We start from the raw sequence: 72,089 nt of genomic DNA, 5'->3' as shown, positions 1-72,089 counted from the left end.
ATCAAGTCTCTTCTGAGGGAGGAGGAAGAAGGGAGGTGGAGCAAAGGAAGCCAGAGTTCTCCTTTAAAAATAAGTAAAGACATCTAAAAGTAGTGTATGTTTATAAATGAAACCATTTTTATCTATATTCACGTAGCATTCCCAGTTATTAAGCACTGTTTGTTATTAAAAGAGAGAATCCGTATTTCCTGGGTCATCATACAGGTGAACTTGAAACTCAGTAAACAGAAAAAAATAAATCTTCAGTGTGCTTCTTTTAAAAAAAAAACAAAATGTCTTTCTCACTTTATTTATTTATTTATTTTTGGCTGGGCTTGGTCTTCGTTGCTTTGCACAGACTTTCTCTAGTTGCAGCAAGCGGCGCTTCTCCTCAAGTTGCTGTGTGGAGGCTTCTCATTGCAGTGGCTTCTCTTGTTGCAGAGCACAGGCTCTAGGCATGTGGGCTTCAGTAGTTGCAGCGTGTGGGCTTCAGTAGTTGCAGCATGTGGGCTCAGTACTTGTGCCACACAGGCTTAGTTGATCCTCGGCATGTGGCATCTTCCCAGACCAGGGATCAAACCCACGTCTCCTGCATTGACAGGCAGATTCTCATCCTCTGGGCCACCAGGGAAATCTTCCAATGCCCTTTTAGTCCAGGATTTGCCTGATGCTGCATCTTATCCTTCAGTGAAATAGCTGCCCATAGTAGGTGAGCCAAGCACAGGGGAAAGAGGTCTGATACCGGTGGCATAGATCTAGCTTTGAATTCTGAATCCAAAATACCAAATTACAGCATGACCCTTGTCAAATCACCTAATCTCTTTTCTCCTCAGCTTTACCATTTGTGAATTAAGATATTTGAGCTAAATTATCTTTAATTTCTAAAAGTATGTGTCTCAACAACAACAACAAATCATTGGTTCAGTTTCCCCTATTTAAGGAAATATAAAATGACTTCAGGAATCAGACTGTCAGCTCCTCTACCCTCCAAAGAAAACTTAAGACCCTGTACGATTCCTGATTCATTTTAAAAAGAAAGTGACATTTCCACCAGAGTTTCAAACCAGGTCAGTCTGATGGCAGAGGTGTACCACGGAATTATCTCTTCTGCTGTATAGGCAAGGTGGACATAAATACTGCTTGCTCTTCAATGGGCATGGTTATTCTGTGAAGAGCAATATATTCTTAGGATAGTGAATAATTTTCTTTTTGATATTGAAGCTGCTTTTTATGTCCATACAACATTGGTTTTCCTCCCTTAAACTGTAGAGAAGCACAGTAAAAGCTGCAAAGTCCCAATGACTTTCTATCCCTTCTCGCACGACAGCACTGTTGCCTCCAGACACACACTTCATCTGTTAAGGACCTGGACCCAGCTGATCTTTTTTCACAGCCCTCCTGTCCTTGTCCATCTCCAAAAGACCACCCTGGGGCTAGAAACAAATTGGATTCAATGAGCCTTTTTTTAAATTTTGAATTCTTCCTTTAATGGGATTGTAAAGGTTATAATGGAGAAAATTATTTGGGGCAGTGGTGTTAGGCACCTCTTCCCTTGGGCTTTCTAGTTCGTTTGGTTAGAGAAAATCTCTAATAAGGCCAAGGTCACTGGAACATATTAAATTGCCACACTGTTCTGTGGCGCAGGTTGAATTCCAAGATTTGGCCAATAACCTGTCTCATTCATTCAATATTAATTCATTCACTTCCTCAACTAGATGCCAGGAACTGAAAGTAATACTAAGCAGCAGTTTTTAGGCACTTGAACGTACCAGGTACAATGAGCTGTGCTTTACATACAGGATTCCATTTGATCCATACAATTGCTTCATGCAAGTAATGTTATTAGAGCCATTTCATATGAGGAAACCGAAGCTTAAGCAGATTAAGGGATTTACTCAAGGAAGAAGAGGTAGGATTCATCCCAGGTAATCTGAGTTCATATCAAACTAAAGAGAGTTCTCGTTCCCACAGAGCATGTACCTCCATAAGGAGCCAGATACTGAAGTTTAATTAGCTAAAGTACATTCAGTTCCTATTTGATCATAATAATTAACCAGTCATTATACAATTGTGATCAAGAATGAGAAAGGGGATTGAGGACTATTAGATTCTATGGAAATGTCAGAGAACACTGCTGAAGAAGTGACACTTAAGTTGAGGCACAACTATTTAGAAGGAGTTAGTCAAGTAAAGGCGATGGCACCCCACTCCAGTACTCTTGCCTGGAAAATCCCATGAACGGAAGAGCCTGGTAGGCTGCAGTTCATGAGGTTGTGAAGAGTCGGACACAACTGAGCGACTTCCCTTTCACTTTTCACTTTCATGCATTGGAGAAGGAAATGGCAACCCACTCATTGTTCTTGCCTGGACAATCCCAGGGACAGAGGAGCCTGGTGGGCTGCCGTATATGGGGTCACACAAAGTTGGACACGACTGAAGTGACAGCAGCAGCAGCAGCAGCAGTCAGATAAAAAGTGTGAGGGGCGGTGAGGTTTCCAGATGAAGGGACCCACCCTGTAAAAATAAAAATAAGTAAATAAAGGAAGAGGCCAACATTTATTGACTGATTCGAAACAACTAGACTCTACTAAGTCCTTTATAAGACTTATCTGTTTTAATCCATATAGAAACACTTTAAGGTAGATATTATTATTTATCCTTATTTCATGCAGAAGCTAAAACTTGTCATGGGTTGAATAGTGTTTCCACAAAACTCCCTACTCAAACTTTGGAAGGTGACCTTATTTGGATCTTAAGATGAAATCATTCTGGATTCAGGCTGAGCCCTAAATCCAGTGGCTGATGCTTTTGTAATAAGAGAGGACACAGAGACACAGAGAAGGGAATGAAAAGAGAGAGCACAGATTTGAGGAACACATATATCATCTTCGTTTTGTTTAGTCGTAAGTTATATCCAACTCTTTGTGACCCCATGGACTGCAGCACTCGTGGCTTCCCTGTCCTTCACTACCTCCCAGAATTTTCTCAACGCATGTCCATTGAGTCGGTGATGCTATCCAACCATCTTATCCTCTGCCACCCCCTTAAACACTAGAAACTAGCCCAGATATAAGGCCATTTTCCCCTCACAGGCAATTGGTGCTGACACCTTGAGTTTGGACTTCTAGCCTCCTAAACAGTGAGAGAGTCAATTTCTGTTATTTTAGGCCACTCAATATGTGGTAATCGATTATGGCAGCCCAAGAGAGATAATACAATACTCTTTGGTACAGGGGAGCTCCCAATAATAAAGCTTAGGAGGATTTATTTATTCAGCCTTCTTCACTGTTAATACTGTTTGTCAGATATTTTGACATGAATTATGAAAGGTACACCTGATGCAAATATGGTATCCACTTTCAAAGACTGCAAAGCAGGAGCTGATAGGTGTCATATAAAAGTATAGATTAATGATAATAATAATAGTAATAATCACTCTCATGTATTAAGTATATGTACCAGGCACTATGAGTGATTACTTACATACATTAATTTAATGTGCAAAAGGTATATATAACTTATTGCATTTAGCAGATAAAGAAACTGAAGCATGATGAAGTTTAATTACCTTCTTCAAGGTTGTATATCTTTGCCAATGCCAGGGTGGGCTCTCAATTTCCAGTGAGAGGATAAAGGAAGGAACTTAAAGAGAATATAAGCCATCAGCAGAAGTTTCGCCCAGGTCTTCAGATTTATGCTGTAGATGCCATCACTTATTTCCTGGGTCATGAATGATGAGTAATGTTGGACGTTGATGAATGAAAGGCAAAGAAAAGGATGTTGTGGGCATTAACAGTGAGCAAAAAGGCAGAAAAACAGAAAATGGGCCTTTTGTTAGTAACAGAGTGCTCCAATTTGTTGGGATGTATGGTACACTGAAAAAGAAACATGGAAATTTATTTGGAATGGTAGATTCAGACCAGTTGTTGACCTGTGAGCAAATGTCAGGAGAAGCTGGGAAATTATTCTTTGAAGAGACTGAAGATCAGAAGGATTGTGCCAAACCAAGCAAAATGATCCGATTGCTGCTTCAGGGAGATGAATCCCACAGGATGTGAGAAGCAGACTGGTGGCTGGCACAGACTGATGACCAAATAACCATTTAGGAGCCAAATGTTCTAAGAGAGAGAGGGACAAAATGCATTCACATTCCTCAGAAAGCAGCTCTTAGGCCAACCCCAACTGCTCTTTTATTTAAAAACACCTGTTGAGCCTTTCTGTGCTACCCAAGTAGGGATCCATATGAAAATGTCTAAGAGTCACATCATAACTTAAAGGGAAACTTGTCTGGAGCACTTGATATCCTGCAAATGAAGGAGGAGGATTCTCCTTCTTAAAGTTCTTGCAGCAGGAATATACTTAGCGGCTTTCAAATAACTGTACCTCTACGAAAGGAAATAAGTGATGGTGTTTACAGCATAAATCTGAAGACCTGAGAGAAGCTTCCACTGAGGGCTTGTATGATTATTGCCACTGAAAATCTGGCTGATGGCAGCATCATATCCTCTAGGAAAACTGGCTGTGGGGCTGGGCTGAAGTTTGCTACTCCTGCCAGAGCCACTTTTATTGCTGGCCACTTTGCTTCTGGAAACTTCACTGGCCAGATCCAGGAAGCCTTCCAGGAGCCATGCCTTCTAGTGGTTACTGATCCCAGGACTGACCACTAGCCTCCCTGCCATCACACTATGTCAGACTCCGCACTTTGCGAACATGCCATCTTCTACAACAACAGTGGGTCTGATGGGAGGGACACTGGCCCAGAAAGTTCTGCGCATGTGTGGTGCCATGTGAGCGTCCATGAGAGAGCACGTCTTATCTCTACTTCTGCAGAATCCTGGAGAGATTGAAAAGGAAGCACAAGCTGCTGCTGGAAAGGCTGTGACCCAGGAGGAATTTCGGGGTGAGTGTACTGCTTCAGCTCCTGGGTTTACTTACTGCATTTACAGCTCAGCCTGAGGTTGGGCTCCCGAGGTGGCGCTGCTGCTGCTGCTGCTGCTGCTGCTGCTGCTGCTGCTGCTGCTGCTGCTGCTGCTGCTGCTGCTGCTGCTGCTGCTGCTGCTGCTGCTGCTGCTGCTAAATCGCTTCAGTCGTGTCCGACTCTGTGCGACCCCGCAGACAGCCGCCCATCAGGCTCCCCCGTCCCTGGGATTCTCCAGGCAAGAACACTGGAGTGGGTTGCCATTTCCTTCTCCAATGCATGAAAGTGAAAAGCGAAAGTGGAGTCGTTCAGTCGTGCCCGACTCTTAGCGACCCCATGGACTGCAGCCTACCAGGCTTCCCCGTCCATGGGATTTCCAGGCAAGAGTACTGGAGTGGGGTGCCTTTGCCTTCTCCGCCAGGTGGCACTAGTGGTAAAGAATCCGCCTGCCAAGGCAGGAGACACAAGAAATGCGAGCTTGATCCCTGGGTTGGGAAGATCCCCTTGAGGAGGACATGGCAACCCACTCCAGTATTCTTGACTGGGAAGTTCCATGGACAAAGGAGCCTGGTGGGGTACAGTCTATGGCGTCGCAAAGAGTTGGACACAACTGAAGCAACTTAGCATGCATGCATGCCCAACTGGAGGTTACAGACCAGTGTGAAACCACGAGCACTCTCTGCCTAGTCACCAGATCTCCAGGGCAGACAGCAGGGCTGAGCCACTCTCAGGGACCGGTCTGGAACTCGCACTGCTCAGGCCACTGAATGGGTAAGAATGACCACTGGGTGGTCTTAAGCTCTTCTTCCATGGGCTCCACACAGAAAAATGGAATACAGTTGACTGAAAATAAACAGCAGTTTATTTAAAACAAACATTCAATGATTAAAAAAAAAAAAAAAAAAAAACAAGGACCAGATTCCCTCCTAGAGGATTTAGAAGAATGCAGCCCAGCTGGCAGCTTGACTTTAGCTTCCTAAGAACTGTGTCTGACTTCTACAGAACTCAAAGGTAACATATTTCTGTTGTTTTAAGCCACTAAGCTGTGTTCACTTATTACCACAGCAACAGGAAACTAAAACAGATAGTAAAAAAAAAAAAAAAAAAAAAGCCAAGATATTTTTGGGTAGTATTATGATCTAGAGTGAAGAAAAAATTTGGAAGGATAATGACAGTGAACCACTGAAAAGGTTATAACACCTGATCTGTGTTCTTGGTGTATAAGGGAAAGAAGGATTAATAGTTAAAATGGAGATGAAGAGGTAGGCTTCATTAGAGAGGAGACACTAACATTCTTCATGAGCTCATCTAACCCTGATTTGAATGAGGAAATTTAGAATGGGATAAGCTCAGACACTAATTTTTTCTGTGATTAATATTATGTTTTTTCTATGCCTGAAAAAGAGAAACATGGGCCTGCTTAAAGTTTTACACAGTGAAGGAGGGGGTTTTTTTAATGAAGACTTTTTGTAAGAGAAGTTTAAGGTTCATGGCAAAATTGAGGAGGACTATGTAGCGATTTCCCATATACTCCCTTCCCCCAATATGCATAGCCTCCCCCATATCCACATCCCCCACCAGAGTGGTACATTTGTTGGAACTGATGAACCAACATTGGCACATTATAATCACTCAGTCTGTGTAGGTTCTTTAGGGTTTGTTCTCAGTCTCCTGCATTCTATAGGTTTGGACAAATGTATCATGACATGTATCCATCAATATGATATCATATTTTCACTGTCCTAAAAATCCTCTGTGCTTCAACTATTCATCTCTCCCCCACAAATCCCCCCTTACCCCCATAACCGATGGCAACCATTGATGTTTTTACTGTCTTCAAAATTTTGCCTTTTTCAGAATGTCATATAGTTTAATACAATTTAAATCATACACTCTATAGCCTTTTCAGACTGACTTCTTTCACTTGGTTATACTCATTTAATATGCCTCCGAAATGGTAAAGAATCCACCTGCCAATACAAGAGACACAAAAGATGTGGGTTTGATCCCTGCATCAGAAAGATCCCTTGGAGTAGTCAATAGCAACCCACTCCAGATTCTTCCTTGGAAAATTCCAGGGACAGAGGAGCCTAAAGGGCTACAGTTCATCGGGTCACAAAGAGTTGGACACGACTGAGCCACTGAACATGCATGCGCACGTATATGTCTTTTTATGGCTTGATAGCTCATGTACTTTTAGTGCTAAATAATACTCCATCGACATAAATAATATTCCACAGTTTACTTATCCATTCAACTACTGAAGGACATCTTGATAACTTCCAAGTATTGATAAGTATGAATCAGTTCAGTTCAGTTCAGTCGCTCAGTCATGTCTGACTTTTTGAGACCCTATGGACTGCAGCATGCTAGGCCTCCCTGTCCATCACCAACTGCTGGAGTTGACTCAAACTCATGTCCATTGGGTTGGTGATGCCATCCAACCATCTCATCCTCTGTCGTCCCCTTCTCCTCCTGCCTTCAATATTTCCCAGCATCAGGGTCTTTTCCAATAAGTCAGTTCTTTGCATTAGGTAGTCAAAGTATTGGAGTTTCAGCTTCAACCTCAGTCCTTCCAATGAACATTCAGGACTGATTTCCTTTAGGATGGACTGGTCTGATCTCCTTTCAGTCTAAGGGACTCTCAAGAGTCTTCTCCAACACTGCAGTTCAAAATCCTCAATTCTTTGGCACTCAGCTTTCTTTATAGTCCAACTCTCACATCCGTACATGACTACTGGAAAAAAGACAGCCTTGACTAGACAGACTTTTGTTGGCAAAGTAATGTCTCTGCTTGGTCATAACTTTCCTTCCAAGGAGTAAGCATCTTTTTATTTCATGGCTGCAGTCACCATCTGCAGTGATTCTGGAGCCCAGAAAAATAAAGTCTGATACTGTTTTCCCATCTGTTTGCCAAGAAGTGATGGGACTGGATGCCATGACCTTTGTTTTCTGAATGTTGTAGTTTAAGCCAACTTTTTCACTCTCCTCTTCACTTTCAACAAGAGGCTCTTTAGTTCTTCTTCACTCTCTGCCATAAGGGTGGTGTCATCTGCATATCTGAGGTGATTGATATTTCTCCCAGCAATCTTGATTCCAGCTTGTGCTTCATCCAGTCCAGCATTTCTCATGATGTACTCTGCATAGAAGTTAAATAAGCAGGGTGACAATATACAGCCTTGACATACTCCTTTTCCTATTTGGAACCAGTCTGTTGTTCCATGTCCAGTTCTAACTGTTAATTATGAATAAAGCTGCTAAAAATGTTCAAGTGCAGGTTTTTTGGTGGACATAACTTTTCAACTGAGTTTTGTTTTAAATATAAAAGGGACGCAGGCTTCCAATTAAATTGGGATAATTGAACATACTCTTTGTGTTCATTTTCTCCTAGTGGCTCACTAAAATGATAAAGAAAAAGTTTTTTAAAAAACAATAAAGCCCCAAGGAAAATGAGAATGGGACACCAGGCAACAATATTTAGAAGATGTTACCAAGCTTTCAGAAGATGGAAAGCTGATGGACAAGTGGAAAGTGACCTAAAGAGTGAGGAAGGGTGATCTCCAAATGCCTTCCAGTGGAAGCCAACCAGAAGTCATCTGATTCATGCACAATGTAAGGAAAATCTCAGGAGTTGAAATGAACAGATAACTCTGAAAGCAGGGTGGTCGGCTCAGGGTTAAAAACAGGTGCTCTGCTGCAATTGTATATCAAGAGGAGTTAGACCCACCCAGACAGGCACACGAACTCACCTGTCATGAAGGGATATGGAAATGTATCTCTCCAGGGTGATCATATGGCTCCACACCTCAAGGAGAGAGGCATAACTGAGGCCTGGGGTGAGATGACATGCCTTACTGAAATCAAAAGGAAAAATCAAAGTTTTCATACTGAATAGTAAGACTCTACCCCCAGCTCCTTTCTCTATTCAGCTTCCAGAATATTGGTTACCAGATGTGTGATCTTCTCCAGGAAAAATCTTAGAGGACTCCAATGTAGATAAGAAGGAGGGGAAATCATCAGGAAGATTAAATAAGAATGTTTACTGATTTGAGGACATGAAAGACTCTGTCTCTTAGTGACAAGCACAAAGAATACAAAATGTCCCTTATTCAATTTTCCAAACAATAAAGATAGAGTACCATAATGTTTCCATAGAAAGATTAAAAACCAAAACACACACATGCACACACACTTCTTCAAGAGTCATAATGGAATTAATCTTCCCAATGGGAACACTATAAGATGGAAATTAATGAGACAATTGATCAAAAGTATCAGGGAAAAAAGTGTTATACTTAAAACTCAGGGAAACAAAACTATCAATCAAGTGTGAAGGTAGAGAAAGTAAACTTTCATATTTGCAGGGTTTCCAATAACAAGCCTTGTATTAAATAAATAGCAGGCCCCCTATTTATATATAAACAGACTCCTATTTCAGGAAACCATGGGAGTATGTAATCCAGGAAGATGCAGGATCCAGAAAGCAAGAAGGTGACGCAGAAAAGAGTTGGAAAGACCTTTCAGAAGATGGTGACCGAGGACTCCAGGTTGGCATCTGTATAACAAAACTGGAAGGCATCTAGAGTAGATTGAGGTAGAAGGACAGAAAGCTCCAGGAGAAATGCATCCATGGAAAAGCAGAATTGATAGATTACCTCATGAGCTTGATTATATCAAGAGAAATTAGTTCTTTTAGCATGTTTTGAGATAGATTAATGACAGGAATATAGAAACATAATAAAACAACGTCAACACATAGAAGGGTACAGTTTTGAACACTAGGGAAAAGAAACTAGTGTATAAGAGAAAGGAAATGAAAGCAAAGTAGCCCTGTGGCTTGGCTGTGAGTGGGGTGAGGTGGAAGGCTTGAGTTGAAATTCTAACTTTGCCATTGAACTGTGTGATCATATGAGTGTTGCTTGTTATTATTATTTTGATTGTTATGTTAACATTACATTTTGATTTAAATAATATCAATGAGAGGATGGGGGATTGCAAGTGTGTGCAAGTGAGAGGGAGAGAGAGGGAGAGATGTGAAGCAGAATTAAATTTAATTCCTCATTGTCCAAAGAAGAATGTTGAAGGACAAGTCAAAAGTTAAAAATCAGCCAACAGCAGTGTGATGATTTTAATAGCTGACACATACAGAGCATACTTATTCTGTATAAGGATTATCCTTTAACACACACACACACACACACACACACAATCACTCATTTAATCTTCTTCATAAAAGTGGTGTCAGCTAGTAGCAAGAATCATCAGTAGATGAAATGAGTCAAAGATGGTGGTGGTGGTTTATTCGCTAAGCTGTGCCAACTTAAAAAATATAGTCACAACCTGAAAGTTAGAGAGTTGTTTTATTCAGTAGGAATGTTTAGGACTCCAAGCCTGGGAGATAGCTTCTCAAGTAGCCCTGATAAACTGCTCGGAGAAGATAAGGGAAGGAGTCAGGTTATATAGAAGTTTGCAACAAAGGGGCCGATAATCAATATCAAAAGTAGAAAGTGTTAGTCGCTAAGTCGTGTCTGGCTCTTTGTGACCCCCTGGCCTGTCCATGGAAGTCTCTCGGCAAGAATACTGGAGTGGGTTGCCATTGCCTTCTCCAGGGTATCTTCCTGACTCAGGGATTGAATTGAGGTCTCCTGCATTGCAGGCAGATTCTTTACTATCTGAGCTACCAGGGAAGCAGTATCAAAGAATATCGAAGATTATTGTTACTTAAGGAAAATCAGATATCTCAAGGAATTTAGCACTCTTTTGTGTATGGAAAGATCCAAGCTTCTGGGCTCACTGAAATCATTTCCTTCATAGGCATGTCAGCTTCCTGGGGCCAGCATCCTGCTTTTTCACATCCCCATCTACAGGAGTGGCTGTAGTCTAATGGCTATTAGATAGTAGGTATTTTCCTTCCTGAATTCTTCTAGGGCTTACCAGCTCACACCAGAGGGCTGCAATCCCTAATAACTGTGACATCTTTGTTTACTGATTTTGGCAGGAAATACTCCATGACACAGTCTTGTCGACTTATTGCAACCCCATGGACTCCATGGGGTTGCAATAAGTCGACAAGACTGTGGATTTCCCAAGGAAGAATATTGGATTGGGTTGCCATTTCCTTCTCAAGGGCATCTTCCCAATCCAGGGGTCAAACCCAGGTCTCCTGCATTATAGGCGGATTCTTTAATGAAAGCTAGACTAAATATAAAATGTTTTTGGTTTGTAAATATAAGATGTTTTTGTATTGTCTTACTTGCTGTGATAGAAAAGTGCTTTAATTTCTGTTATTACCAAAATTTTGCTTTCCATAGGGTCGCAGAGTCAGACACCACTGAGCAACTGAACAACAAGGATAGGAAATCATGAGCTGTTGAAAATTGCTCTCCTCTTAACACCTCTCCTCTTACCCTCTTCTGATCTATAGACTCTGAGGTAAGAAGCGCTATAAGAAAGCTGAGTTCCAGTCAAATGGGGGAAACTTTTTTACACACAACTTGCATGTTCTGATATTGTTTCAAGATTCATTTCAATCCTGAGGACCTTCCCCAAAGGAAAAAGAACAAGTGGCCAATGAATGGGGGTTCATTTGCTCCCGAGTCATCTCAGTCTGAAAGGAATGAGCCACTTCAGATCCACTGTTAGCTACTTCTGTCCTGAGGATGAATTCTGTATATTGTCACCCTGCTTATTTAAATTATATGCAGAGTACATCATGAGAAATGTTGGGCTGGATGAAGCCCAAGCTGGAACCAAGATTGCCAGGAGAAATATCAATAACCTTAGATATACAGATGACACCACCCTTATGGCAGAAAGTGAAGAAGAACTAAAGAGCCTTTTGATGAAAGTGAAAGAGGAAAGTGAAAAAGTTGGCTTAAAACTCAACATTCAAAAAACTAAGATCATGGCATCCAGTCCCATCACTTCATGGTAACTAGATGGGGAAACAATGGAAACAGTGACAGACTTTATTGTCTTGGGCTCCAAAATTACTGCAGATGGTGACTGCAGTCATGAAATTTAAAGACGTTTGCTTCTTGGAAGAAAAGCAATGACCAACCTCTACAGTATATTAAAAAGCAGAGACATTACTTTGCCGATAAAGGTCTGCCTAGTCAAAGCTATGGTTTTTCCAGTAGTCATGTAAGGATGTGAGTGTTGGACTATAAAGAAAGCTGAGCACCTAAGAATTGATGCTTTTGAACTATGCTCTTGGATAAGACTCTTGAGAGTCCCTTGGACTGCAAGGAGATCCAACCAGTCCATCCTAAAGGAAATTAGTCATGAATATTAATTGGAAGGACTGATGCTGAAGCTGAAACTCCAGTCCTTTGGTCACCTGATGTGAAGAACTGACTCATTGGAAAAACCCCTGATGCTGGGAAAGATTGAAGGCAGGAGGAGAAGTGGACGACAGAGGATGAGCTGGTTGGATGGCGTCACCGACTCGATGGGCACGAGTTTGAGCAAGTTCCGGGAGTTGGTGATGGACAGGAAAGCCTGGCATTGCACAGTCCATGGGGTCACAATGAGTCGGACATGACTAAGCAATTGAACTGAACTGAACTGTCAACGGTAGAAAAGTAAGAGTTGTTAATGGATGGCATTTTACTTTGACATTTTCCTTTTCTCCACTCACTAAATGAAAGTGCTAATTTTTCTTTTTAATGTCTGGGATCATGCCAGGGTTGAAACAGGAGAGTAGGCTAGGGAGAAATAGAATATACTTTTTAGAAATTAAGTTATCTTACAGAAGCAATCTCCCAATGCCTTTTGAGTCCACAATTTTCAAACTGATCTAAGCAAGTGTTCTAATGATAGCTGTTGTGTACTATATCTATGTGTCTATAGGTAATTTTTCCTCAATCCCTGAATGAGTTAAAAGTCTGCTGATAAAAGGGAAAAGAAGATTATTATTTTTTAAATATTTTATTGGCTTACACACAACTATTACAGCAGTTACTTTCTGACCCTTTGGCTTTATCTTCTATCCATATACAATTCATCATACTGTAGCCTGATAAAATTCTAAGAACATTACTGTGCTTGATAAAATCATAAATTTTTTCTAATTATTCATAAGGAAAAAAATCTAAACTTCTTAATTACAATCTGAGGTCTCTGAGAGTAAGAGGGTAAGTATGTGTCTTATTTTTTTCTTCTTCTGTAGTATCCAGCGAACGATTGAGCATGTAATTAAGACTTAGAAATATTAACAAAGATTTCACTGAATTAACTTGAAATTTAAGGCTTTCTTTTGTCTTACCCCAATCTGCTTTTCTAATATTTTGTTCTATAATTACTCTTATATGACTCTTCCCTCTTTCTAGTGTTTTTAATTTGTATTTTAAACTTCAGATTTGTCTATCCATCCTTTTTTCATTCATCTGTTTATCCATTCGTAGATATTTTCAAAGATGATAAATCAAAATACTCTGAGTTGCAAGTAATGGAAAATCTAATTCCAATTAAATGGCATTGTTACCAAGTCCAAGCTCCTTCTGCTCACCTCAAGAAAAGTCAATGAATCTCAGATGAAGTGTTGGCGTCATTAAGGGAGCTGGCTGACCCAGAAGATGGCAGCTAGCACCTCACAATAACCATCTTGCAGGGGCTGGGTTGCCAGGTTATTTTATGGGTCAGAGATGGAAAAGAAATGCAAAAAAGCAAAATGGCTGTCAGGGGAGGCCTTACAAATAGCTGTGAAAAGAAGAGAAGCGAAAAGCAAAGGAGAAAAGGAAAGATATAAGCATTTGAATGCAGAGTTCCAAAGACTAGCAAGAAGAGATAAGAAAGCCTTCCTCAGTGATCAATGCAAAGAAATAGAAGAAAACAACAGAATGGGAAAGATTAGAGATCTCTTCAAGAAAATTTAGAGATACCAAGAGAACATTTCATGCAAAGAGGGCTTGATAAAGGGCTGAAATGGTCTGGACCTAACAGAAGCAGAAGATATTAAGAAGAGGTGGCAAGAATACACAGAAGAACTGTACAAAAAAGATCTTCAAGACCAAGATAATCACGATGGTGTGATCATTCACCTAGAGCCAGACATCCTGAAATGTGAAGTCAAGTGGGCCTTAGAAAGCATCACTATGAACAAAGCCAATGGAGGTGATGGAATTCCAGTTGAGCTGTTTCAAATCCTGAAAGATGATGCTGTGAAAGGGCTGCACTCAATATGCCAGCAAATTTGGAAAACTCAGCAGTGGCCACAGGACTGGAAAAGGTCAGTTTTCATTCCAGTCCCAAAGAAAGGCAATGCCAAAGAATGTTCAAACTACCACACAATTGCATTCATCTCACATGCTAGTAAAGTAATGCTCAAAATTATCCAAGCCAGGCTTTAGCAATACGTGAACCGTGAACTTCCAGATGTTCAAGCTGGTTTTAGAAAAGGCAGAGGAATCAGAGATCAAATTGCCAACATCCACTGGATCATCGAAAAAGCAAGAGAGTTTCAGAAAAACATCTATTTCTGCTTTATTGACTCTGCCAAAGCCTTTGACTGTGTGGATCACAATAAACTGTGGAAAATTCTGAAAGAGATGGGCATACCAGACCACCTGACCTGCCTCTTGAGAAACCTATATGCAGGTCAGGAAGCAACAGTTAGAACTGTATATGGAACAACAGACTGGTTCCACATAGGAAAAAGAGTATGTCAAGGCTGTATATTGTCACCCTGCTTATTTAACTTCTATGCAGAGTACATCATGAGAAACGCTGGGCTGGAAGAAGCACAAGCTGGAATCAAGATTGCCCGGAGAAATATCAATCACCTCAGATATGCAGATGACACCACCCTTATGGCAGAAAGTGAAGAGGAACTAAAAAGCCTTTGATGAAAGTGAAAGAGGAAAGTGAAAAAGTTGGCTTAAAGCTCAACATTCAGAAAACGAAGATCATGGCATCTGGTCCCATCACTTCATGGCAAATAGATGGGGAAACAGTGGAAACAGTGGCTGACTTTATTTTTCTGGGCTCCAAAATCACTGCAGATGGTGACTGCAGCCATGAAATTAAAAGACACTTACTCCTTGGAAGAAAAGTTATAACCAACATAGATCCCATATTCAAAAGCAGAGACATGACTTTGCCAATAAAGGTCCATCTAGTCAAGGCTATGGTTTTTCCAGTGGTCATGTATGGATGTGAAAGTTGGACTGTGAAGAAAGCTGAGTGCAGAAGAATTGATGCTTTTGAACTGTGGTGTTGGAGAAGACTCTTGAGAGTCCCTTGGACTGCAAGGAGATCCACCCAGTCCATTCTGAAGGAGATCAGCCCTGGGATTTCTTTGGAAGGAATGATGCTAAAGCTGAAACTCCAGTACTTTGGCCACCTCATGCGAAGAGTTGACTCACTGGGAAAGACTCTGATGCTGGGAGGGATTGGGGGCAGGAGGAGAAGGGGACGACCCAAGATGAGATGGCTGGATGGCATCATGGACTCAATGGATGTGAATATGAGTAACTCCGGGAGTTGGTGATGGACAGGAAGGCCTGGCGTGCTGTGATTCATGGGGTTGCAAAGAGTCGGACACGACTGAGTGACTGAACTGAACTGAACTGAGGAAACTAACGACTATTCAAGGGCAAGGCTCTGGCAGGGGAAGATGTTAGTTTCATTTGCTTACAGTCCTTCACTGGTGGGAGGCTCAGGTTATCCCCCTGAGGCAGCCCGTTAAGTATGCGTACAGTAACAACAAGAGCAACAAAACACCAGGATGAGGGTAAAGTCACAGAAGCAGATCTAGCGTAAATTTAAAACTAACCCTTCCAGATTACAGGATTCATTGACTCAAAAATTTGGAAAATCACTCCAGTCAGTTCCCGCCTGGAGAATCCCAGGGACAGGGGAGCCTGGTGGGCTGCCTTCCATGGGGTCGCAGAGAGTCGGACACGACTGAAGCGACTTAGCAGCAGCAGCAACCAAAGCACAATGGATGACCGAAGGTATTGACACTCAGGATCTCAGTGAATGATCACAGTCTCTGCAATTTACACAGTAAAACCTACCCATTATGGTTCTCACCATGCTGTAATGGTGAATCTCTGCTCAGTAGTTAAGTCATGTCCAGTTACTAAGTCATTTCCAGTTTCTAAGTCGTGTCCAACTCCTTGCAACCCCATGGGCTGCAGCCTGCCAGGCTCTTCTGTCCATGGGATTCCCCAGGCAAGAGGACTGGAGTGGGTTGTCATTTCCTTCTCCAGGGGATCCTCCTGACCTAGGGATTGAACTTGTGCCTCTTATGTCTCCTTCATTGCCAAGCAGATTCTTTTCAACTGAGCCACCAATGGCATTTTTACTGTTATTATAATCCCACTAGCAGGCACAAACAATTGTGTAGACGGCATAGGATTATTCAGTTATGATTTATCAGTGCCCTGCTATTCTTTGTACCAACAGAAAAATCACACATATAAATATTATTTGAAACATGTTTTCCTACTGACTTTTAAAGAATTAAAATTAACCTCCTGGTGTCTGTTAGTTGCTCAGTTGTGTCTGACTCTCTGAGACCCCATGACTGCAGCCTGCCAAGCTCTTCTGTCCACGGGATTTTCCAGGTAAGAATACTGGAGTTGGAGGAAACAGACAGAACAGGCTCTATCTTGAAAGCAGGACTCCATCTTGGGCCGGACTGTGGTCTTTGAGCTATATGCCCAGTATCTAAGGAAATGACATACCAACTGGAAAACCAAGTCCCAGGAAGGAAGAGCCCGAGGGCTCCTACCTAGACTCTCAGTCGCCTAAAAGAATACACTAATTATCTGTGTAACCGAATAGAATCATGCATTCTATTATGCTTATTGGGGTATGACCACAGGCCTATTGATAATTGTCCACTGTTAACTACCTAGGCTTAAAGCATATGAATCACGGGTTAACTTTGATTATATCTTTCTTTTTCTTTGTTCAGACTAGTTTCAGGAAATTTGGGGAGGTGGGTTTGGGCATGTACACTTAGGGTATATAAGATTTTCACAAAAACTGGTTGGGGTCCTTGGCTAAGGGGAGACTGCCTTGGGCCCCCTGGTGTAATAAACTGCACTCCACTATCTGGATTGTCTTTCTGAGTGAGTTTGTTTCCCAGAGCGAGTGGTTACAACAGAATAGGTTGCCGTTTCCTTCTCCAACCTGCTGTTCAGTTCAGTTCAGTTCAGTCGCTCAGTCGTGTCCGACTCTTTGCGACCCCATGAATCACAGCACACCAGTCCTCCCTGTCCATCACCAGCTCCCGGAGTTCACTCAGATTCACGTCCATCAAATCAGTGATGCCATCCAGCCATCTTATCCTCTGTCATCCCCTTCTCCTCCTGCCCCCAATCCCTCCCAGCATCAGAGTCTTTTCCAATGAGTCAACTGTTCACATGAGGTGGCCAAAGTACTGGAGCTTCAGCTTTAGCATCATTCCCTCCAAAGAAATCCCAGGGCTGATCTCCTTCAGAATGGACTGGTTGGATCTCCTTGCAGTCCAAGGGACTCGCAAGAGTCTTCTCCAACACCACAGTTCAAACGCATCAATTCTTCGGCGCTTAGGTTAGCCCTTTTAGCCCAAAGAAAATTCTCTATTTGAGCACTAGAGGGCAGCAGTTAGAAAACATTAATAGCCGCCACTGCATTTCACTACATTTTTGTTGTTTCTTCTCCAAAATTACTACTTGACCAGAGTATGCTTACAGCAGTTAAATAGTGTATATTTTAAATATTCTATACCATTAACAAACTGTGTGTTCATATATTTACTTTGGGAAGTGTCGCTTTAAATATTCTAAAAGTGAAAGCTTTTCACCTTCTGCCTGTCACAACTTAAGAAAAACTTAGAAAGCAGAGTGAAGAAGTTAAATTGACAGTCTCTGGTGTGTGTAGCCAAGTGGGAGATTTCAATAATGTTATATGCTTTCCTTCGAGGAATATAATATCCCATAATCTGGAATGATGATAAAAGCAAAATAGTGTCCTTATAGGAGAGAGATTTCAATTAGGTAATATTTCATCAGACCATAAAAATATTTCATATTATAATACTTGTCACTTTGTCTGTTTGTTAGTCTGTAAAATACATTAAGGCAGGGTGTTCTCTGTTTTAGACTTCTTCATGTTGAAGTGTTTATTTTATTCTCTTTACAAGTGGCACCTCTTATTTATTAATTTTTCCCAATTTTTTAAATTCAATCATACCTTTTACTTTAAGAAAAAATTTTTGAGAGTTTAAAGAAGCGAATGTTTTCAAAATCCTTTTGTAATATAGGATTACATATAGGATTACATTGCTCTATGTATATATGCTGCTAAGTCGCTTCAGTCGTGTCCGACTCTGTGCGACCCCATAGACGGCAGCCCACCAGGCTCCCCCGTCCCTGGGATTCTCCAGGCAAGAACACTGGAGTGGGTTGCCATTTCCTTCTCCAATGCATGAAAGTGAAGGGTGAAAGTGAAGTCGCTCACTTGTGTCCGACTCTCAGCAACCCCGTGGACTGCAGCCTACCAGGCTCCTCCACCCATGGGACCCTCCAGGCAAGAATACTGGAGTGGGTTGCCATTGCCTTCTCCGATAGTATGGGATTCAAAACAAGGAATATGTTTCTGAAATTAGAAGAACAATAGTTGGTCTTCATTCACTTTAACACTTGGATTTTTCCAAGGCACAATGCTGTGAAAGTGAATTTAGATTTTTTCCCCTTGGGTACACAAGAAAAGGAATGGCAAAAAATGTATATATCTTTCTAATGGTAACTTATTTATAGAGAGTAAGATGCACATAGAAAACACTAATATGTATTTTGGTAGTTAATACATATATATATACTTGATTACAGTTTACATTTATTTAAAACTTCCTACTTCCAAATTTTTAATCAGACAGACCACAGGTGAATCAAAACATAATTCATATTAGGCCATTAAATATAGAAGTGCAGAGTACTGAGTTATATACACAGATGTGAGTAAGACAAACTAAATTATTTCTTCTATCTCTGGTTCTCAAGAAATTGTACCGTAATTTATTGGTAATTTCTCTAAAGCTAACACTGCAAAGTAAAGTCAAATAAAGCTGAACTAAAAACTGTCCACTTAAAAACCCTTAGTAAGAAAAAAGTCACAGATGAATCCTAGGGCTTATTTGCAATGCTTCAGCCTGAAAGAAGTATGTAATTAGAATGAACATTGATTAAAGAATGCAAAGTCAAATAAAGTCATACTATACTAAACCTTCTCAAAGCAGTTTTCTCTTTAAGAATATGCAAGCTGTACAACCTGTACAGAAAGCTATAAACTGACTAAGTCCATTAGTTTACTATACCCCAGGAAAGCACCTAGCCCACAGTGGGTGCAATATTTGTTGGGTGAATATTTGTTGATAGTAAACAGAAAATATTGCATTCAAAACAGCCTCAGAATTAGTCTCATTGAAATATTCTTCAAAATAAATTTGCTTTAGAAACACCTTACCAGTGATTGATAAATAACATTATGATAAAAAGGAAACATCAAACATTACTATTTCAGAAAACTTATAGCTATTACAACTTATTCTATTGTGAGTAAAAAACATTAGCCCATTTTTACCCCCATGATTGCCATGTCATTTCTAAATCTTAACAGAGTGAAGTATAATGACTCTTTCATTAACTGAGGGATTCCCAGACAACCAAATTATTTCCAAGGACATTAAGTACCTGGTCACACAATTGGAAACACATTGCCCACAAAGGATACTTCATATTTTTAGGTGTAGATGTTAATAAGTACCAAAAAAAGAAGAAGAAGGAAATGGGAAAGGAAGAGTAGAGAAGAAAAGAAGAAGGGACTTCCCTGGAGGTTAAGATTTTGTGTTCCCAATACAGGGAGCTGGGGTTTGATCCCTGGTCAGGATTTCCCTGGTGGCTCAGAAAGTGAAGCATCTACCTGCAATGCGGGAGACCTGGGTTTGATCCCTGGGTAGGGAAGATCCCCTGGAGAAGACAATGGCAACCTACTCCACTACTCTTGCCTGGAAAATCCCATGGACCGAGGAGCCTGGTAGGCTATAATCCATGGAGTTGCAAAGAGTCCGACAGGACTGAGTGACTTCACTTTTACTTTTGTTTCAGGGAATTAGATCCGACATGCTGCCACTAAGACCTGGTGCAACCAAATAAATAATTTTTAAGAAAAGGAAGAGAGAAAAAAGGAAGGAAGGAAAGAAAGAAAACAGTTTTAATTATTAATACATAGACAATTGCTTCTAAAATGATAACATATCCTTCCACCAGAGGGCAACATTTGCAAGACATTTAAATGATCTCTCAAAAGCATTTCCTAACACAAAAATATAAACAAATGCAAACTTATAACACCGCTATTGGGTAATATCTTATGTAATTTTGAAGAACACAAAATTTGATGATGATAATAATTATTTAAACAGTTGCTTATAAAACAATAATACCTAGTAAAACACAAGCAATAAATTGACTTCTTTAAAATATAAGAAGATAGAACTTTCAGAAAGGAATATATTGCTCTATGTCATTGGACATTTTTTTCAGTTCATTATTAGCCATGTAACTCAAATATAATAAAAAAATTTTAGGGTAGAAGAAATGAAAAAATACTGTTTTACATCAATGAATAAATTAATGAAAAAGTCATAGAATTTTACATGTGGAAGGGATGATAGAGATTACATGCAAGCCTTCATTTTTTACAAATAAGAAAATCAGTTTATTAAAACTAAGTAACTGATTCAAAGTTGCGGGGATGATAATCAGCAGAACCAGGATCCAAACACAGTCAGCTGATTTCACAGTTTTTTACTCAACACCATTGATATTCAAATTGTGATCCAGGGGTGCAGCCCTGGAAACTTGTTGGAATTGCTGCACCTTGGTCTCCACTGCAGAACTATTGAGTCAGAATCTGTATTTTAACAAGATCTTAAATGGTGAACAACTACTCTAATCCATGCTGCTTCTTCATCACTGGTTTTATGACTTCAGGCAAATCATTAACTCTCATTTCCCTCCTCAGTAAACTGGAAATGAATTAAAAAAAAAAAACTGGGAATGAAATTAGTTTGAAAAATCATTATAAAGAGTAAATGAGATCATGTAAATGAAAGTCATTCATAAATTATAACACTACACACATTAGTTATAGTCAATGAAACCTCCTTTTATTGATAACAGTGCTTGGAGAAAGGGGACAATTCTCTTAGAAGAATTGTCTAATAATGCAATTCAAGGCTAAAATTGGATGGAATATTAAGGGTAAGGGAAGGTGTCCAGATAATGGAAGACTTTTTCAGTATTCCTAAATTAATACCATTTGTATACCTATGAACATTTCCTTGCATAAAATGAAAGCTGGTGATATTAAGATCACAAAGGTACATATTTAATGTTTGGATTTGGGGAGCATGAATGAAGAAAATATGTCAGATTAGTAAGTAATATCTGAATATATGTCTCTTATATTGGATGTAGCTATTAACCTAAGAATAGCCTAAATGGTAGTCTAGTAACAATTCTTGTAATTTTTCACATACAACATTTTCCCCTTGTTTATGAATTTGCTCAAGATATCCCCTCAGCTGGGATCTGTCTAAGTGCCATCATCTTTCCCCACCCAATTTCCTGGACTGTCATCATTTTTATAGGACTAAATTTCTCTTCAATTATTAAGACAGGCAAGGAAACATCACTTCCTGAAATATTTTCTGTACACTTTCACTTCCAGGCTGGGTTACTTAACTTGTCCAATTTCACCCAGAAATAGTTGTAATTGTATTTATGTGTCTATTTCCCATGCAGTTTGTGAGATCTTTCAGGGAACAGTCCCAGAACCTAGTGAAATTTTGAGCACTAAATAATTATTTTTAAAATGAATAAGTGAATATTAGCAGTAATTCTGATTCAAACACTTACCCTTTCATCAAGAGAATGGAGAAGAGCCAAATGACAAAGATTTCAATGAGGGTGAATGTAATTATTTTACACTACCAAACAATGCTTTTGTGTTGGATTTGTGTCTCATATATATGACACTGAGCAATCAGGTTTGCTAGTGGTTTAGATCTCTAGTTATTTGGGCTGAAACTTAGGCAGGAATTCTTAGAAAAATCATTCTTTATATCACCATCTTAACTTCACAGATATTTATCTGACTTCTATTTTGTATACAATTTTCTGGAATTTCAAGATCACTGAAATCCCTAAATGAATTAAATTTAATGAATTTGGTCATGAAAGATTTGAAAAACAGATACTTTGAAAAGCACTAGATGAGTCAAGTCCTGATAAGCTGGAAGAAGCTTGTTTGGAATAAGGTAGTTTAATGTTTCCCCCCTTCTTTTTTGGTTGATAACCTTTGGGGATGGATACTGTTTTGAGGCATTCCAGAGTTTTAGGAAAATCTTGTTTAGTATACTAATAGAATATATATATATATATATATATATATATATATATATACACACACACAAATGCACATCAAAATAAGAGAAAGATGCCCTCCAGTATCCTTTATTATATTCTTAATAAAATATAATTTGATAAATGTTAAATTTAATAATAGCAGATGGCCTTAGCTACTTTTGAAATTTTTCCACTGTCCATTCAGTACATGCATATTCATTGTATTATTTGGCCTATCTGGAAAATAGTCTTACATGATTCTGTATTTAGATCCATATTTCTGAGATTTGGTACCAGAATCCCTAAGAAAAATCTACTCCCCCTGTTGGTTTAAAGGAAATTCAAGGATTTTGACTTTGAGAATGTAGCTCAAGGACAATCTGTTTTGTAACTATTTGCCTGAATTACATCTAAGAGGTTTGTGATTCATGTCAAATGCATTAATAATTAACATTAATCTTGCATAGTTTCCTCACTTTGCTTAATGAAATAGATTCATTGGTGCCATACTTACATACCTGAGAGCAAATGCCTTTCACGAATGTCTCTGTAATTCTGTTTTAGAAGAAGATGTTACAAAATAAAAAGTTTATATTTGAAAAGATTGTAATTTAAAATAAATCTTGAAAATATCATCAGCAATAATTTGTTAAAAAGCACAAGGTGTAGCCACAAATGTCCTCAATATATTGATATTTTAGTAGTGTGTATGCTGAAAATTAGTTAAAAGTGAAGAAGCATACAATTCCAAGGAATTTATATTAAACTGCTTGTCTTTTATTCAACCAAGATCACTGAGGAACAACTATTCTTAAAAAAAAAAAAATTCTCTACTCTCTCTCTCTCTCCCTCTCTCTGCCTTTTTCTGTCTCTATTATTCCTCTTTCTTGCTTCCTCCTTTTCTTTCTTCCTTTCTACCTTTTTTTTTTTTTCTCTTACCTTTCAGGGGTTAAAACAAAATACATGAACAATATAATTATGCAGTTTGTGTATATATAATTTATATTAAAGGGAGCCCAGGTGCCCCAAATCCCACAAACATAAGTAAAATATGTTGTAATCTTCCTTCCCTGAAACAGTCAGAGTTGGCATCAGCATGCTGGGCAAAATGTAGCAAACTAGAAGTAACTTGTCAATTTTTAATAAAATCTTCCTCCCTTGCAGAGCTAAATGCACCATTCTCCCTGAAAACCCTGGCGACGATGACATCTTCTCACTTGGTTTCCATAGCATCCATTCCTGAATCCCCAGTTTGGTCCTTGGTCAGGGCCATCCTTCCAGTTCCCCTAGAAAGTTGGCAACCAGACCAGCCAAAAGAAACCGCCCCTTTTCCGAAGACTTACTCTGTCCGTGGTGCTGAACCATTTTGCCATGAAGCGCCCAGACGGGCGCTGTCAGCGGTGCTGAAAAAAATCTTTCCTGACGCTGCCCAAATCACAACAGTGTATCTGTTATTTACTCACGTCCTCAAAGAGCAGCAAGCTTTCTCCATCTTAATTCGACTCTACCGCAGAGCAGAGTTTGCGCTGGCGTGATGGGAGGAGATCATGGGCAAGAAGGGAAACTAACAGCGGCATCGCTCACCTGAGACCTAAGATGCTCCCATGAGTTTCGGAGGTGCTCTGCTTCTTACAGCAAAGGCACCATTTTAAAAAGTACTATTCTTTCGACTTCTTCCTTACACAAGAGTTCTGTGATATTTCCACCCGCGTTAGAAAGGCAGAGGGTTTGTCAGCAACAAGGCTTTTAAAACCGAGGATTTACATTGTTTTCGAGAGGACTGACTTCCAGGACAAGGAGTCATCTGCACCAGCTCAAATACCATGGCACTGCGTGCGCCCTTTGCCACCGGATCCTCCCCTTCCAATGAGACTTTCTGATTGTGTCTACCAACTCTCCTATTAGGAAACCCGTGGGTTGCATGCAGCTATTCTGTTGTATTCTCCCTCCCCTCTCTCACTAGCACTCTAGCAAGAGGCACACCGATACCATTCTGCTGAGGAGGGAAAAAAAAAAAAAAAAAAAAAACACCTACAACTACCTTAAGCGATTGAGATAATATGCGCAACTCTCACCTTTCATAGCGATCTCTGTTTAAATCTGGCAAGAGCCGACACCAAGCTTTGCAAGAATGGAGTCGGTAAAACAAAGGATTTTGACACCAGGAAAAGAGGGGCTAAAGAATTTTGCTGGAAAATCCCTCGGCCAGATCTACAGGTAAGGGAAAGCAAACCTATGTTTGCCTGGGACTCAGCATGAAAGAAAATCTGCAGAGCTATTTCCTTAAACCCTGGTTGCTTAGATATTGTAATACGATCGGAAAATCTTTCTTTTTGCTCATTGCTGAAGTGAGGCTGCTCTGGAAACCTACTTATTAATTCAGGAATGTTGCACTAAATTAACCTGTCTGCTGTTTGTGTGTGTGTATGTGTGTGATTTTTGCTGTGGTACCTGCAGATTCTTATCCTTTCCTACTGAGGATTTATCCTTTTTACAATTGAGAAATGACCTGCACCTGTTCAAAGAGCCTTTCTTTTGTTGCTTATCGTGACACCAAATTAAATTCCTTTAATGCAGAAAAAGGAAAAAATAACACAACCACCTAAAAAATTAATAAAATTCTGAAGAGCAGTGGCAGAAAGAAAGCTGGGTTTTAGTTTCAAAACCACTTGAGTAGAGAATCCCCCAGTGGAATCTTCCTTCTGTACTGAAGGAATAATCAAAATATATCAATAATTGATAGCAATAGCAGTTCCTCTTTTTAAATCTGAAACAATGTATATATATTTTTAATTATTTGATCTCTCTTAGATGTCTATTTCTTGTGTGGGAAATATCACAGTGCTTTTAAGAAGAGCCATAATAATAATCAGCCAAATGACTTTGGAAGTATTAGAAACGTTTTAAAATTTTAAATCCTCTCTGTAGTCACTGTACTATTCTGTAAATTTTACAACTTTAAATATGTTCAAGAATATGACACAAATACACCCTTTCTTAATAACAGGAGCAAAATCAAGAAGAAAGGGCAGAAACAAAAGGAGAAATGATTCTAAGAGAGTGCTAATCTTCAAACTTGGTAAATTGAATCCTTTGGAAATGTAAAGAAAATGACTTATGCACGTCCCAGTTTCCCCAATCTCTCCAGCTCTGGTGGGCTTCTTGTAGGCACCATCATGCACCTATGCGGCAGTAAATACTGCAAGGGCCCTGCAGTTCCACAGATGCCCTGGAAAGAGCTATCTTTCCCAGCCCAACTGCCATCAGTGGGGAGTTCAGGTGCAGAGTTTAACTTTGCATATATGAGCAGATGAAGCCAATGTGAAAAAAAAAATCTCATTAATGGAATTTTACTCTCCTAAAATAAATACATTGCCATATGCTCTAATGCTGGAATTAGACTTTAGGAATAAGTACTAACATAGCTACAGTTAGCTTTATGATCTGTTCCCCAGTTTGTATTTTGCAGAATTTGCAAGTCTGACTTTTTTTCCTAGTAGCCTCAAATTGCTTAACAGCTGTCTCCCAAGCTAGGTATTCTTGAAATTGATCTATTTTGCTTTCTCTATGTGTATGAAAATGATTCTGTGTGGCAAGATACATGGTGGATTGGAAAACATCTGCAAACTGTAAACTGAGAGGTTCTTTGTTTAAATATCCATCTCAAAGGTTCACGATGTGTTACCCTTCACATTCTTCTTTTTAATAGAAATTTCACGGATATACTGTGGACCAGAACAGCACTATCAGCTTCTAAGTTAAACCATTCCATCACTCTACTTTCCCCTACCCCCAAGGACAAAACCCAGAGCGATTGAATCAGAGGGGTGAAATCTTGTGAAACACTACACAAGTTAAAACACACACACAAACAGAAACATAAATCTGGTGTCTTCTACCTTGATGTGGGACATCTTCCCAGAGTTGATTTGGGGGCGCGTTCGTGTATCTGGGAGTCGCATTGTCTTTGGAAATGGGCCCAGGACATTTTTCGGTGTTTGTAACTGAGATAGTAATGACGCAAGATTGTGAATAATTAATTATTCATGTTCTGGCAGTAGGAAGCTTTGGTGTCGGCCATATGCGGCAGAGGCCTTTGTTTCAAATTCGAGTAAAAAGAGGGAAAAGAGTAAGCTGTGTCACAGGAGAGTGAACGTTGAACTGGCATCCTGGGGTTAGAGGAAGGGGAAGGGAGAGGGCGTGACACTCACGGAGCCTTCGCAGACCTCCGCGGGGGCACTGGACGGGACAGGCCTTGGTCCCCGGGGGCTCCCGGGCTCAGCCGGGGACGGTATCCCGGCGTCCTCCGTCCCGGGGGATTAACTTAGCCGGAAAGGAAGGGGTACGCGGGTGCAGGAGCGTGCCTGGGCCCGCCGCCGCGGAGCAGCCCTCGGGAGACTGGGGGCTGCAGGACAGCGACTCGGGTAGAGCGCTGCGGCGGGGAGGCGTCTACACAGGTGCTGAGAAGGCGCCGTTCGGGTCACCCTTTTCCAAACTGCAGACCCCACATGAAAGTCAGGCCCAGGCGATGGATGTGGATCAAGGCACTGTGGGGTGAATCCCCGAGGGAAGGGGGACTGGCTGCCAGAGAAGATAAAATATTGAAAGTTGAAGAGATGCTGCCGCGGGGAGGGAGCCCGGGAGTCCCTGAAGTCTGGTGTGGCCCCAGCTCCCTAACTCCTGAGGGTTGGCAAGGCGGTCAGGGCCCCCCTCCCCCAGCTCTGACAGGTTCCGGGAGCTGGGAATGGCCCCGGCGTAGGCGGGGTGCCTAAACCCCGCGTCCTTGCCTCCCCACGCTGTGCCGCGCAGGGTGCTGGAGAAGAAGCAGGACGCCGGGGAGACCATCGAGCTGACGGAGGATGGGAAGCCCCTGGAGGTGCCTGAGAAGAAGGCGCCGCTGTGCGACTGCACGTGCTTCGGCCTGCCGCGTCGCTACATCATCGCCATCATGAGCGGCCTGGGCTTCTGCATCTCCTTCGGCATCCGCTGCAACCTGGGCGTGGCCATCGTGGACATGGTCAACAACAGCACCATCCACCGCGGGGGCAAGGTGATCAAGGAGGTACGCGACGGCTGGCGCGGGGGTGTCGCAGACCCGCTTCACCTGTTTGAGCCTCGCTCTCCCCGCCGAATGCGGAGGGCGTGGTTGCCCCTCAAGGCCCCCTCTAGCCCTGCCCTTCTAGACGTGGCCGCGGCAATGTTATCGATCCCTGTTTACGTTGGAGCACGCCGCTTCTGTTCTCTGGGCCTTCTTTTTCTCCCCAGCAACGTGGAAAATAGTAAAGTGGAAAAAGCTCAATAGCTTTTTGAGGATAGAGATTTCATATAAGGACTTGATCCTCAATACCGTCCGTAAAATCTAAATCGAACTAGTTGTCTTTTACCCGGAGGAATAAAGCAGCAGATCAGTTATTATTTCCCCCAACTCTCTGCAGTTCTCTCCCAACATTCTTAATCACCACAATGAAACAAAACCGAAAAACAAATCAAAGCAACTGTGCACACCTATCGGCAGTTTTAGCCAAGAGGTCTTTAGGAGCCGCCCTGACTGGCGGACAAAGAGGAGCTTGACAGGCTCAGGGTCACCGGGAACCCAGTGCCGCCCTCCCGTAATCGTACAAAGTGCGTTGAGTGGTGCCTGGGGAGGGGGGGCGGTCAAAGTCAAGGGCACGGAAACCCGCGGGTCCGGAGACTTCCTGTATAGAGACCTGAGAGAATTTAAGTGGCAGAGCAAGGGTTGGGGGTTGGGATGATAAATTCGGGATGGGCTTGTGGATGGGAAACTGTGAGCCCTGATGGGCCCTGGGTTATTCTTGGAGATCCTGCGAAGGGCGTTTAGTTTCAGGATTTTATTCAAAGGGGTTAGAAAAAGGGTCTCCAGTTTCCCACGCCGAATAAGGGCTCTTTCACCTTTCCTGTGCGGATAGTTAGCCCCAGTTTACTTAAGGTTCGCCTTGGATGGCAAGCCACGCTGGCGAGGGCGGAGTTAGGCCAGGACCTTCAGACACACCCCTCTTCTGCTCGTCAGACTACCCCTGAGTGCCACCTCCGTCTCCACTAACTCCCCCGGTTTCCCTGGGCCTTTTCAAATCTTTCTGGCCCAGACCCATCCCCACTTTTCAGGGACCACCATCCTTCCCACTAGCTCCTCCGACTTCCGCGCGTTCCATCCCAAGCTCCCCAGCCCCTCTTCCCCAGCTTTTTCCCAGTTGGGTTCCATTCTCCCAGCGATTCCACCGCTGCAGCCCAACAGGTCGGCCTGGGCTACACGGACCCCCGTCAGGTGTCTCTGTCCCCCGCCAGCGAACAGAATCTCCTCGCGGAGAGTCCTCATTTCCCAAACTCAAGCCCTGCCGGCTAGTCATTCATAGAGGCGATCCGACCTGCCAGGCAGTCGTCGGGGAGCAAAGTCAAGGCACCCAGCTTCGCTATGAATCCACTTCAAACGAGCACTGTTTTTCAGTGAAAAGAGGATTTTCTTCTCTGTAAGAAGGTATAGATTTAATTTTGTTAGGAAACGAACATTAAGCCATCCCCACGCCTAGAAGTCAGGGAGTACCTCGGGCGGTGAGGGCCGTTCGGCAGAGAACAACTGATCGTGAATTTCCAGCCCAAAGCCCTGACTAAACGATCTCCCTCCACCTGTTTCTTTCTTCCCTACTCCATAGAAAGCCAAATTCAACTGGGACCCGGAAACCGTAGGGATGATCCACGGTTCTTTCTTTTGGGGCTATATCATCACCCAGATTCCGGGCGGCTACATCGCTTCTCGGCTGGCAGCCAACAGGTAAAGCTCCGGGGCCCGACGGGGCGCAGAGAGGTGGGATTTATACCCCCCGAAGGGTAGCGGAAGCTGGGGCCGGCGCGAGAGCCCCGCGGGACTGGGGAACTCCTGGACGAGGTCTCCTAGTCCCCTGGAATACACTCTCGGGGCTGGAACATGGTGCCTCCTTCCAGAATAAGGCGCCCTCAAGGATGTTGGTGCAGGTTCCCGCCGCCCCCTCCCAGCGCGGGTGTAACCGGCTTCTGATGAAATGGTCGACGTGCCCCAAGGCCTGGTAGGTGCTGAGGCCGGCCGGGGAGCCGGACAGCTGAGACCGTGCCTCCCGGTGCACAAAGGGTGGGGGCGTCACTGCGCGCCGCTCCGCGCATCCCGCGGGTACCACGGCTCTGTGTGATGCTGACCTGGCAGGGCGCATCGAAAGCCCGCCCAGATGGTGCTCTGGGTCTGCCGGATTTGTTTCTATGGAGGCAGGCGGGATTTCAGGCGCCCCGGGTGCGATTCCACCTGTTAATGAGCTCGGCGGAGCAGGGGCGGGGTGGGGAAGGCGCTCAGCTGCGTCCAGCGGCCTCTAGCCTGGCTGCGGTGGTGACGGCGGCCGGGGTCCTAGCGCCAGCCCTCCAGTTCCCCCGCCGGCATCTGCAGAGGCACCCCGAAGTGCGAGGCAAAGCGACTGATGGGGTGGGGTGGGGGTGTCAAGGAGCATAGCCTGGCCCTCCGACGGTGAGAATCAGCTTCGCTTGCTTCACTGTGTGCACTTAAATCTAAGTGTTAAGCTGAGAAAGAACAGATGCTCTCGCCTTTCCTGGTATTGCTGCATAGTGGTTGGTGGTTTAGTCGCCAAGTCTTGTCGGACTCTTTCAACTCTGGGGGGGATAGCCCGCTAGGCTTCTCCATCCATGGCATTTCCCAGGCAAGAATACTGGCGGGGGTTGCCATGCCCTTCTCCAGGGGATCTTCCCAACCCAGGGATCGAATCCTGGTCTCTCATATTGCAGGCAGATTCTTTACCCTCTGAGCCAACAGGGAAGCCCATTTGCTGCATAGAGACCCCAGATAAAGATTTTGGGTCTTCTTTCAGAGCCTACCTAGGACTTCACCTCTCTCCTTCCCCGCCAAAGATTCAGTGTTTCTGGGAAGTGATCTAGAACTGGGCACCTCCCTAGTCTTGATCTCCTCTCTGCTTCCCTAAACCGGTCTCTCATCCCTCAGTGATATCTCCCTTCCCTGGCTTTTGTCACCTGCAGTCCCATTCAGGAGAGGCGTTTTCTGGCCCCAATTTTCTCAGTCATCTCCAAGACCTAGGGAGAGATTCTTGGGAATTTATTTTCGGCTTAATGCCCCTAGGGTGAGGATTTTTGTCCTCAAAATATTGAGGAGAGTGCAATAGACTAGAAATAATGCCTCTTGAATATTATCTTTACCCTAACATTGTGATGGCTAATACTCAGGCTCAACAGGATTAAATATATATATATATATTATATATATATATATATATATACTTTTAAAAATGGTATCAGTTTAAACTGAAAATTATTAACTGTGTAGAGAACCCTATTTTATGGATGGGATAAATTTTAAAAATTGACATAAGGCAGAAAAATTTAAAGAACTATTTTCTTAAATATTACTGGCAATAAATATGTTACATTTTGACTTTTATATCCATAATGCAGTGCCAATAATTTTTTCCTAAAAATATTTTCCAAAACAAAATAAACTTCCCAGAAAGATACTCCAAACATACATATGTAAAATATTTTTCACTTCAGTGGAAAACCATGCATAAATTCACACACACACAAGGAAACTCAATAAAAGGTGAAATAAAAATATAATGGCTATGCCTTCAAGTTTTTTTCAGAGTCAAAACCTTCAGCTTGCCAAATGTTAAAATGCTAACATTTTCCTGCCAGGAAAACACATCAGGGATGCTTTAGCTTTCACTCTTTCTAACACTGGGAGGTCAGTAAACAGGTTTTTCTAGGTTAAAAAAAATGCAAGCTCATTGCTATCACTTGTGTCATGGCTAGTAAAGAAAAGGCTGATGCTGACTCAGGTTCTAATTTATTTGAAGATTTTCCTCAAGAGAAAATGTCCTGAAGCTTAGAATTTTTATTTGGATCCAAAACCACATTATCTTTAAGTAGATATTTAGAAGAGAGAAACAATATTTTTCATATATGATGTTTTGTGTTATCCAAGGCAGAGAAAACAAAGTCAAATTTTATTGTAAAATATTGTGAACAGATAAGAAAGTGAACCTGTTCACTTTGTAAGATTTTGATTATCTGCTTTATTTTTAATATTTTAAAAAATATTATTAAAAGCATACAATGAGAAATATATACTGGAAACCTCTTGTGAAAACAGGTTTAAAAATGCATAACATTTCCTTTCCTGATTATAAAAGTGTTACATATCAAATAGGAAAATTATAGTAAAAAGAAAGGACAATAAAAATCTTACATAACTTAATCACCCAGAGACACTTTCATTGACTAGTTGGTAAATGTCCAATTAGTCCTGTACATGCTGCGTATAATTTTATCTTAGAAGACTTTTTTTAACATGAAGTTTTATGAATTTTTAGAATTGGCTTGAAAGATGTGTGTTTCCATTTTCAAAACAGCAAAAGCAACATAGCAAGACCAATTTTCCACCTACAAGCATTGTGCACCCACTCTGCCTTCCCTACAGATCATTTAATAATAGAACAAGCTTTCCCTGGAGTGGGATGCTGGGGACAGAGTCCTTTCCCTCTTGGTGTAAAAAAAGCTCTCTTTGGAAGTGTTTGCCATCAGTGTTGTGGGTGGAACTGGAGTAGAAGAGCTGACGCCTGTGGAGACAGCTCCCCTAGAGAGAAGGGCTTCTGGTTACACCTCCTGGCAGATTTCTCAATGAAAAACAAACAGCAATGATTTGGCTTCTCCATTTTATGAATTAAGCAAAAACAGCCCACTCTTGGTCAGAATACAGATTTCTTGGTTCTTTTTCTGGTCCAATTCTCAGAATTCTTGCTTTTCTGCTCATTGAGAAGAGGAGGTAGGGAGTTGTGGGGGAAAGGAAACTGGGTCTCCAGGAAAGCTCCTGAATCATCATTTTCTTTACCTTGCCTTCAAGGGCTATTGCACACCCTGGATAGGAGAATTTGGTCAACTCCCTCTATAGAGGGTTTTAAAGTGGGGAATCAAAGGAAGATTTCTTACAAAACCTGTAGTGTTTTTAGATGAGAACATATTTAATACAGTGATTAAAAAGTATTGGGGGCAAATTAATTTTGTCTTTAAACAATAAGACTTATAAGGCTTATGGTAACTCAGATACTTACAAATGTGAAATTACTAAAAACTATCTTTATCTTGCATTTAGAGAGTGATGAGGAGCCTGGTCAATGACTTAATGGAAGAAACAACAAAATTTTTGCAAAGGCATAACCAAAGAAGGTCAGATTTATCGAAGGAAGTTTGGTCAACATTATGTTTTTAGTGGATGATGTTGTATTCAGAGACTATTCTTGCCTCTGTCTAGGTGGAAATATTACTTAAGCACTATTTAAAAACATTCCCTATTCTGCTCCTGTTCTCCTGATTTCCCAACTCTGCTTTAATTTTTTATGTAGCACCACTGCCAGCTATCATACCAGTATTTTTCTTAACGATCTATAACTAAGAAATGACTGCTTTCTACAGTAAAATGTGAGCTCCAGGAGTGCAAGTAGCTTTGTCATATATTAACACCACTATATCTCTAGCATCTCAAAGAGTGCCTGGCTTACGATAGATACTTATTGAGTAAATGAAATAACATCTCAACAAAGTGTTTCACACTTTAACTACAGATTCTAAAGCCAATAGGGTTGTGTTCAGACTCCTGAATGTACTACTTAATAACCGAATGGCATGAAACATTATTTAAACTCTCTGAGCCTCAGTTTGTATTTCTGTAAAAGGAGTTAGTTAAACTATTTACCTGCTGGGAGTATCATGACGGCTAAATATGAGAATATGTGTAAAATTCTTAAGCATGCCTGGTACTCAATAATTGTTGACTGTTACTTATTTCTAATAGCATTTTATATTCAAAAAACAATGAAAGAAAAATACCCTGATCATTCGGTATCACTTGTGTTTAAATTTGCCTTAAGAATTAGTAATGCAAAAAGATTATTTCTCTTGTGATAAAAATAGCTCTTTTCTCATATCAGATTTCTGCCTTTAAAATTATTTTCCATATATATTATTCATAGTTAAAATTATTGTTTGCTGAAAGTGCTATAAGTCTCATGTAAAGGCTTGTAAACAGCTGTCTTTAAAAATACTTTTAGCCAACAGTATAGGGATTATAGAATTTCAGTATATGGAATCTTTGAATTTTAGCCAGGCATTATAAATGTGCTTAGAGAAATCCATATAAGTTTGAGGTTAGACTTCTCTGATAAAAATTAAAGATTATTTCCCACACCCCTATCCTTTATTCAAAGAGAGTTCAGTTCCTAGTGGAACATTTTATCTTTTCAGGTATTCTGGGGTTTCTAACTTGACTTTTGCTAAAGAGAAAACAGTTCTTTATTCAGATAACAAACTGACCATCACATGTATCTGTAGCATATAGTGAACTCCTGATAACAGAAAAAACAGCAAGTGAAGAAGAACTAAAGAGCCTTTTGATGAAAGTGAAAGAGGAGAGTGAAAAAGTTGGCTTAAAGCTCAACATTCAGAAAACTAAGATCATGGCATCTGATCCCATCGCTTCATGGCAACTAGATAGGGAAACAATGGAAACTGTGAGAGGCTTTATTTTGGGGGGATCCAAAATCACAGCAGATGGTGAGTTCAGCCATGAAATTAAAAGACGCTTGCTTCTTGGAAGAAAAGCTATGACAGACCTAGACAGCATATCAAAAAGCAGAGACATCATTTTACCGACATGGTTTTTCCAATAGTCATGTATGGATGTGAGAGTTGGACTATAAAGAAAGCTGAGTGCCAAAGTATTGATGCTTTTGAATTATGGTGTTGGAGAAGACTCTTGAAAGTCCTTTGGACTTCAAAGAGATCCAACCAATCCATCCTAAAGGAAATCAGTCCTGAATATTCATTGGAAGGACTGATGCTAAAGCTGAAGCTCCAATACTTTGGCCACCTGATGCAAGGAACTCTCATTTGAAAAGACCCAGATGCTGGGAAAGATTGCATGCGGGAGGAGAAGGGGATGACAGAGGATGAAATGGTTGGATCCCTTCACCGGCGCGATGGACATGAGTTTGAGTAAGCTCTGGGAGTTGGTGATGGACAGGGAGGCCTGGCGTGTTGTAGTCCATGGGGTCACAGAGAGTCAGACACAACTGAACTCAACTGAACTGAGGGTTCAACTCATTTGATCCTCTCATTTTATCTATTGGGAAAGGAAATAGAAAATCAGGGAGGTGGTGACTTGTTCAAAGTCACAAAGAGATTGTGACTAAAACTCAGGTGTCCAGTAATACATGACTACAACCTCTCTCAGCATTGAAAGTTGACATCTCCGCCTGATATTATATGGCTTATTGCAATATTCACTTTCAGTAGCAAGTTGAGCCCTCTACTCTCTGAATGAGTGCCTACAATCCATCATACCCTAAATCCAGGACAGAAATCCATGAATTAGAGAGAGAAGCCTTTAGCAGGCCCTAGGGATTCTTAGATTTTTGTGGCAGGAGAAACATACTATATCTGTGTGTGTGTGTACTGGCTCCCAAATGATTTAGCCATAACCCAAGTGATTCTGTTCTTTTCCCTGCAAAAGGCAAAATGCATACATGATAATGACTTAGACAAATAGTGTGATTTTTCTGGAGGGAAAAAAACATGGTATTTGGAAGTTTTTCTACTGACCAAGCCCTTTGGCAGTTTGAGCTTCTAGAAGATAGTAGAGATCTGAGCATGACTGGGATAGTTTAGACCCTCTGTCTAGAAGAAAGAGGCTCTTGCTTGCAACTCTAATTGATACAGCTCAATTTGTACTACCGCTATAAAGAAGAGAGGATTTATACTTAAAAATTAACAAAGTCTAATGTACAGATTATAGAACTGTTTACTAACATGCATTTGCATTTATATAAGTGGAATTTGATATACTTTAGGTAAATATTCTGGCTTGCCTGATTATGAAAACTCCTCTTGTGAGAATGATTTTCAGAAAGAGGAACAAAGGAACTTTAAATACAATGCCTTCATACTTTAAGCCTAGAGAGAAATAATGTTGCTGGTACTATTCTGTCATTTTCTTTCACAAAAATAAAATAATGAAGACATTTATTATAATAAGCATTGGAAATAGATCCTTAAGTCTCATCACCAAACTCTCTCTTTCTCTGTCTCTCACCTGTTTATCATCTTTTGTCTTCTACACTTACTTAGCCATTGCAACACTGATTGCCTGCAGGAGTTTCTTAACTCTTCCAGTGAGAAGCATTTACAAATTCCTTTTGGTGAGAAAATAATTCAGACTGTGACTATAAAGCCTGCTGCAAAATACCACCATCTTGCTATGAGGGAACTGGTTCATAGTGATCCAGTCCTTTAGGGCCAGAGGTGACTATCTCTATTTCAGTCATCTGGCTGCCTATCAAACATCTAGCCATTTCCCCATTGTGGGCTCTATAGGTTTGGTATCTGGGGCAATGCAGAAAAGGTCTTCTTTTCTTCTGACAAAAGAAATACCCTTTCCAGGAGAAGAATAGATGTATTGGGGAGGAGGGGTCCCTGAGGGTTTGCACGTGGTTTGCTGACACGGGCTTCTCTCGCCTTCCAGTCTCCTCTCCTCCCGCCCTTACTAGGTCTGGCTTCTGCTGCGGCTGCCACATCCCACTACTGCAGTGCAGAAGCGGCCTCTGGGGGGAGGGACATGATTTTGAAGGAGGAGAGTCAGGTGGGCAGCTGGTAGAATGATGCTCCCGCTGCCATATGCCACTGTTGGGGCTGTCTAATTTCTCTGTCATGAGTGATGAAGTCATTTTTACAACATAATGAGGTACCAAGGGACCCAAGGGCTGGCTTGCACTTGTGTATTCCTTTTTTAATTTGGGAATGGGAGCATCAGATGTGACAAAGGGAGGCACCCAAGCCCTGATTTGATTAGATTAAATCCATTAAACAGCCTGGCTCAGTCTATTCCTACAGATCCTCTCCAAGAGGATTAGTGCCCCACCTGGGGTGAGAAACACTAGATCCTTGTTAAGTGACAAGCTGCTACCCAAATGGAAACTGATTGATTGATTCCAGGAAAATAGATATCATCTGTAGAAATGACAAGTCACCAGCGTTCCTGTCACCTCTTCCAGGCAAATGCTTGTCGGGTGGGCTTGATATGTGAGGTTGTTTGTGGCTATGGGTCACAGGAAAAAGAAGATGACTGGGAATTTCACAGCGAACTCACTGTGGGTCACACTGAATGTTAATCATCAGGCAGGTTGTGGTGCTGGTTTTCAGAACTGCCTTTGCTTCTTCAGATGTTTCTGTATCAGGGATACTGTATGTTCCTCAGTTCTGGGAATCTGTTTATAATATAGAACATCCTCTCTCACTCACACTTACACAGACACACAGACACACACACCTTTCCTCTTTTTTTTTTTTGTCTTACAGTATGAAGTGATTATATTCTCTTACATATAATCACTTTAAGAAAACACTGGAGGGCGTGTGTGTGTGTACATGTGTGTATAACAGAGGAGAAGCAAGTAAAATGAGGTTTTAACTTGAAAATAAGCAAATCAAATTCATCTTAGTATGTTATTTACTGCAAAGGAAATCATGAGGAAAACAATTTTAAGTAGCTTTCAAGTAGTTCATCATTTTGAAAAGCAATCTTAACAAGCAAATGGCTGTTATTTCATTTCACAGATATTGTAATGATGCTCTTTGATACATTTAGAGCATGAATTAGTTTCTAATCCTGTTCTTCAGGCATAGAAAAGTCAAGATTTTTTTATATTTACTTTTGCATATTTCTTTGCTTTTTTCCCTCAACCAAAATTTATACCAGGAGTGGATTTTTTTTAGGTAGCACCTTAGTTGCCAATTATAAGGACAAAGGCTTTAAACAGAATAAAATATAATTTTAGTTGAGGTTCCTCTTATTACTTGGAACTTCAAGTTCATCAATATTTATCTAATTAATGATTTTATATATTGACTCTTGTTCAGATAAAGCAATATTTTAGTTTATTTCATTGCTAAAAAATTAGTAGAATTTGCATTGATTGCTTGTTTTTATATATAATACTAATATAAATATACTGACATAAATATACTACCTGATATTATATATACTGATATAAATATTGTTTGATATTATTGAGAATGTACATTTACAAGTCAGAAAATTAAGCAAGTTATTTTAAAATGAAAATATATTTGGGGAAATTTATTTCTACAAAATATTTTATGTAAACTATAATATTTACTTTACTTCTCATTATTCACCTTTATTTGGAAGAAGCTGTGATCAGACCTTACATGAGTTTCTTAATTGAAATGGATTATAAAGCAAAAAAAAAAAACACAAAACAAATGGAAAACTCAGCCTATGGATCAGAAATTGGATTAATTTTACAAATATGTAATTGATTATATTGAATAATATCTTAAATGTATATTCTATAATCATCAATTCATTAAAATATTCTCAGATAGAATACATTACTATTTACAGTTTACAGTTTAACATTTAACCTATGGTGGGACATTTAAAACCCACCTGCAAGAAAGCTACAGTGGAATTTCAAAAGACAAAGTTGTTATAAAAATGAACCTGAAAAATAAATATTTCCTTTGAACTCCTGAAGTCAAGCAGTAGCATGGCTCTTCAACTCATATGATACTGTAGAGTACAACCTTCTCCTAACTCATAGTTAAAATGAATCCAGAAATCTAGCTCTTTTTTTAAAATGGGGGAAAATAGAAAGCCAGCTCTATTGCATAGCAACACAGAAGAGACACTCTAATCATGTAGAGTGGAGAGGGGGTGAGTGAATATCAGAAGAGCTTTTCAATCAATGTGAGGTAGATCATTCAGGTATAAAATTTTTTTTCTCCCTAAACAGTGCAAACAGTACATTTGTATTGGGGGTAGGAAGAGAGAGGATATGAAATATAAATTGTCTTCATAGTTTTCTTAGTCCTCCATTTTAGGAGGCAGATGCAATTGCAATTAGAATTAAATTAATAAATAGACATATCACTAAACTTTCTATATATCATCATTCTTCCTTACAGCAACTCTATAAGGCAGACATTCTTATATATTCAAAGACATTGTGTTACTGATCAGAAGACTGAACAGAATAGCAGAGTAACTTTCCCAAAAATCACTACCTGGTAAAAGGAAGAGAAGTCTTTTGATCAGACGATAAACTTGAAAAACAGATGATGGTGGGTATTATTTTCAAATGCAGTCGTGTGTCAAAGTCAAGACTAGTGCTAGGGAAATAAAACACACGTGAGTAGTAAATGTTTCTTGGTACATAATCTATTTACTATTTCTTCAACTTCTTTATGTTCAATGCTTATATTTGTTGGTTTCTGTAACATCAGGCCAAACAAAAGTGATAACTGTCAAGCATAATACAAGCACAACTACATTAAATACTGATAAATGGAGAAATTCTTTAGGAGGACAGTATATCACCTCTGAAACATTACCACCTAATTTGATTTTGAAAGCAGAGCTTAAAGAGAGTCATTTCAGAAGCTGATGAAGATGTGCTGAATCGAAAGTGTAATGGCAGTTGATTTTAGTATATCCACAGTGTTGTTTCGAAGACTTAAGGATGAGGCCAAACTGGGCCATGCACTTGCTATTTCAAGTGCAGATTTATCCGCAGGAATATTCTCAATTCTATTAGTCCAGAACTACTATCCTACAGTTATTCTAGGGAGTAACTCAGCTTTTTGGGACTGTTAGAATACCCAGAACAGTAGGTTGTCCCCATTAAAGACTCAAGAACAAATAAATGGTCAACTGATCTTAAAGGCTATTGGGATAAAGAAGGCTCAAGGAAGAAAGACCTGTCATCACCTACATTTAGGGAAGGGAAGATAGCACTTCCTCAGATTTAAAATCTTTATACAAAAGGAGCTGGTGGTGGTTTCTTAAGCACATGCCACATGCAAAGTATTCTGCTACCATCTAGGAACTGGAAGAAATAAAAGACCTAAATTGTGTTGTCCAAGAGACACAAATAATATGGAGGATCTTGGGTTAAGTCTTTTGAAAGTGATCTACAGTGCTTTAGAAATATCTGAGAGAGACAGCTGGAAAAGAAAGGTGTGTATGTGTGTACATGTGCGTGTGTGTGGTGGGTAGGTATTGAAGGCAAGTGTGTAGGGGATACCAAGACAAGTAAAACTGATCTGAAGAAGACTGTCAATTTTTGTTTGCTTGTTTCCTGTCAGATATTTTAAATAGACTGTTGAGGTACAGATCAATGTACTGATGTATTTCAGTCCATACTATGTGCCCTCAGAATGGGAGCCAAGATTCAGACACTTTAAGCTTCCAGAATTTCAGGATGACACAGAACAACTTTGAATCCATAGTCACAGAAATAGCATTATTAATTAGAGCAAAAACATTCTGGAGAAAAAAGACAATAACAGTTCTCTGGAGAACTCTGTTGAATGTTAGGGAGTTTCTATATCATGATAGCTGATATTATAAACCACTTACTGTTAACCAGATACTGTCTCCTTTCATAAATGATTCATTTAATCTTCATGATAATCCCTTAAAGTATGAAGATACACTATCTTCACTTAACAAATGGAGAAAGTACGGCTTAGAGAATTCAAGTAGTAACAACTGCACAAGATCAGATCTAGCAAGAAATTGGAGTTGGAAGTTGAATTCATACAGTGTAACCATAGAACATGTATTCTTAACTAATGTTATGTTGTACTGTTTCATATGTCCCAAAGAAAAATATGGCAGGCACTCAATCAGTTTGGTTAATGAACTGAAGTGAAAATTGCAGTCACGTCCGACTCTTTGCGACCCCATGGACTATACAGATGATGGAATTCTCCAGGCCAGAGTACTGGAGTGGGTAGCCGTTCCCTTCTCCAGGGGATCTTCCCAACCCAAGGATCAAACCCAGGTCTCCTGCATTGGAGGTGGATTCTTTACCAGCTGAGCCACAAGGGAAGCCCAGGAATACTGGAGTGGTAGTGTATTCTTTCTCCAGAGGATCTTCCTGACCCAGGAATTGAACTGGGGACTCCTGCATTGCAGGTGGATTCTTTACCAACTGAGCTTTCAGGGAAGCCCCCAATTTGGTTAATGAGGACAGTCAAAACAAGGTCAGAGGACTCCTCTTTTGGCCTTGATCGAATGATCTACGTATAATCTGTATTTTATCAAGGAGATTGTCCTTTTCAGCAGGTGTTTCCACTTCACCCTTGCTGCTCCCCTCTATAATAAAAGGCAAGGCTCTTATTTCAGCTATGACAAGCTCCATTCTCTCTGGGCCTTTCCCTTGCCCCAGATCTGTCTCTTTATGGGGGGAATATCTAGCAAATTACTGCTAAATCAGTTATTCTCATATCAGGAAAAGCAACAGCAACACCACCAGGGTACTTGTTAGAAATACAGACTCTAAGGCACCATACCAAGCTAGGCAATCAGAAGCTCTGGTCCAGCCCTCTGTGTTTGAACATGCTCCTTAGGGTGATGTTCATACATGAGGAACTCTGGCAATCACAGTGCTAAACTATGTTACATTCCAGAACTTTTTTCCCATCCTCAGTTTTCCGATTTCTTTGACTTCTTTTCTGAAGCTTAGATTTTGTTCATAAAAGGACAAAACCCTCCTCAAATGAGCTCTCTATTTAACTACTTACTTCAAATCAAACTACTAGGTATACATTAAATGTTACAAGGATGGAAAACACATCACAGGAAATATGGGCATTCGTTTATAATGACTTTGCATGAATTTTAATCTATAAAGATATTGAATCACTGTGTTCTACACCTGAAATAGTATAATGTTGTAAGTCAACTATACAAAATAAATAAGCAGACAAACCATAGGAGGGACAGAATAGAACTCTTCTCTCACTCCCCACTGCTGTGGACATTCATCTTTCAATAACATTTTGGTCTTTCAGAGTTTTTGTTATTTTATCTGCTGCTGCTGGCACTGTTAGGGCTAGAATTGGTTCTGCCTCTATTAAAGTATAATATAGCTTAGGGGTTAAGTATTTAGAACCTACAACCAGACTGAGTCATTATAAGACATAGTTCTCCACTTAAAGTGTCTATGTGACTTCAGCAACTTATTTAACTCACCAGGACTTGGTTATTTTATCCATGAAATAAGAATGGTAGTAGTAGCCCTCCAATATACTTTTTAGTTTAAAATGAAAATCTGGAACAGTGACTGGCACACAACTAGCACAATACCATTGGGTGTGATTATTTCTCCCTGACTGACTCACATTTATGGATTTATTTTTATGTGCCAGGCACCAGTCTAAGCCTTTTAGGTATATTGTCTCTTTTAGCCTCACAACAGTCCTATGAAGTGTGATAGACTAATACAATCATTGACCAACTCCTAACACCTTTTAAATGCTTAGGATACGTCAGACATTCTTCTGGGTCCTTAACTGGTAATAAATCATAGGTTCTATAAATATCCCTGTTTTGTAGATGAGGAATGAAGCATAGAGAGAAAAGTACACTGTTTAAGATCACTCAAGTAGAAAGTGACAGGAGTGGACTTTGAACCTCAGATGTCTGGCCCTAGTAAACATGATCGAGGCCATTACATTCCTTTTTATAGATAAGAAATCAGAAGCCAAATGAGGCTAAGTAGCTTTCCAGTCACATAGTTATTAACCAACAAAGCTAGAATCTTACAAAAATTTCTGTACAATACTGATGTCATCTTTTCTTCCTCTCCCACTTTAGTGACTTTGACCGCTTTACTCCCTTGCAAGCCTTCCTCTTATCTGAACTCGCATGTATGCTTCTCACCTTCTGACTCCCTGACTTCATCATTTCCTACCCCCTCGATTTCAGTAAGCTTTTCATGTCTACTTAACTTTAGGGGCATAATTGCGTTCCCTCTGTGGTCACCCTAAACTCTATCAGCTCCAAGATGCCGTGGGCTTATGATTTCTTCTCTTGCGTTCCCTACACCTACTTAAACCCTCCTTACAATTTCCCTGTTCATTTCACTCCTGATGTTCTTCTACTCACGTGTATCACTATGTTCAGCCATTTTCAATTCTGCCTTCGTTTTGGATATGTAATGTAATCTCTTCCATGTTTTGAAACTTTGCTGATTCATTTCCTCTTTGGAATTTCTTCATGTTAATCTTCCAAAGCCCAACTTTAAAGGTTCCCCCTGAAGGACTTGCTTCCTTGCCATGCCAGCTGAGATGGACTTTTCCCTCCTTTGCTTTCCATTTGCACTCTGGTTATGGCCTTTAGCGTAAGCTGTGTTTTGGCTAGTTGTCTTTCTTTTGCTCTCCTACTACACATAGAGCATCCTGGTCTTTTTCTAGGTGCCTAGTTGCATCATGTGGGCTCCCCTGGTGGGTCAGCAGTAAAGAATCTACCTGCCAATGCAGGAGACACAGATTTGATCCTTGGGTTGGGAAGATACCCTGGAGAAGGAAATGGTAGCCCACTCCAGTATTCTTGCCTGGGAAATCTCAAGGACAGAGGAGCCGGGTGGGCTGCAGGCCATGGGGTCACACACGATTTAGCCACTAAACAGCAATAACAACAAGTTACATCTTGTAGATAAAAGAGCAGAGATTTACAGATTTCCATGTCAGAGAGTTTGGAATTCAGATGCCAGCTCTATCACTTGCTTTTTTCTCTTACACAGTCTGTCTCTAGTCTCTGATTTGTAAAATGAAAGGAAAGTGTAACTCGGGGTTGTTGTGAGGATTAAATGAATTAATGTAGGTGGAGAAAGTATAGCAAGTAAATTTTGGCTCCCTTTTCCTCAACACAGTACCCTAAATATAGTCTCATAGAGGTTTGAAGTGTGAAGGCATAAATCAGTGTTGAATGAAGTGGCTGTCTCAATTTTGACTATCTATAGTACATTAAGAAAAATGTAAAAACATTCCATATTGGCCAAGAATTTTGATAGTCATCATTTTAATTACTTGGATATTGATTTAGATATCATTTTCATAAAATTAGAAAAAACTAGATTCTGAAAAGTTTTATGAATTATATTCTTAAATAGTTGGAAAAAGTCAATCCACTTTTATAATGCAATGGCCACTAATAATAAAGAGGATAGCTAAACAAATTAAGAAAGTTAAAACTAGGAAGCATTTGGAAATGTCACAGATTATATAATTAGAAACACTATTCAGGGTAAGAATGGAAAGTAAACATTGAAAGTAATCTACTGACATTTTAAATCTCAGGAATAGTGTGATTTCAAGTAACTTAGTGAAAAATGAGTATTTAAATTTTCAGTTTTAATTCTGAAACACATTACTGACTACATATTATGTGCACAATTAGATGTAAATCCCAGCAATAAAACCCACTGACCTTGGAATTATATAGACTAGATTTAAAACAAGATTCCTCTGCTTGGAGCTGCTTAACAACTTGGGCAAGTGATATCACTTACTTCAGGCTTAGTTTCTTCATCTAGAAAATGGGTATATTAATAATGTCATGTCATTGGGTTGTTAGATTTTTGGTATGTGAAGTATAAGCATGATGTCTTACCAGTTGAATAGTCACTCATTAAATTTAGTTCTGACTACAATACGAGTTGAGTAACAAATAGTTCGTGATTGATTCGGCTTTACTGGCAGATGATTTTGTCCCCCAAGGGATATTTTGTGATTTCTGGGGACATTATTGGTTGTCACCATTTGCAGGCATGGGCTACCAGCATCTTGTGCATAAAGGTTGGGGTGCTGTTCGCATCATCATACAGTGTACAGGACTACATCCCACAATAAAGAATTTTGTTCATCTCAAAATAATTGTGTGGGGGTTGAGAAACCCTAAACTAAAAAAAAATAAAATTAATCTCTCTCCAGTTTATCTAGAGATAGCAATGTTTTCAAATAGGCAGAAAGAAACTGATGATTGAAAGATATAAAATAAATGTCATGCACCATTCTTTCAAAATAAGTATTAGAAAAGAAGACACATATTAGCTAAGCCTGTTAAAAAAAAAGTATATATATATATTTGCAAACTTTAGCATGCACATGCAAAATTATCACCTGGACTGCTTATTACAACTAATTTCCAGGCTTCACTCTTAGCACAGTCTGTTTTGGAAAGTCTGGAGTAAGAAGTCTGCATTTTTAATAAGCACTCTAGGGAATTCTAATGCATCTGGTTCATGGACAACAATTTGAAGGAATTCTTCCAAAGAGCTGAATGGAGTAGTTGGATGTATAACTCATATAAACACTTTTGAAACTCCTTTAGCATTATGTAGCTCTGGTTCTCTTTATCCTTGATGTCGTAAGTAGCCTCAGTCTCATTTTTACTGAGCATAAGAAATAAATTAAGATGGGTCTACAGAAACAACAGTAGTTTTCCAGTATACAGAAACCTACCCATAAGCCCAAAACTCCCGTGTCATTTTCTCTCTCTGCTTTCACCCTTTCTGGTGCACAGGTTCAATATTCAAACTCCCAGAACAGGGGAAAGACATTGGCCTTTGGGATCAGGCACCATTTCCACTAGGTCCAGGAAGCTTGCTTCACGCACTCCCTTGTATCTAGTTCTTCTCAGCCCTAAAGGAAACCTCCAAAATATTTTGGAGTTTGCACATAAAAGCATGTGGATTTCAGCCTTGAGACAGGTGAAAAGTCAACTGAAAATAATCAAGCATGAAAATACATTTTAAAACAATTTTGGGGGCAGAAGGAGAAGGGGACGACAGAGGATGAGATGACTGGATGGCATCACTGACTTGATGGATGTGAGTCTGAGTGAACTCCGGGAGTTGGTGATGGACAGGGAGGCCCGGCGTGCTGTAATTCATGGGGTCGCAAAGAGTCAGACACAGCTGAGTGACTGAACTGAACTGAACTGAATAATGAGTTTAAAGTTTTTATATTTTAAAGATAGGATATGGGATTTTTGCATTTAATTTCTGGAAAATAAATCCATAGTTGGCAGAAGTTTAATATCACTGGGCATTTTAATGGGGATAATCATTTCTAGAAATAAAAAGTTTCTATTTTGTGCCAAACATTTAGGAAATAAGTTACTCTGACTCAGAGCCAAAGACACCTATTCAGGAAATAGGACACAGAAAGAACAGAAGAGAATATTCACCTCTTAAGTGACTGTTTAACTCTGTGAAGAGAAGCCACTGAAGACAGGTAGATTATTAGGCTATAGCAAGTAAACAAAAGTTTGTGTCCCAGTCTATGATTCATAGAAAAAAGCTGATCTACTTCATCCTTTCATAAAGTCATTTCTCAAATTTCAGTCGCAGATTAATAATGATCAAGGCTCTTTCAGGAACTCACGTCATTAACAGTTACATTTAAATGTGCTCCTGGAAAAATGAGAACTTCTATGAGGTAGCCAATTTTGACTGAACTCAAGGTTCAATGTTTGCCTTGAAAAAATTTACTAAGAACACACAGCTTAGCTCACTAGAGACAATGTGTCCCCAGATTTCTCTGCAAGAGAAGTTTCCAAAGTTACCTGGTTAAGGGGATATATTTCTTGCTTAGTTTTACATTAGGAAAGATTTTTTTTTGTTAATAATGAAATATAATTTTTACTTGTAGATGGATAAAGGTGTTAGCAATTCTATTTTGAATTGTTTATATGTATGCAAAAAGAGGGGTACCCAAAACCCCTCCACTCAACCACCTACACAGAAAGACAAACCTGAGGTAGATATATGAAGTACTAATTTTTTCTGTTTTAAAAATATGTCCTGTGTGAGCTGATCATTAGATCTGGGGAGCATTTACTGTGATTCCCTTCATAAATTTTTTTTTCTTTTTTTTTTAAATTTTTATTTTTACTTTATTTTACTTTACAATACTGTATTGGTTTTGCCATACATTGACATGAATCCACCACGGGTGTACATGCGTTCCCAAACATGAACCCCCCTCCCACATCCCTCCCCATAACATCTCTCTGGATCATCCCCGTGCACCAGCCCCAAGCATCCTGTATCCTGCATTGGACATAGACTGGCGATTCGATTCTTACATGATAGTATACATGTTACAATGCCATTCTCCCAAATCATCCCACCCTCTCCCTCTCCCTCTCCCTCTGAGTCCAAAAGTCCGCTATACACATCTGTGTCTTTTTTGCTGTCTTGCATACAGGGTCATCATTGCTATCTTTCTAAATTCCATATACATGTGTTAGTATACTGTATTGATGTTTTTCTTTCTGACTTACTTCACTCTGTATAATTTTATGAATGGAGTTATAATTTCCATACTTCAAGGTATCAGACACAACTAGACACAACTCCATTTAGGCACTTACTATTTCTTCAGCAGCTCTTCAGTGAGTATCTCCTATGTATCAGGCACTGTGCTAGGCATTAGGGATACAGCAGTGTATCTGAAAAGCAAGCTCTTGCCCTTCAGCAGCTTACACTGTAGATGATATATAGACTCAAACCATATACAGTGTTTAATTAACTATTTACAATTTGTAATTATATCTATGAAGAAAGTGACTAAAATTGTGTATAAACAGATTTATTCAGTTTAGTTCAGTTGCTCAGTTGTGTCTGACTCTTTGTGACTCCATAGACTGCAGCACACCATGCTTCCCTGTCTACCACAAACTCCCAGAGCTTGCTCAGACTCATGTCCATTGAGTAGGTGATGCCATCCAACCATCTCATCTTCTGTCATCCCCTTCTCTTCCTGCCTTCAATCTTTCCCAGCATCAGGGTCTTTTCCAAGAAGTCAATTCTTTGCATCAGTTGGCCAAAGTATTGGAGTTTCAGCTTCAGCATCAGCCTTTCCAGTGAATATTCAGGACTGATTTCCTTTAGGATGGACTGGTTGGATCTCCTTGCAGTCCAAGGGACTCTCAAGAGTCTTCTCCAACAGCACAGTTCAAAAGCATCAATTCTTCAGTACTCAGCTTTCTTTATTGTCTAACTCTCACATCCATACATGATTACTGGAAAAACCATCGCTTTGACTAGACAGACCTTTGTCGACAAAGTAATGTCTCTATTTTTTAATATGCTGTCTAGGTTGGTCATAGCTTTTCATCCAAGGAGCAAATGTCTTTTAATTTCATGGCTGCAGTCACCATCTGCTGTGATTTTGGAGCCGCCCCGCCCCCGCCAAATAAAGTTTGTCACTGTTTCCATTGTTTTCCCATCTATTTGCCATGAAGTGATGGGACCAGATGCCATGATCTTTGTTTTTTGAATGTTGAGTTTTGTGCTTCAAATGATGTAGCAATTCAAGATAGTCCAATATATATTTAAAATGGCTAGTCAATCCAGTTCAGAACATTCTTATTTTTTTAGAGAAAAAAAAATTCTATCTTGAAATTGCTTGTAATTAACTTGATCTGAGAAATGTAGATCTGTTAACTCCTTTTATTTTTCAGAGTTTTCGGAGCTGCCATACTTCTTACCTCTACCCTGAATATGCTAATCCCATCAGCAGCCAGAGTGCATTATGGGTGTGTCATCTTTGTTAGGATACTGCAGGGACTTGTTGAGGTATGGAACTACATTTTAAGGTTGGCATGCTACTAAGAATCAGAAGATTATCTTTGTTTTGACCTACAAATAAATATATTGTATTAGGTTGTGTCTACACAGTGGTAAAAAAATGGAAAAGTTAGAAACCAGATATCTTTAAATGATGATAGACTACCACTGTGGCTGTTTACCCCCACTTCTCTGGAATTGAGTGATGATGAAGTGTTTCGTGAATGACATAAAAAAAAATTTAAAAAAGAACAGACAGTTTTGTTAATGTGGTGCGATAAAAATTTTGAGTCCATCCACTGAATTAATATGTTTGGAGAGTTTTATAACAAGTCCCTCTTGGCTTTACCTCATGATCTGAATTTTCACTAAAAAAAAAAAACCCAAAAAACATTTCATTGAATGTATTCTTTGGGCATCAACTCTAATGATTGACTTTTGCTCCATTAACCTGTAGTCTTTGAAGGAATATCATTTAAAAACTTGACAATGGCATACTTATTGCCCTTTCTCTTTCCATGAAATACGGTGAGAGTAGATAAGTCAGATAAAGTATTAAGGCACTGAAAACAGCTTCTTGTCTTTCCAAAAAGAAAGAAAAAATGATAGGATCAAAACAATACAAAAAAGAATATCTTAAAGATTTTAAGTTTTAGACACTCATTTCAGGAAGTATAACAACCTTCAAGGATCTAAGCTGTACCTTCTTCAGTAGGGATTCCTTTAATTTAGGAATCACTAAGTTTAACTCCTTACAAAATTGTCTCCAAATTGTTCAGAATTGCAGATGAACTGAATAATAGAGGATCTTTTCTCCGGCTTTAATCAGAAGAAAACTGAGGTAGAAGGAAGTCTTAAAGGGTGGGAATAACTTGAACAAGTGACTAAAAAGAGGTCATGTCTTACCTGGTCTGGGCTGAAAGTTTTTAAAATGGAATTTTATGGAATCAGCAAAGAAAGGCCCTCACATGGCAACTGGAGACCCTGTGCCCATTCTAAGAAAACAGCATCACATCAGAGAAGTGAATATACTTATTTTCCTATGATCCAAGATTCTAAACAGTGCTGATATATCTCTTTCCATCACAGGGTGTCACCTACCCAGCATGTCATGGGATATGGAGCAAATGGGCTCCCCCTTTAGAGAGGAGTCGGTTGGCAACCACCTCCTTTTGTGGTGAGTATTATGTGCAGATACAGTTATGTGCATAAAAGCTTAGGAACAACTTTTGTAAGAATTGAAAGTTGGTAAAACTCATCTGTAAAACCATTTGAGGTGTGTCTGTATGTGTACATGAGGAAAGGTTTTTGACCCACCTTTGGATTTCTTTAATTATTACTGGTCTACTGAAATCTTTAACTCCCTCTTACATTTTGTATTTTTCTCGGAGTTTATTCATTTCTTCTGAATTTTCAAATATATTTATTAATTATTTTATTATAGTTTTTTGAATTTGTTTTTTATTATAGTGTTGTACTATTTTTATATCTCTGACTTGGGTGTGTAGATTATATTCACTTGTGTAGTCTTGTACTCCTGGATATGTGTTTGAAGTATGTGGATGAGAGTGCATACACATCCAAGTGTGCAAGGATGTGTTTGTAAGACCCAGTCAAGGAAAATGAGATGAAGTCAAGAATGTCTATTGATTTCACTTACCTTTCTCTCATTTTCTCTTCTACTTTAGGATCCTATGCTGGAGCTGTGATTGCAATGCCTTTAGCTGGCATTCTTGTGCAGTATACTGGCTGGTCTTCCGTATTCTATGTCTATGGTATGTAGCATTTCTGTACAATAGAATTAAAAGAAATGTGCCTAAACTAAAGCAGTGTGATAGATCAATGAATGTACTTCCATGTTTACTCATTATTGTTTTTTCATTGATTCTTTTCTTTATAATCTAAGATTAAGGGTAATATTCTATATCTATGATTTTCTCTGCAATGTTATTTATTATTTTAAAAGCAATCACATTGCTGATGGAAACTTTGTAATGTACAGTATGTGTTGCCCTTGACTATGAAAAATTTAATTTAGCTCTTGATTCAAAGCTGATTAAAGGGAAGAAGCTAGGCAGCACCAACTTCTCTTTTGATTCTTGCTTTCTCAGTCATTTCCCTGATTCTATTTCCTTGAGACTCAATGGGATAGGAAGCTGAAAGGCCATATTAGTGTTAAGGCAAACATTCAATCTTGGGATGAAATATTAGCAGTCGCTGCAGGGGCAGTACATTTTAGTCCACATTTCCCCAGGATTAAAGAAGATTAAGCCCCCAAGGAAATAAAAATGACAGGAAGCCCAAAGTCCAAACTCCCTTTCTATTCACTTTCTAACCAGAATATGGAATCTTACCTCTTGAAAGTATCCCATAGTCTCTCGCTAAGATACACTTTTTTAATAAAGAGAAAAGAAGAAAGATAAGAGATCTGGATTCCAACTGATGTTGTCACTGATTAATACCAGTTTTGGACATGGGCAGGAGAATCTGAAAGATTAATGAGGTCATGTAGGAGAACAGAACAGAATTTGGCTGCTTCCAAATGTGCTATGATCCATTTTCAGTTTGAAATATTCTCATCAAAGCAAATTCTTATATTTGTAGAATATAAATAGTGGAGGATCTTATCCTGGTTTAAAAGCCATGGTTAGGTTTTGAATTCATGAATACCCTAAATGGTGAGCTATATATGCTGTAGAACATATTTTTGTTTTCTAGGGAAATTTTGTTGTTGCTGTTGTTGATGTTTTCTTTTTTTTTTCTTTTTATTTTATTTTACTTTACAATACTGTATTGGTTTTGCCATATATTGACATGATTCAGGAATGGGAACTCATGTACACCTGTGGCAGATTCATGTCAATGTAGGGAAATTTTTTTAACAGATTTTAATCCATAGCTTTTGTTTGATTTTATTTTAAAGCCCATAATTAAAAGATAATTAAAGCACTTACTTACAAGGTATATAGTAAAGTTGGTATGCTGCTGTTGCTGCTGCTGCTAAGTCGCTTCAGTCATTTCCGACTCTGTGCAACCCCATAGACGGCAGCCCATCAGGCTCCCCCGTCCCTGGGATTCTCCAGGCAAGAGTGGAGTGGGTTGCCATTTCCTTCTCCAGTGCGTGAAAGTGAAAAGTGAAAGTGAAGTTGCTCAGTCGTGTCCAACTCTTTGCAACCCCATGGACTGCAGCCTACCAGGCTCCTCCGCCCATGGGATTTTCCAGGCAAGAGCACTGGAGTGGGTTGCCATTGCCTTCTCCAAAAGTTGGTATGGCCATCCATTAAATTCTCTGATTTGGGCCTTAGTCCATTATTTAATTGAAGATGTGATGTGACTTTAAGAATATGAATTTTCCACAAAGGACCCAAGAAAACCTACCTCATTATTTCAAGTTATATCTCATTTAATACTTATCATTGAATGCCTTCCCAAGTGGCACTGTGGTAGAGAATCCGCCTGTTAATACAGGAGACATAAGAGATGCCGGTTCAATCCCTGAGTCAGGAAGATCCTCCGCAGGAGGGCATGGCAACCCACTCCAGCATTCTTGCCTGGAGAATCCCACGGACAGCGGAGACTGGTGGGCTACAGTCCATAGCGTCGCAGAGTCGTACACAACGACTGACGTGACTTAACACGCATGCGCAATCTGAAATATCATAATAATAGTACTTACTTACTCGCTGTATATGACAAAAGCTTGGTCTTTGAGCCACATATTCAATATTCATTTCTTTAGTTAATGAGATAAGACCCATATGGCAGCTTAAGTTTTAGAAAGATAATGCATATATAGTGATTAGCTGAGTGTCTAGCACTTCAGATGTATTCAGTTAGTGGAAATTATAATTATTACTCAATTACAGGAGTTCTCATTTATTGAGTGCTTATCTTGTGCCATCCACTATGCTAGTTTCTTCATGTATTGCCTTCTGTAACTTCTGTTTGCAAAAATCTTATTAAAAAAATGATTTATCTCATTTGGTAGTAGAGATTTTCAGAGATTTAGTTACTGATTAGAAGATGTAGCTAATGAGTGACACAGCTGCAATTTGAATACAGGAGAACCATATTCCACAACCATTACACTCTACCAAACTGTCACACACCATCTGATTCCAAATTGTGTTTGCTATCACATTCAGTATTTAAAAGGGCACAGTACATCAGAAGTTATAATATTAAGAAGCACTTAGAGATTGACTAGCCCCCCACCAAAAAAAAAAAAAAAAAAAAACAAAAACAGTATTATAGCGATCAGGGATTAGATTGTTACCCAGGGGAGAAATAGAACAGTATGAGGAAAAAATGAAATGGCCAGTTGATAAGAATCAGGATACATTATATGAATTTTTTCTGTTATTGATGCTTCAGTTTTATATTGCACAATAAGGGCATATTTTAATGGTGAAAGTGCTAAATAAAGGGATGAAATAGAGCTTGCAGTAGCATGTTTATTGTATTAGAATTTATAACTTTCATCTGTCTAAACAGTGATCCATAGGCAATAGTATATGCTGTGGTATACAGTCACATAAACTGTTAAGTATTACCACATTAGTTACAGAAGCCCATTTTTCATGTACAGTATCTATTCAGGCTAAAACATTCTTCTGAAAATTGAAAGTGAAAGTCGCTCAGTTGTGTCCAACTCTTTGTGACCCCATGGACTAGTCCATGGACTTCTCCAGGCCAGAATACTGGAGTGGGTAGCCTTTCCCTGCTCCAGGGGATCTTCCCAACCCAAGGATCCAACCCAGGTCTGCCACATGGCCAGCAGATTCTTTACCAGCTGAATCACAAGGGAGCCCATCAGTACTGGAGTGGGTAGCCTATCCTTTCTCCAGGGAATCTTCCCAACCCAGGAACTGAACTGGGGTCTCCTGAATTGCGGGCCAATTCTTTACCAGCTGAGCTATGAGAGAAGCCCAAGAATATTCTTTTAGATTTTATTTAATAGTCTGTTTACTAGATCTGGGAATTCCATGGACAGAGCAGCCTAGTGGGCTATCATCTATGGGGTTGCAAAGAGTTGGACACAACTGAGCAACTAACACACATTACTAGATCTGCACGTCCTAACCGGAGAGGGGAAAAAGCATTTCTTTTCCTTGGAAATGCAGACCACTACCCACATTAAAGACAGACATAAATAAAAGGATTTACTCCCAGCAAAATTTTTTGAGGACAGGAATTTTGTCTTGTTTATCATATTTCTCTCATTCAGCAGAGTACCCGGAAAAGTAACTGTTCAGTAAATATTTGTTGAACGTATGAACATGTTCGAAACTATACCATTCAATAATTATCTATTGTGAGTTTCCTGTGTTTCAGCATTGTTTAACAGTGACAAAGATTAAATTACAGCACTAGTCTTCAGATTGCATGAAGTCTAGTGACAAAAGACAAGTAGAGATGGCTAGGTTCATTTGGAGAAGCATAAGCTCAAATTCACATTTTATAATCCTGTCACAAGATTACTGTAGTTTTATCCCAGCTACTGACTGTTAAATGGGAGAAGTTAGGGGAGTATGCCTTTCCTTGACTTCCTCCTTTTGAACTCTTGCTTTCAGGAAGCTTTGGAATGATCTGGTACATGTTTTGGCTTTTGGTGTCCTATGAGAGTCCTGCAAAGCATCCTACTATTACAGATGAAGAACGTAGGTACATAGAAGAAAGCATTGGAGAGAGTGCAAATCTTTTAGGTGCAATGGAAGTAAGAACTTTATTATGGTGTATATTCCTATTCTCGTTCTCCATCTCACCTCTCTTCAACCAAGCAGATTGTTTTATGTGTCCCTATTCAGCAAAACTAATTTGGTATCAGTCATGATTGCTTTTTTTTTTTTTTAACTCCATGCATATTCCCTGACTTAGAAATGATTGCTCCTTCTTCCATCTATGATTTCTTTTTTTCTTTAACTTTTCTTAAGCACCTTCAAATTTTAACTGGATTATAGCTTTAATACTGTAGCTGTAAACCTCAGTGAATTTTTAAAAATAGCTCAACATAGCTAACTGAAACAAAATTCAACCAATATTTGTTAAATTTAGATTATAGGAAATGTCAAATCACCTAACACAGTCATGAAAGGAGATATTTTTATTCATTGAATATTCTAAATCCAAGTTTTATACATGTGTATTTCTACATAATTTAGTAAATACTAAAACATTAGCATGCCAACCATAGGTAGCTAATCTGAAAAATATTCTTAATATAATATAACCCTTTTATTGATAAAATATTACCATTTTTAGGATTAACATATGAAGATCAAGTGTTATAATATTGTAAAGCCTTTTTCTGATTATAATTTAGTTTCTTGGGCAGGATTTGCTGATAGGGAAAGAAATGCACTTCTATATCAGTAATACAAATATTTTAGTACACATATTAAGACATCATAAATAGCAACTAATGAATACCCATCTGATGCTATAAAAATAAAATAAAACCCTTAAGCAAAAATATTGTAGACAGTCTCAGTAATTCAGGACCTAATCGGCTCAATTTCTTTTTGCTAGGAGTTGAAAGTTACTGTGCATTTAACCAATGACTTTTATGCATTATGCTTCCCTCAACTTTTGCATTTGATTTCAGCTCTGATTCTCTACTTCATCTGTTAGGGAAGGCTTGTCCTTGGCATCTCATTCTAGGGAAAAATGTCTGTCACCCATTGTTGCTGAGGGCATCTTGGTCTTTAATGAATAAGAAAATGCCATATTGGGTAACATTTGAAATTAAGCCGGTACTTAAAAAAAATCTGACATTGTATTTGTTCCATTAGCTAAACAGGTCGGCATTAGAATGCACCCCTTCCTGTTTTCTTCTGTAAATAGACTGATAATTTTTTTTCTGATGGTAGCTGCTCAAGAAACAAGTGATGATGTGGGGGCGGGTTCATACTTAGCTTCCTGTTCTAGTCCAAAATATTCTGATTAGCCCATATCATCATTGATAAAATATGTTTCTTTTATTTACCAGTTCTTGAGAGATTGTGTGGTGTTGAGGTGAGGTATATATTTTTTAAAACAGCAAGAAATTTAGTCTAAGTGAAAACCAATTTCTGAAAATGACTCAAAAGAGAGTAATCGGTAGATTGACAAAACAGTATAGGTAAACTCAAATGCTCCATTTCTTAGACTTTACTATTTTTCTAAACTCAATATTTTACTTCTTACTGATTTTCTTTTTACTCTCCTGAAGTCAATTTAAAAATGAGATCAAGTGGGAATAGAACTTGTATTTTAATTATTTTGAACTTTTTATTGTGATCAAGTTCAACGTTTAACAGAAAGAATAAGTAACAGGAATATCTATATATCCACTGCATAGAAACAAAAGTTTTTAACATCTTGCCTTATTTACTTCGCTTTTCTTTTTGTTGAGCAATTTTAAAGTAAATGAGATGTCATAATACTTTACCCACAAATACATGCTTCTCTAGAAAAATAATATCCTCCTTTATAATCTAAGCACTATCATCATACCTAGTACAACTAAAAGTAATTCTCTAGTATTATCCATAGATAGATAATATCGAATTTCAGATGCCCAGTTCAATCCTAATATCTAATCAATATTCATGTCTTTTGTAGCCATTGTTTGTGGAGCTTGGATCAAATTAAGGATCATATATTGTAGCTGGTTCTTATGTCTTTTAAATCTGTTATTTTTCTCTACAAAATAATTAAATATGTGAACAGAAAAATGTACAAACATAAGCAAATAGCTTGCTGAATTTTTACAAATTAAACACACCAATGAAGCAAACAACCAGTTCAGTAAATAGAATGTTATCAAAATATCATAAGTCCCCCTACAGCCACCAACAATTTTCTAAGAGAGATGACTAGACACTTTCTTTTACATTTGATGAAGTGCTTTGTGGCCTGAAGAAAAAGGACAGGTTTTTGTTTTTTGATTTGTTCCCTGTGATCAACACAATGTATCTTCCTACTATGTCAAAAATTTCATTAGATTCACAACCACTGCTATTAATTATGAGGCTCTACACTCAGCAATAATGACTAAATCTTGTAAAAAACTGTTTGCCACCTCTTACTAACTTATCAGCTTGAGAATCCAAGACAGGGCTTCCCTGATGGCTCCGAAGGAAAGAGTTCACCTGCCCATGCGGGAGACCCGGATTCATTCGATCCCTGATCCGGGAAGATCCTGCGTGCTGGGAAGCAGCTAAGCTCCTCCTCCTCACCAAGAGAAGCCATCTCAATGAGAAGCTACAGCTGGGGAGTAGCCCCTACTCATCACAACTAGAGAAAAGCCTGCACGACAAAGAAGACCCAGCACAGCCTAAATAAACAAATAACATTAAAATAAATAAAGCCAAAATAAATAAATAATACTAAAAAAATTCCAAAACTAGTGATAAACATTAAAGAGTATTTCTGTGTTCAAAATAAAGAATTGAGGAAGTGTTTGGAACTATGAGAGATTTTTTAAGGTCTAAAAATATTAATCTTGAGGGAAGATAATTGCTTTGTATTGGGCATACACAGCATCTTTAAGTATACCAGGTGTAATTTTTTAATGAGTGTCATAAGCAAAGCCAATCATATTTGTTAATTTTGAATGTCTTGCATATCTTAAATAGCTAGTTATGGTGTGCTGGGTGGCCAAATGCTTAACCCAGATGTATACCATGTGAATTTTAAAGACTCTTACACTTCAGTGTCACAGAATTGATACTGATATCCACTGGCTACCAAGAGAATTTGTAGTTAGGTAATGTTGTCATTAACTCTTGATGGGGTCTAGAATGCTGCACATTATTCTTATTTTTCTTCTCCTAACTGCGTTGAATTTTCAACATTTTATATAAAATATGTCAGATACCAACAAGGTCATTGATTTGGCAGTAAGATTTAGCTGAGGCCTGATCTATCACTGCCAAAACAAAATAAAGCAAAAATCTTGGAAACTAGGGTCTATGCATTTGGAATTACTTTTTGAGAAAAATAGAATCTTATATATTTCTAAAACTGAAACAATTTAATCAGAAGGAGAACCGTATCTTCTTTTCTTCTTCCAACAATTATTTATGAAGCTAAGGTTAACTGGACTGTTGCAATTAACGACTCACTACCTCCTGCCTATCTCCTACTCATGCTTCAGCATACACATCATAAAAATGCAAAGGTATCTATGATTCTCATTTAAGTTAGGAAATATTTAAAATGATCAGAATGGCTCTTTTTTTTTGGAATTTCAGAAATTCAAGACTCCATGGAGAAAATTTTTTACATCTATGCCAGTCTATGCAATAATTGTTGCAAACTTCTGCAGAAGCTGGACTTTTTATTTATTGCTTATTAGTCAGCCAGCATATTTTGAGGAAGTCTTTGGATTTGAAATCAGCAAGGTATGTAAAAACTATCCTTCTTTAAATACAGCATTACTTTTGTGCTTTAGTGACTATTAAGTTCCTTTGCCAATATTTTATCTCCTAAATTTTATCTTGCAAATTAGAATTACAAATGAATTCTAGTAATCAAAGACTAAACTAGGCATCTGAGTGCCTACTAAATTTAAATGCCTGCTAAAAACTGTTGTTGGGATAAACAAAACAGACCTAGTCTTTGCCCTCACAGAGTTTACCTCTTGGTTGGGACAGGCAACAACATAGCCTTTTTCTTGTAAACAAGCATAATTCCCTTTAAGTTTCAGGTCAAAGGCAATACATCAGTGAACAAAAAAATATTTCATTTAAATGGAATTGAATTTATATAATTATCAATTTAACTCTGCTTCGACACCCTCAGAAATCTATCTGGCTAAAAGATTTGAGGATAGCAAAAATATCTGAAAACAATCTTGTATCTTATTTATCCAGTTTAATCATTTGGCAAGCATTTGTTGAATGTGATATGTGAAGATTTATGTGTTATATTGAGAAATAAAAATGTGGTTCCTCAAGTGTTCACAGCTTGGTGGTGTAGACAAAAATAAAACATTTCCAACTAACAGCACAGCATGCTCAATGCTACAGACATTTATTTGTAGGTATGAAAATATAATCATTTTAAGATTCTTGTAAGGATTAAACGAACATAAAATACTACAATATAGTGAAATTTACAAGCTCTTCTCATATTGATGAATAACGTGTATTGTCCACCAGCTGAATAACTATCATCATCTCTATTGAAATGATGGAGAAACAGAAGCTAGCGAAAGTATTTAAATTATCAAAGGGCAAGCTAACAATAAGCGGCAGAATTAAGTTTAAGCCCGTATGCTTCGGTTTATGTTTCAGTTCCCTTTACTATGCCATTCAAATTCAGGTAAACCATAATTCATTTAAACATGAAGCAAATATTTACTCAATGCCATCTCTGTGACAAGTGCTTTGGTGAATACATTTGTCTGCATTGGCCGTGGACTTGCCATTTCTCTTCATGTCATTACATAAGTCCAACTGGGCTCGCTATTCATATTATGCCTCTTTGAATGACTATCTGAGGCCTGAAACTGAAGAAAACCCGAGTTTAGGAGTAGCTATTCTAAGAGCTCTTTTGTAATCCCTGTTTCTAAGGAAACTGCTTCCTCCAAGCCTGAGAAGAATGACTGCTTTAGACAGGGCTCTTCTCTCTGGAGCTGATCAAACATTGCAGGGTAGCCTTTGGGAGCTCTGAGAGGTGTTATACGTCTCAACAAAGGCTACTGGAGGTGTGAGTCCATTTTCACAATCTAGGACAAGTATGACACTGAGAGGCTATTAATAAAGTCTAGTCTCATCGGGGAGAGTGAGGGAACCAACTGATGTTAATGAAACTGTGTGGTCATTCTGGCCCTTAGCTCCAATTAACAGAAAATGCCTGAGTAAACGATATTTTGCAAAACCTAAATGTAATCACCATTTATGTTGATTTAATTCACTTACTATATTTTAATTACAATTTTGATAAATTCTACACACACAAATCGGCCTGAATTTTGATTATACTGGTTTTTAAAAATTACTGACTTATCTAAAGTATGTGAAAAGGAGATGATGGAGGCAATAAAACACGAGGTTTGGATCCAGGCTAACATGGTCCTAAATCCAAGCTCCACAAGAGAGTATTGATACATAACCTTGCTCCTGTTCTTGAATAATTGTCTCCTCAGTTTTCTGACCTGTAAATAACAATATTAAGATTGTCTTTCACCACAGTATATTAAGTAGAGTTTCCTGTGCTATACAGTAACACAATATTGTAAAGCAAATATACCCCAATAAAAATTAATTTTTAAAAAAGACCATGCTTCAGAAGCACAGGAAACTTTAAGTGAACTAAAGTATTTATACAGAGTATTGTTTTAATCAACCTTAGTTAAACTGAGTATCCTACAGATAAAACCACAAATGCAATGACTTTTTCGTATGTGTGTATACATACACACACAGACACACACATACAGAGTCTCAGCCTATTCTCATATATGAAACTTCCCAACCTCTTCATAATCCTTTAAAGTCATAGTTTCTTCATCACTGCAATGAAGATAATAATATTAAAAGTTTCTGTCTGGAGTGAAAGAAAGAATAAAATTGTCTGGATATTTAAGCTATTTAGAGTCGTTTAATATCTCAATCAGTCATTAGTCATCCCAAGCCCATGGTCGTGACACCACAGTATATAGCATTGTAAAATAAAACAGAATCTTTTATTAATCCTTTAGTAATCTAGTTTAGAAGGATACATTTATACAAATAATGAACATTTATCTAGTATTTACTATTTTCTAGGAATTGGTCTTCAAAGTATGCTTAGTAAAAATCTTCCTTATATATTGATGTATATGAAATTTACTAAGTCTCTATGTGTGGTGATACATAATTGAAATACATTTTATTCACAATTTCTGCCTGCATGATGCCCAGAGGACAGTGTTTTACATATAATTGTTGATCAAAAAAATGTATGTTGAATTGATGCTGTCAGGTTAGGTTTTAGATTGGGCCATTTAGTATGAAATTAGTTCAGAAACTAAGAATGCTATGTGACAGTGTAACCAAATATTGGTATTTGACACGGAAAATGCCTAAAACTGAGAATCGATCTGGATTTTTTGAGCTCTTAATCTATAGAAACTAAATATCAAACTCATAAGAGATATATATTTAGCATGCAATTAAGATTTTATCTTTATTGTGAAATAAAAACAAATTTTAAAATAGTCTCTTCAAGGTTTGTCAAATGTATTTCCCTTCTCTCTGGTTCTGTCTCTCTTTCTCTTTTCCTCTGTTGCTAATAATGAATTTCTACAAACGTATTTAAGACTATAAAATAGGCACATAAATGTGAATCATTCTGTGATAAAATTCAGGATAGTTTACTCAGAAACTCAAGATTTACTGACTCATAGCAGAAAAGAAGTGTTATCATCTGGAAGAGAAAAATGAATCAAAGTAAATTTACTTAACTTTTCTCATTTGTTCTGCAGAAGTTATTGCCTACTCTGAGAATGAGTAAGTGGTCATTTACTGACAGTAGTTTTTCCTTCCTTTGTCCATAAAGAGCTTACAAGACCAATAAATTGCCCACATTACTTATTTCTCTCCTTTTTGTTTTTCATCAGGTTGGCATGCTCTCTGCTGTGCCACACTTAGTAATGACAATCATTGTACCTATTGGAGGGCAGATTGCAGATTTTCTAAGAAGCAAGCAAATTCTTTCAACTACGACAGTAAGGAAGATCATGAATTGTGGTGGTAAGTATGTTAAGAATATGTTTTTACTTAACAAAGTTCGAATCGACATGAATCAACTTTTTCTATGCATATCACATATGCTATTAAATTTGTACCTTCAATGTTCATTCATAATCATTCTCCCATCTTCAAATATTCATAACTTCTAGTTTTAGATAATTGCATAACTAACTTGACCCATCCCACTATTTAAACTTAAGGTTGTCTTTATTGTTTTTCTTAAAACACAAAAAAGGCTTCAGTAACTTCTGTGAATAAATTACTGTTATTATTATTTTGAAGATAGAATCCCTGAAGTGTTTTGCTAGGTCAAATAAGTGTGATCATTTTTAATAGTTTTGACTCACTGGAAACATTTACATAAATTTCTGAAGTATTTTCGTATATCTGTCTCTGAAGGTTTTGGCATGGAGGCAACGCTGCTTCTGGTTGTTGGTTATTCTCATACTAGAGGGGTAGCAATCTCATTCTTGGTACTTGCAGTGGGATTCAGTGGATTTGCTATTTCTGGTAAGATGCTGTTTAAAAAAAATGTGCTTGTAACATTCTGACTTTTGCTAGTGATAAAAAGAAATCTATATTCTACTTTCCTCTAACATTTTGACTGTTGAGAAAGTTTACTCAACATATTTCCACTAGAAAATAACAACGATGAAAGTAGCTCAGACGGTAAAGCATTTGCCTGCAATGCAGGAGACCTGGGTTTGATCCCTGGGTCGGGAAGATCCCCTGGAGAAGGAAATGGCAACCCACTCCAATATTCTTGCCTAGAGAATTCCATGGACAGAGGAACCTGGTGGGCTATCGTCTATGGTGTCGCAAAGAGTCGTACACGACTGAGCAACTAACACATTGGGATTCATTACTATTTACTACTTACTTACCCCCTGCTTATCCCCCCGTTCCTTTTTTTTAAATGAGCATCTCCTCTTCTCTATGGAGTAAATATCATGTGTTAAGTACTGGATAACAAATCATACCTCTTTCTATTCTCATTATATCCCTGAGCTAAATTATCAAAAATAGTTATTAAGCACATGCTCTGAACCTGGTGTCTTTTAAGGTAAGGGTGGTGGAGGATACTCTGTAGTCACGTACTTCTGTAAGGTTTGGGATTCTCTGAGTCACACCTTCTGTGTGTATTTCAGGTTTCAATGTCAACCACTTGGATATTGCTCCAAGATATGCCAGTATCTTAATGGGCATTTCGAACGGTGTTGGCACATTGTCAGGAATGGTTTGCCCTATCATTGTTGGTGCAATGACAAAGAATAAGGTAAGACAGATCAAGAGATGTTCATTTGTAGAATATTCTCTCTCATGATTAGGAAAAGCATCTGTATGTCCTCTGTGGCATTCTGCTTGTGGTCCAGTCACCGCATCTCTGAGTAGGGGAGATAACTGAGGCTCAGAAGAAAATCTCTTTCAGAACTCTGAGGGAGCCTGCTTCTCCAACCGATAAAGGTTATACTTTCAACACCTTCTAATACTTCTGGTATCCCTGGTGTGGCAAAACAACAACATCCTAGCTCATTTGAACAGACAAATGGAAATCTTCTCAGCTTTATTTGTAAACACCAATTTAAACTTCTCTGTAGTAATTGATGGATGAATATTGCCATCAGTATTTGTCTTCATAGGTAGAGTTTCTAAATTAGGGCTTCTCTGGTGACAAGAATATTGCTATCAGTACTTATCTTTATAGGTAGACCTTTTAAATTATGGTTTACCAAAAGGAAATAAAAGAAGTGGGAGAAAAAACTAAGTAACTCAATGGAATTTAACGAGAGATTAGGAATTTAAAAAAAATTAGCAGACCATAGACATCTTTGGAGTTCTATTTCAGAACTTTAGACTAAAAAGTTTTGAATAATGAGAGTCACAGTAATATAGAATGTTTCTCTCACAGTGTTTGTTTAATATAATCAGAACAAGGGTTTCCCCTGAAGGTAGCATTTTAGGAAACGCTTAATGGTAGAACATTCAGAGAAGATGTCAGGCTTTTTAGACCCAGGGGCTTTGTTCTCACAATGCCGCTTTTGTCACTGCAGTCGCGTGAAGAGTGGCAGTATGTCTTCCTGATCGCTGCCCTTGTCCACTACGGTGGAGTTATATTTTATGCAATATTCGCCTCAGGAGAGAAGCAACCCTGGGCAGACCCCGAGGAAACAAGTGAAGAAAAGTGTGGCTTTATCCATGAAGATGAGCTCGATGAAGAAACAGGGGACATTACTCAAAATTATATAAATTATGGTACCACTAAGTCTTATGGTGCCACAACACAGGCCAATGGAGGGTGGCCTAACGGTTGGGAAAAGAAAGAGGAATTTGTACAAGAAGAAGTACAAGACTCATACAACTATAAGGACCGAGATGATTATTCATAACAAAGCTAATTGCTGGATTTATTTTTAGTGTTTGTGATTAAATTAATTGTGATTGCACAAAAATTTTAAAAGATGTGGTGTAAACATGTACACATATCAACCAGGCAAGTCTTGCTGTAAAGATGAAATCAAAACAAACTCATGAAGTTACCATCAAGTGCAATCTATAGAAGTTGTGAAATTCCATCATTTCCATTCAAGTCATCCATTCTTGCATTTGTGATTTAAAGGTTGACTGGTCAAAATTGTAGAAGCAAGTAGTTACTCATTAGATTCATATGAGTTAAAACTCATCACCATTTAATAAAGCACAACAAAAACAATTGGCACATCCCATCCAACAGAGGTTAGGAAGCCAAAGCTACTTGATCATGCAAAATGCACTTACATATTTGTTACACTGTTTTGCAAGATATTGTGCAGAAGTCCTGTTAAAAAAAGGTGAAGTTGTCATGTTGGCTGCATCAGGTGTTGGCAACATTTACTGAGTAAAAATCATAGAGTTGAGATATCTCTCATGTAGAGAAGAATGTTGTGGGCTAGCAACTAGCAAGGTGTACTAAATAATTATTGTTATTACACAATGTAGACTATTTTGTTGATTCTCAAGAGGAATATCTTGCAGTGTTTTATATGAAATGCTTGGGCACAAACACTTTTATCTGTGAAAAAGAAGTTGTAGAGTGAGGGGTATGCTTCATGTTCTTCCATTCATTTACCTAACAGTATAAAACACGTCACACTTCAATAAAATCTGACTTTTCATGTAGCATATCACATAACTTTTTTGCAAAAATATTAAAAATAAATGGAATTCAATGTATTTTTTATTACAACTTTGTACTGGTTGTAACTTGCATTAGGGAAAAAAAAAGATGCATACACCATAGAGAATCTAATAAGAAATTTACTATGGAGATATAGCCCTTAAAATGCAATATTAACAGCAAAAGAAATAGACATGATAGAAGTATCTTTCTTCCTTACTGATTAAATATATATGAAACTTGTGCCACAGAGCTATATATAATATGAAAAGGTAAACTTAATAGAGATATTGTAAGTAGATGATTTTATTATTTAAATTCCCACTGAAATATTTGTCTTAAATATATAGGACAATAAATTATATTAAAACTATATCTATATATATATCTGTATATCTTATACATATCCATACACATATTCATAATAAACGATCTTCACAAAAAACCAAAAATAGCATACACCTAATGTTGGGTTAGGGGACTGCAATTTCTACTTTCATAGAGTCATAGAATTTTAGATGGGGCAGAGGCATTTTGCTTGTCATTTCTTAATATAACTCAACAGAAATTGCAACATTTGTGTACCGAGCAATAAGTGCAATGCATAAAATTTCCTGTCTGTATATTAGCTTCATTTTGCTTGCGGTGGCTGTTCGGGTGGTTGGAATGATTTTCTTCCTTTAAAAAGTTAACATCAGACCTCTTTATAATGTTTGAAAATGACAATGATACATTTCCCAATTCAACTTAAAATATTATTGATGTGTTTAATTGTCTATTCTGGATATTTGATCTGTTCATTGTATCGTGCTAGTGACTGGAGGCCCTGCTACTGCAAATATAAAACATAAAAGTTTGTTTTAAAAACGCAAACCATTCTTGACCTTAAGATAATAAAAATATCTTTTGCTTTGTGTCTCAAAGTGATGTAATGTGATCATCGCTTTTACTGTGTTGAATGAAAAGATATGGACTATCATTCTGTTGCTGCAAAAAAAAGTGTTAATAAAATGCTCTATTTATCCTTTTGCACAAAAACAGGACATGAATTTGGGGTCATTTTTTGTTGTTGTTGTAGCTTAACTTTATATAGTTTAGCTTGTGTACACTCCAGTGAAGTCAAACGTAGGCTCAAGACGATTAGCTTTTTCAGCCGTTTGAGATTTAATGGAAGAATGTGGCATTCTTTAGATTGTGTGGGATTCTGCAAAGAGAGTTTTATATCAAGAAATAGGTCTGTAAGTCAAATTCTATCTTTCAGTGCCTGGTTTCTCATAACTAGTGCTGAGCTTTAAAACATTAGGAAAAAACCTCAAAACTCGTCAGATCAATGATACTACTGAATTTTCATTGTACATGTACCTTGCACTTGAACTGCTTTAATCATTTTGTGTTGAGTATTTTATGTAACGCCACGAGGACCCTCCAAACTGGGTCCTCTTTTTGTTCCCAGATTACAAATGAAGGAACCGAAACTCAAAAAGTTTAAATAACTTTCACAAAGTTAAATTGAGTCAAGACATGTTAATATAGTGTGTCAGCCAAATCAGCGAACATTGAGCAAGATTTCGCAGTGAAGCCAGAGGAATGTCTGTGTCACTAGAAAGATGATCATTTGCTCTGATTCCCTATTTTACAGATATGTAGGAAGGGATGACCATCATTTTTACAGATATGTAGGAGGGGCTGATCATCATTACATACGATTGGTAACTGAGACCCATAGAACTTACTATTTAAAGAGACTTATGGGATGACTTAGCTGATACCTCTTATTTAACAAATGAGGACCCTGAAGGTCAACAAGGGAAACGGACTTGATCAAGAGGACACAGAGGATATTATGGATTTGGAAAGAAGTTGTTATGATTAGTTATGCTTTTGCCTTTATTTTTTAGGCAGGTTTTTATTTAAGGAATTAAATAAGAATATTTACTGGTTCAACCACTACCTTATATTCACTACTCACATAACCTCTGAGTGGGAGGTGAGGGAGTGTATTTTCTCTTCCTGTAATCTTGTGTATAATGAAACAAGAGAGACCTAGTTTAATTTTTAAGGAGGCCCACATGCCATCTTTATACAACTTGATGGCAGGAATGAAACTGTCATAATCTAACACTTTATATAATTTTTTCAGTTCCCATAAGAAAATGGTTCTAATGATGCCTCTAAATGTTACCACGGGCTACACTCATTTACTTTGATCTTAAACATTTGAAGTCATCTTCCCTTTCATTTTCTTCCTCATCCCAATGCCCTTCCCCATCTATACTGTTCTATGCATCTAGTATTTTGCAATTTGCAAAACAGTTTTCCATGCATTCTCTCATTCCATCCACACATCTGCTTTGTAAAATTGAAAGGCCACATATCCGTATTTGTATTTCTGTTCTCCAAGTAAGGTAACTTGCTCTAAGCTGTATAATTAACTTCCTAAAGAGTCCCCAGGCAGAATTAGAACAAGAATACATACTATCTGACTATAGCAGGAGAGTAATTTACTTTTTGCTCTTAAGCCTTATTACTCTTCTGATTATGAATATAGAATAAGGGGAGGGGATCTTCATTAAAGGAAGAACAGTATTAAAAACAGTGAAAATAAGAGTAATCAAAGCACTGTTAACATTTTAGGCTATTTTCTGTGAAAAATGCATAGGAAACACCCACATACTTTGTGATTTGCAAATTTGAAGTCGTACTTGATCTGCTATTGCCAGCTATTTTTTTCATTTAATTGCATGGCATGCATATTTTCCTATTTGAATACTAGAGTTCTATAGTTAATATTCTATTACATAACATGGGCTACACTTACTCTATTTATGCCTTCGTTATTATGAATATTTCATTTTTGCATCTCTTTACCTTTGTCTCCCTGCTTCAGTGGTATTTTGGGGAAACATGAAATACTATACACCTGTATTAAGACCTTTCACTTCTCTAAGTGTGATATTGTTTCTGTGTCTAGATATAGATATAGAAATAACAATAAAGATATTGTTCCTAGAGCTACTGGCAATTAGCTTTTCTGGGGTTCGTTTACTAGTTCACTTATTTACTCAATAAATATCTATTAAGCAACTACACTGTGCAGTCAGGGTAGGATACAATGGAGAGAAAAGTGGACCTCTGTCTTGGACCCTAGAATCCAGTTCCCCTTCTGGAGGTACTGGTGGTACCCCAGTTGCCCAGTCTGACCACACAGAAGCTCCTGGATACCAGAAACTCACTAATCTCCCTCAGAAAGGTTTTTTCTTAAACTCCCAAAGACTTTAAGTGAGCCGCTTTCAATGTGCTCCCCATGTCATTTTTTTTTTTCAATTTCCAATAAGAAAGATTTTTCTCATCCTTTTGTTCTCTAAATTTCTTTCTGTTTGTGCTTCTCCCCTGAGTTTCTAAGGACCTATGTATTTTATCCTTTCACTTTTTTTCCTCTTCATTAACATAGTGCTTCTCTAATTTTTAACTGCACAGTGACTATTGACATTTAATTCTGCTGTAGGTGTTATAATTAGCAGGTTTTTCTGCTTTTCTCTCCATCCTCATGCAAGACCTCAAACCTCAATTTTCATTCAGCAGCTGTCAAAAGCACTTTATTTGTGAAGGTTGGTCGATGCTATACAGTCCCTTAAAATGCTCCAGCTTCTCCAAGCTTTCCCCTGAGTGCAGCAGGCATCTGAAAGCCGCATCACCTGGACTGTCACCCTGACCCTTGTCCAGATTCAGCAGCTTTTATTGAATAAAATCCTAGACTATCACCAAGAGCAAACAATGTGAAGAAACCTCTCCAGTGTTGTTAAATCCCTTTCTCGTTTTTTATTACCCTGCTTAACATGCTTTAGATAAAGATCCTTGCATTTCTAAGAGTTTGAGGGATTCCTTTCCTGATGCATTAGAGCACTGTCAACACTTAGATAGGAAAGAACCTGGGATCTCTCTTCCCACCCCCATGGCACCTTTGTCTGCTTCTCAAGGAACTTAAAGACTTATTTTTTGCCTCAATTGCTGCTTGTATTTCCCTTCCTCATTTTCATTTGTTAATCATCTTTTACTGTTTGTTGGTTTGTTTTGGTGTTATTACCTTTGATTTTTATTTTGAAGGAGGAGGTGAATGAGTGATCAAATATAATAATTATAATATGCGTGCCTGCATGCTCGGCTATGTCTGACTCTTTGCAACCCCATGGACTGTAGCTCGCCAGGCTCTTCTGTCCATGAAATTTTTCAGGCAAGAATACTGGAGCCGGTTGCCATTTCCTACTCCAGGGGATCTTCCCAACTCAGGGATTGAACCCTGTCTCTTGCATCTCCTGTGCTGGCAGGTGGATTCTTAATCCCTGTGCCACCTGGGAAGCCCAATAATTGTAATAGGAATTATTTATAGTTCATGAAACACCAGACACTAACCTCAGGGGGTTATGTATTAAAACCCTGAGAACATTATTACATAATGTTCACAGTACCCTTTTGTGGTAAATACTACTATCAACCCCATATATAAATGAGGGAACTTTGGCACAGAGAAGTTAAGTGACTTATCTGTGGTCATACAACTAATGGAGTGAAGTTGGAAAGTGAACTCAAGCCATATGGCTCTAGATTTGTGCTCTTCATCACTATTGTCCATTGCCTCTGAAGAGTTGTATGACTTTGGGAAGTTACTTGACTCCTCTGAGGTTCAAATTTTCATTTGTAAAATGACAATCTAATACCTTATTAGTAGCTGGTTTTGCAATCTAATCAAATAACAGAGCTTATTAATACAGCAAGCCACACATGTAAAGAGTTTAACAAATGTCCTTTCCCCTTCCTCATTATACTAAGTAAATACTAGATATTAACTCTTCAAGTGTAACTTCAATGCCAGCTTCATCAAAATGGACCATTTTGGAAACTATCTCCAGAGAAAATTTTTTTTGACCATAACTAAATTACTCAGACTTTTTCCCTAAATTATTTTTTTGTATTTATATTTATCAATTATGTGACACAAAACAAGTACAGAAAACTAAGCACCATTGCTATTTATGTAAAATATAATGTACACTTATACAAATTTAAGAAACTGTATACTGTGTATAGTAAAAGGTTAAATACATAGATTGGAAAGATACAAAAGTATTCACTAAGGCTGTATCTGGAGAGCAAGAAAGAAAATGGATCTGGGAAAAGAATGAAAGAAATTTATAATTGTCATCCTTTAATTTCAAAGAAGATCTGAAGCATATATGAGAAAATATCAATATCTGCTTATTTTCAGAATTCATGTGTGGCTTTTTATTATATTTTTCATGGTAATTTTCTTTATTTTGAGGTACTAAAGCAAGAAAAGCAGATAAGATATAATTCCCAGAGAACACTAGTCTTATTTCTCCCCAGTTTTTTTTTTTTCTCATCTCTGAGCTGCCAATGAAGATATTGTCATGATCTTCAAGAGCATTTGACAATTTTCTGAAGCCACAGAATTTAATACAATAGCTCTGAGAGAATGTTTTTATTTTATAAAGTCAAGGTAAAGGTAGAATTATACACATTTATGAACAGATTTATGAATCCAAATGAAGTTCTTCTGCACAAAGCCAACAAAAATGTGCCTGAGAATAAATGTCACAGATGAAAGCCATCATTCTGACAGATCTCATCATATTCTACTGGACTGCTTCTCGAAGATTAAAAACAGGAGTGTGGTAGGTGGAGGAGCATGTCTCTCTTCATGAATCCAGGGTGGAAATTAGTATGAAAAAAAAAAAAAGTGAAGTCGTTCAGTCGTGTCCAACTCTTTGTGACCCCATGGACACCAGGCTCCTCCATCCATGGGATTTTCTAGGCAAGAGTACTGGATTGGGTTGCCATTTCTTTCTCCAGGGAACTTTCCGACCCAGGGATTGAACCCAAGTCTCCCGCATTGTAGACAGGCACTTTCCGTCTGAGCCACCACTTGATCTTAGCCAAAAGGCCAAGAAGCGATATCTCCATTCAAAAGGTTCATTAACCCTTTCAATTCCAGCTGCAATGGGATCACAGAAAACAAAATAAAACAAACAAAAAACCCACAGTTGTCTGGATTCAAACTCTTTACCACTGCCCCCTTTATATAACCCAAGGCAAGTCATGTTGGTTCAATGAGCTTGGGCTTTCTCATCTGGAGGATAAAGGGATTGGTTATTTTAAATGGGTTTTGAAGATCCTCCCAGCTCTGAAATTTTCTGACTTCATTCTCACTGATAAACAGCTGAGTTCCTCAAATTAACTTGGTGAAATATTATAATTGTTCTCCAAAATTCTGCTAAGTAGAAGACTAAATGTTCACTTTCTGCTTACTTTTCTAGTGACTTAAAAAAAAATAGCCACCCATCTCAATAGCCAAAAGGAGGGACACTATTGAAAGTTTGCTTCATCCTGGTAGCCTTGATTCTGTGCTTCTTCTTTCATCCTGACCTGAGATTTGAGGATCTCATGAAACCACTTATTAACTAAAAGCCCTGCAGTGAGCTGAAATATTTGTTTGAAAAACATGAGTTGAATTTCCCATAACAGGTCATACTCACCTTTTACTGGTTTAATGTAATATGTTATAGAGTCCTGGCAATGGAAAGAGGGAAATGCATGTTCAAACCCCTTCTTTCTATAGTTAAGGAAGTTGGGAGCAGAAAAGTAAAAAGGCTCAAGTCTATCTAACTAGCTAGTGGTAGAAGGGTAACTTGGAGTCATATCTTGGACTCATAACTGGGCTCTTGAGATTAAAAAACCACTCTTTCATTAAGTTAGTATTTCAAGCAATAAATATTTATTGATAATGTACTACATGGCTGGTCCTAGGAACATAGAGGGTGGGGGGAAATGACTAAATGAATCCTGCCTTCATAGAACCTAATATGGTGGGTGACAGATGGTAAAAATGATGAACAGAAAAACCTATTACAGTTGCGATAGATGTTACGAAATAGAAGTTTAGGTGCTCTGAGTGTTTCAAATGAGGGACTTGATCTATCTAGCCAATGCGTTGAGGAAAATTTCTTCAGCGATGTCACATGCAGTGTGAGACATCAGAGGTGAGATGAAGATAGCCTGGCAGAGCAGTATTGGGAGAGAGATTCAAAAAGAGGGAATGGTATGTGCAGAGACTCCAAGAAGGAAAGATCTTGGTAAGTATTTTAATATTTAGTGTTCAGTTCAGTTCAGTCGCTCAGTCGTGTCCAACTTTTTGCGACCCCATGAATCACAGCACGCCAGGCCTCCCTGTCCATCACCAACTCCTGGAGTTCACTCAGACTCACGTCCATCGAGTCCGTGATGCCATCCAGCCATCTCATCCTCTGTCATCCCCTTCTCCTTCTGCCCCCAATCCCTCCCAGCATCAGAGTCTTTTCCAATGAGTCAACTCTTCTCATGAGGTGGCCAAAATACTGGAGCTTCAGCTTTAGCATCATTCCTTCTAGAGAAATCCCAGGGCTGATCTCCTTCAGAATGGACTGGTTGGATCTCCTTGCAGTCCAAGGGACTCTCAAGAGTCTTCTCCAACACCACAGTGCAAAAGCATCAATTCTTCGGCGCTCAGCCTTCTTCACAGTCCAACTCTCACATCCATACCTGACCATAGGAAAAACCATAGCCTTGACTAGATGGACCTTAGTTGGCAAAGTAATGTCTCTCCTTTTGAATATACTATCTAGGTTGCTCATAACTTTTCTTCCAAGGTAGTGTTAGCACTCCCCAAATGTTAATGAGTGTACCTGGAATTTAACTGATGTGTAGAAATGCTAATCAACTAAAGGTTAGATCTAGCATGCTAAAACATGTTTTTTCAAGAGCTACAGTGCCTATTCATTGCCTATTCATTACGTCATCCAACATCTATTAAGCTATGTACAGGCCTATATTACACTATGAGGACACAAGAATAAATTAAACATGGTCTCTGCTCTTGAGAAATTCATGGTTTAGAGGTGAAGAATGATACGCATAGAAATAGGTACAGAATGTCTTCAGAGCAAATGAAAGAAACTTGTGTATATACAATCTTTCATTTGGACAGCAAATCCTGCATATCAAAAGGTACTCACAATTATTCCTTACACCATTTAAAGTTTTCAGAACACTTTTACATATGATTTATCACAATTTGCTCTTAGGCATATGTTTGTTTATAACTTTAGTATGTATGCCTACTAAGCCACTAATGCTATGAAGTATATCTTTTGTTCTGTATGCTATATCCAAGGTCTAACATAAATAAAGAACTCAACTAATAATGAATGGAAAAATGAAAGATCATATTTGATATGCACAGAAAATTATATAGGTACACAGATTATTGGGCTCATTAAATTAATTCTCCTTTCCAGAAAGGAAGTTGGGGAGAGAAGACATAGAACTGGATTTTGAAAGTGGAATAGTTATTTGCCCACC

General features: G+C 38.7%; 1 protein-coding gene across 1 annotated transcript; it reads left to right on the top strand.

Moving 5' to 3' along the window:
* On the top strand, nucleotides 24,247-64,715 carry SLC17A6 (solute carrier family 17 member 6). The gene is made up of 12 exons (XM_005699512.3): nucleotides 24,247-24,516; nucleotides 27,109-27,361; nucleotides 28,968-29,086; nucleotides 47,696-47,810; nucleotides 48,891-48,978; nucleotides 49,490-49,576; nucleotides 53,375-53,517; nucleotides 57,038-57,187; nucleotides 60,391-60,523; nucleotides 60,923-61,033; nucleotides 61,672-61,799; nucleotides 62,575-64,715. Exons 1-12 carry the CDS (start codon nucleotides 24,431-24,433, stop codon nucleotides 62,908-62,910), a joined length of 1,749 nt encoding a protein of 582 aa, XP_005699569.1. The 5' UTR covers nucleotides 24,247-24,430; the 3' UTR covers nucleotides 62,911-64,715.

The sequence above is a fragment of the Capra hircus genome, chromosome 29 (assembly GCF_001704415.2).
Source record: "Capra hircus breed San Clemente chromosome 29, ASM170441v1, whole genome shotgun sequence".
NCBI lineage: Eukaryota > Metazoa > Chordata > Mammalia > Artiodactyla > Bovidae > Capra > Capra hircus.
This window is presented reverse-complemented; position numbering and strand designations above follow the sequence as displayed.

What these genes read in the sequence shown, in the direction of transcription:
- SLC17A6 (XM_005699512.3), top strand. Translation starts at nt 24,431, where the DNA reads ATGGAGTCGGTAAAACAAAGGATTTTGACACCAGGAAAAGAGGGGCTA. An exon ending in GGGGCAAGGTGATCAAGGAG is followed by an intron (nt 27,362 to 28,967) that starts GTACGCGACGGC and finishes CCTACTCCATAG; the next exon opens with AAAGCCAAATTCAACTGGGA. An exon ending in TTGGATTTGAAATCAGCAAG is followed by an intron (nt 57,188 to 60,390) that starts GTATGTAAAAAC and finishes GTTTTTCATCAG; the next exon opens with GTTGGCATGCTCTCTGCTGT.